Consider the following 72,089-nt stretch of genomic DNA (forward strand, 5'->3'; position numbering starts at 1 on the left):
ATGCTTTGTGCGGTTTTCATCAGATAGGGACTTTAGGCTCCGTTTTGACGAACTTTTTCATGGTCTAACCCTTCAGTCAGTTTGTCGAGGTTATTGGCTTGCTGTCTATGAGTTTTGGCTCATTTCCGATCACCTTGGTTCATTTGCCCTTTTGCAGGTCCTGTGAAATTAGGGTTTTGTGAGCGGCTTCATTCACGCTTTTCGAGGTCATAGGCTCGATCCTAAGCTATAGGCATTGTGCCTTTCAATTTTGGTTCCATTTGGTGGCCTCTAGGTCTCCCTAACAACCGGTCTTGTGTATGTGTGCACAGGTTGTGATTGTGATGCCGGCGAGGTTTTGCGACTAACTGAAGTAAACAACACTTAGAGTCAGTGTTGATGAGCGTACCTCTCATATCTGATGTCGATCTGGTGACTGTGCGCGATGGATGAGCTTCTGGAAGTCTCAACTGTTGTAGGGAGCTCTCTCTCTCTCACTATGGAAAATGACTCAAATGAGAGATTTCTAGCCTAGCCTCTCTATATGTAATCGAGACTCCGACACCAAATTTTCCCATCTTTTACCTATGGCCATAACTTTTTGCGAGATGCGGTTTAGGCTCGTAAATTTCCTGATTTGGACTTCGGTTGCTCCAGTTTTATCATTTTTGTAGATTTCTCCTGTTGGAGGTCCCTTCATGACGGTGGTCATTTTGCCCTGTCACCTTTGCAGTCCCTATTTTTTCTGTGTCTTCTTTACCTTGCTCCGATCAGGCGTCTCTTCTTTTGTGTTTCCATTTGGATTATGGATTTTTTTCTATAATTTTTGCTAGAAAATGGCTAAAATAAAGCAAATAAATCCCAAAATCACCCGAAAATAGCAATTCTAACCTATAAAAATACCAATGAAAAGCAAAACACTTTGTAGCTCACTTTTCTCTCGTCTATGTACATTCTCGCTCATTATCGTCAACCTTGGCCTATTTTTTGCTGTTTTTAGACATTTTTTGGCCAGATTTGACTCTCTTTATAGTCTATACACATCCCTAGGGGCTCATGAATGATGATTTGGTCCCCAATTCTGATTAATTACGAGGGCATATTCTTTTTTCCCAAAATCACACAATAAAACGCAAAAATGGTTGAAAAATTGCTCACAAACATTGCCCTCTAATATATGACATGAGTCTGACATGAGTCCGCATTTCGAATGCCTCCCCCCCTCCTAGTTGGAGTCCTCCCGGATGACAGGGTATCGTCAAGGGTATGTGCTGTGCATGGGTGTGAACTCGTGCTAATGCAGGCCTTGTAATATAGCCCTATATGCATGTGCAGTCAATGCATGTAGAAAGAATTTATGCAGTGTAAGAGGAAGGTATAAGCGATTCGCTTATTGGCATTTGTCGTTGAGGCTTTCTGTGGTAGCTTGAGTTGGCTAGCATATTTTCTTTGCAAGGAGTAGTTGTAAATCTGCCGCTCTTTGTTTGATTGTTTTCCACTGGTTTTGAATTGGCGTATGTGGTTCCTTTGAAGTCGATATTGTCGTATCTGGTGGAACATTCTTTCTTTCTGCTTTGATGACTTGGGTCTTATAGATCCTTGTACTTTTTGTTGTTGATTCTGTTTGTTTCCTCGTGCTGTTTGCATGATGTGGCTTGACCTTGACAGTTGTAGATAACTCCTCGATTGTCATCTTCCATCTTGTGTTGTTGGCCCGTTTTGAATTGGCAATTTTGGCCGCCATACCGATATAGTCCGTTGCGTATTCGACAGATTGACTATGGTTCTTTGAAGTTTTGCTGGATTTCGGTGTTTTGTCTGTTCTTTTGACCCCTTTTTTATAGGAATTAGGCTGTCGTGCCTTATCCAAACTTTGTATTTCCTCTTTTGATGTAATTGTGCCTCGGTTAGCTCTGTACGCCGTACCCAAACTTGCCTGGTTCCCTGCATGGTTTGTGATTTTTGATAAGACGTTGCTGGACTTGTAAACTCTATTTGTTGTTGGGAAGATCTTTGTGGTTGTATTGACTTTTGTTTCCTCCTCGACATGTATTGGTTATATGATAAGAAGGGTTCTGAAAAGTTTTCATTTCTGAACAGTGCTTCATTAGTATCCAAATCAATGAATACCCTGTTAGCTTTCATCCATGACACTGCTAAGATACACGGCATTGCTGATCTACTTGGTGGCAGTACATGGAATTTTGTAGTGTACGGATGTGCCTGCACTGTGATTGGTATTATAATAGACCACAACGTGGTCAACTCATCACCTGATGCTACTTTCAACCGGTGTGTCTTTGGTATTGTCCTCATTGGTCCAAGTTTCTGAAAGAGCTCAAAGCTGATGACACTCATTTTTGCTCCAGTGTCAAGCAATGCATAGATTTCAACTTGTTTTGTGCCTGCATAAGCTTTTATGTAAGGACTACACCACGTATCTTCCAAGTCGTCAATGATGCTATTGTCCTGAGCCCTAAGATCTGTCATGGTCTTTTCTAATTCGTCGCTTTGTATATCCGCTTCGATTGTTTGGGATGTTGAAAGAGGATATTCGTCAGTCATCATTGGTGTGACCATGTTTATTGTCCTGAGAAACTGCTTTCATTTAGCAATCCGTTCCTTTGCTTCTTGTTGTGCCTGGTCGTGAATTCTTTGTTGTTCCTGTCTATAGGTTTTTCCATAATGCAGTTGAAACAACATTTCCGGTGTTAAAGGTAGATGATACTTTTTTAAACGACACCCACTAATCCAGTTCGGCATTTCTTTTCCATCTAGTGTCGACAGTTTTACTGCTCCGCTGGACGATATTTCTTGGATTAAATAAGGCCCCATTCCCCTTTTCTTTAGCTTTTTGGTATGCTGTTTAAGGGTGTATACTAAGACATAGTCGCCCGTTTTAAAGTCCTTGTTCTTGACATGTTTGTCAAAAAACTCTTTCTGTTGTCTTTTTTTTGCATATATGGCCGCTACAGCATTGAGTCGTAACTCATCTAATTTTTCAAGGTCCTCTAACCGTTCTGAAAGTTCATGCCCCGTCCAGTCCAATTGTGTGGCTACCCTTAGTGTGGGGATCAGAAAGTCAATAGGCAATATTGCATTTAACCCATATACCATATTAAATGGTGTAGCATTGAGTGTTGTTTTATATGCAACTCGATAAGCCCACAATACTGAATAGAGCATCTGATCCCAATCTGTTCTTGTTTCACTAACCAGTTTCGTAAGAACTGTGCACAATATTTTGTTGGTCGCTTCCGCTTGGCCATTGGCTTGTGGATGATAGGGTGCAAATTTGCGATGAATTACCATAAACTCATTTAAGAGATGTTGGATAACTTCATCTACAAAGTGTGTCCCTCTATCACTCACTAGCTCGATTGGAAGGCCATAACGTGTAAACACATATTCATATAAGAATTGTGCCGTGGTTCTAGCGTCTGCTTTCATTGTGGCTTTTGCTTCCACCCATTTGGTCATGTAATCCGTGGCCACTATGATATATTGTGCTTGTGAACGATACACTGGTGGAGTGATAGGACCAACAAAGTCCAATCCCCATTTAGCGAATGCTCGAGCACTCATCATTGGTCTTAAAGGCATTTTGTCTCTTTTAACTGGTACCTTAGTGAGTTGACATTCATCACACCTTTTCACGAATTCTGCTGCATCTTGAATCATGGTTGGCCGCCATATACCTGCAACCATAATGATTTTTACGATTCTCTCTGCTGAAAAATGACCTCCTGCTATGCCTGCATGAGCTTGTTCCAATAATGGAAAGTAGTCATTTTCATGAGGAACTAACCTTAGCTGGTCATCAGTTCCTCTTTTATACAATTGGTCACTAATGAGGGTATACCTATTCGCTTCGATTTGTAAAGCCTTTTGTCTGGCTTCAGACCAATCTCCTGGCAGCTCCTTATTAGTCAAATATTCCACAATAGCATGACTCCATGCGGGTGCTACTGTCACTTGGTATAATGTGGCATAATCCACAGTGGTATTGGATGTGCAAGAGTCGCATTTTTTGATGAAATTAGCTACATCGCCTGCCATTCCTGGCCAATACACTCCAAGTCTTCTTAATTGTTCATACATCATTTGATTTCCTCTATGGAATCCCCCTGTTTGTGTATGGGCCTCCTTTAGATACACTTCGTACTCCACTGGGCCTATACACAACCTTAGAATCCCATCGTTTCCATGATGGTACATTCTTCCCGCAAGCATTGTGTAATTTCGTGCTTGTCTAACGTCTTCCACCGTGTGTTTGTCGTCAAGATTCATTCCATATGTCAGCAACGGAATAATTTGCTCTGACCATTTCGGTACCATCTCTATATTAAACAGGTATGCATCTGGGAGATCATCATCTACCCCGGTAGCTTTTTTGCCATGTAGTAATCGAGAAAGGTGGTCTACTCTTTGATGAGTTTTTCCTTTCTTAACTACTACCGTAAAATCAAACTCCAGCAACACAATGAACCATCTTACAATTCGTCCTGTGTTACAAGGTTTGTTTACTAAGTACAAGAGTGCCTGATGATCCACAAAGAATGTGAATTTGTTAGCGAGTAAGTAATGCCGAAATTTCTTTACCGCATATATCATACCCAATCCTTCTCTTTCAGTGGTAGTATAATTCTTTTCTTCACTGTTGAGTTGTCTACTAGCATAACTGATTGGAAAATCCGTCTTACCCTCATCTGGTTGTGCTAATATACAGCCTATTGCAAATGCCGAAGCATCTACATGTACATGGAAGATCTTTGACCAATTTGGTGCTTTTAGAATTGGTGCAGATACCAGTGCCTCTTTTAGTTTCTGGAATGACTCCTCACATTCATTGGTCCAAATGAAGAGCGTGATTAGACTATACAAGGGTTTTGCTATTACAACATACATGTAGATAAAACGTCGGTAGTATCCACAATGTCCCATAAATGATTGTACCTCTCGTACAGTGTTTGGTCTTGGCAATTCTATGATCACCTTTACCTTGTCTTCATCAGTGGTAATTCCATTAGCCGACACTATGTGGCCTAAGAGTTTACCTTGTCGTACCATGAATACACTTTTTTCTGGGTTGAGGCAAATCCTATACGTTCTGCATTTTTCGAATACCTTTCTAAGATGATCTATATAGTCTTCTCTCAATAGAGAATAGACACACAATTCATCCATGTAAATATCCAAGAATTTTCGCAAGTATTCTTTAAAAGCGTGTGTCATTAATCTCTGAAATGTGGCTGGAGCATTGGTCAAGCCAAATGGCATTACCCTAAACGCATATATGCCCCATTCTGTTGCAAACGATGTTTTGTATTGGTCTTCTAGTTTGACCCCCAATTGGTTATAACCAGAGAATCCGTCCATAAAGCTATAGGCTTGCTTGCCTGCTACTCGTTCCAGGACGTGTTCAGTGATAGGAAGAGGGTAGTTGTCCCTTATTGTTGTTGCGTTTACCTTCTTGAGATTCACACACACTCGTAATTTTCCGTTTTTCTTGGGTACCACCACTATCGGGGACACCCAGTCCGTGTGCTCTATCTCATAAATAAATTCAGCCTCCATAAGTTTGTCTATCTCCTCTTTTATCCTTTTGGCGAATGTCTCATTATACGTATGGACGTTGTTTGCTTGGCTTTGCATCAGAATTCAGAGGGATTGAATGTTCACAAATGTTAGGATCCACTCCCTTCAAATCTTTGTACGACCATGCAAACACATCTCGAAATTCCTTAAGTGTTTTGATCAATAAGTTCTCTTCTTCTCGACCTAGATCTGTGGCAATGTAAGCAGGTCGAGGATTTTCTCCTGGCTCTGCTAAGTCTATTTTCTTGGCGTTCTCTGGCCCATCGTAGGACTCATTTGATTTAGGCTCCCTCATTGGTTGCTGAACCACCAATCTTCTTTCATGAATGGTGTACTTACAATAGTGAGGAGGTACATCTATCTTTTTACTCCCATCAATAGCGTTCGTTCCATCGCTACTTTCCATTTCAGTTGTCCATACATTTTTAAATTTTTGTTTCAACTCATTGTATCTCGTTTTCCATTCAGTTTTCGTCATAATTGGACTACCACAGACATTCAGTTTTTCTATTGCAACTCTTTTTTTTGCTTTGCTGGTTTTCTTAGGTTTCAACAGTCTGGACTTAAATCCTGAGTCTTCAACAACCTTAAGAAATCTTCCTGACACTTTATCCTTCACACAATCAACAGCATGAATGTTCATAAGGAAATGTGTCTTACCCTTAAACTCCGGCATGGGTCTCAGCCTGGTTGGTGGACTGATATGGTGTCGTTTACTCTTGTATCTTTTTTGGCGTCTCTCACTTTGGTTTGGAAAATTGTAGAAGACGTCATTGTCTTGATCTTGATTGTCATCTCCCTCCGTATTTTCCGACTTCTCGTCATCCGCGTTATCCTTGTTTTCACTTTGATCAGAAGAATCATAAAATTCTTCTCCCTCCTGCTTGATTTCTTTAGTGGGGATTTCTACATAGCCTACTATCTTAAGCTCAAGTTTCGTTTCTGTTTGATTGATCCTCATATTCTCAGTATCTCCATCGTTCTCATCCTCCTCCACAATTTTGCTCAATATGTAGTATGGTATGATATCGTAGCCATTCTCATCACAAAATTTGGTGGGAGTGACTTCATTGACGCATACATCCAATGTAGCCAAAATTTGAGACCATTGTAGGGGTTCAAGATTCTCTTTAGGAAAAGGTTCTCGTATATATGCATCGTCTTCCAAGACCCTCTCTAGTGTCCTTTCATTGTGGTCAAATGCACTACATTTAGATGCCCCACACATCCATATCTCCTTTTTCTTACAAAGCCACGCTGGGACTTCTGATCCACTAATGGTGGTTGAGTCAAATTCTTCCACAGGGGTTCTCGTGACATCATGGTAGCTATGATTTTTCATGTTTACGCGTGTAGTAGTTTCAACATGTCTTAGATACAAATAATCATACCCCCAGTCCTGCACCATTTTGAGTTGCCTCATGAACGGCCTACCAAGGATAATTTCATAGTTGTTCTTCTTACCAAAATCTACTATGGAAAAGGTATGTTCGTACTCTATGCCACAAGAAGATACCAAAATTGCCTCAAGCAATCCTATAGGCCTTTCCATGTGCCCATCCGCCAGTTGCAATTTCATTCTAGTTGTTCGTATTGCTGGTTTTCTCCATTCTTCCCATAGCATTTTGGTCGCAATGGCAATGCCAGCTCCACTATCAAGTATTGCCTTAGTCTCTATGCCGTTATACTCAACTGGTAGGGTTGTGTTTCCGTCTTCACCTTCACAATACTCTCCTACCTTGTTGAGTGGCACTGGTATAGTGTTGACTTTCTTCGGGTCTGTGTCATTAAGCTCGGTTTCGAAGAACTTAAGAGGTCTCCTTATGCCAAATTTTTAAAGACATTTGCCCACTTCCGTCCACATGCTTGGCCTAATTTTTAACAATTCTGCCAATGTGATTGTACACTTGACCGGAGTGGTCAACAAGTCTGTTAGGATTTTAGTGTCCAATTGATTTGACCCGCCTATTCTTTGAGAAGGTACTCTTCGAATTTCTGACCTTGCCTCATAGTCCCCCATATATGATGGCAAATTTCTGAGTGATTCGGGTCTGCTATCTTTGGATGCAAATGAACCATTATTCCCTTGAAATGATTTAACGTCTAAATCCCATGGAGGCTTATTCAAGTTCAACTCCGAGAAAGGCGCCGACTTGACTGTTTTTGTCTCATATTTTTCTTGAGCTTTTCACACCGTTTCCCATAGCTCTTCGGGCCAATTTTCTTCCATAATAGGGGAATATGGTGGAAAATCTTTCAGTGATTCATCAGTGCTATTAGGCATGTCTCTTGCATCCTCTACATCCGGCAAGGATTTAACATTTTCTATCTTGTTGGGTATCCTTTGTTCGGTTTTGTGAGGTGTTTCATTGTTTGGTGGTTTGATTACTCTATCTCCCGCTTCCATAGGTGGAGGCTCCAGTAAAGCTTGTGCAGTTTCAATCAGCTGTTTGCACTTCTCTAGTCTCTGTTTTTCTATCTCTGGATATGGATATGTCATCCACCTTTGCTCTAGAGTCTGTCTGTTCTTCAATCTTGCTTCGTATGCTTGCAAGATTGCATCTAAGGGTTCATTGATTTTATCTACCAATACCGACCCTCCTGAGCTTGCACTTCTTGGTCCCTCCGTTGATTTTAGAGAGTCGGAATCTCTTTGCTGTTTAAGTTGCTCTCGAGCTATCGTTAGCTCAGCTTCTACATCTTTTTGTTTTCGCTCACGTCTAGCTTTAATTTTCACTCTTTTTTCTTTCCAAGGATTATCACGACTGATGCTAGACTTGTCAGTCTTGATTTATTCTTGATTTTCATCGTTACTCTTGGGTTGATTGTCATTTTTCCTTGCTTGGGCTCTCGTCAAGACCTTAACAGGAATCGGAGTTTTGTTTTCTGACCCTCCACTGGAAGGCAGCGCTCCCAGCATATTCAAGGTAGTTTTTGCTCCTTTGCTCAGGTTTTTAGGGCAATCAGGGATCAAGTGAGTAATTCCACACTCCGTGCAATATGCGTTGACCCTAATGATTTCGTCATGAGGGCAGTACCTCAGCCAATGGTCTCCACCACACTTGTAGCATGGTCCTGTAGGCTGTTGAGGTGCTCCTAGAGCTCCTCTTTGTTGGTGTGCAATTCTTTGCCCGCTCATGCCTCCGCTGGCTATGAACAACAGTGTTCTTTCATCCAGGCTATATCGTCCTTCTTCCGCTGCCTGTGCAGCAGTTGGTGGTCCTGTATTTCCTATCATGCTCCATGGTTCTGGTGTAGAGGGTTCTTCCGGTGGATAATAGATAGATCTCGCTGCATATCCATTGGGCTCGTCATAGTATGCATGCATAGGTACCAAAGCCTTCTCATCCGACTCAGTTAATGTGGGTGTGTATCTTATGCCGACCGGTCGTAATCCTGGTTGGGGTGGTTGTTGTCCCAACACTGGTTGTGGTCTTTCTACACCTACAGGTCCTGTTAGGTTGCCTGTCTGATATCTAGGCATCGGTGGGATTTGAGGGGATGTCGCCTGAGCTTTCGGAGCATATGGTCATTCTCTCACATATCCCTTGTTATAATAACACTCCTCCGTCCCATGGTTTGTCCATTTTTGTTCAATCGCACACCATTTTGGTTGTTTAGCTTGTGGTTTGGAATACAAGTTAATATTTTTAAGCACTTCCTCTACAAGCTGCTCTTGGCTTACCGCTACTTCTCCTTTCAGTGTTATCTTAGCAGACTTGCTTCCGCTTTGTTGCGAGGAAGAATCATCGTCAAGATCCTTGAACTCACCCTCTTTGTAGACCGCACAATTGTCCACAAGGTATAGAGCTTCCTTGGTTAAATCATTCAACGTCGTGCTCCTTTTCATATGTAAGTCCTTTTGAAGATCTGCATTCCTTAGTCCTTGAATAAATATAAGCATAAGTCTGGACTGAGTTGGCAGTTCCTCCACGGGGCAGAACTTAACATATCTTTTTAATCGGAGGGCTGCCTTTTGCACAGACTCTCCATCTTTGTGTTTGAATTTATGGATTTGTGAGACTGTACTATGAGCTATTCCCCTTTGTGAGAATTCCTCGATAAACTCGTCAAACACTTCCTCCATAGACTCAAAGTCTCTTCGCTCCACCGAGTCAAACCATGTAGCAGCATCATCCTCTAAGGTTAAACCGAATCCTGCAAATTGGGTAGGAAAGTCTAACACCTCTTCAGCTCTAATTACACGCACAAAGGCTACTACATGATCTCTCGGATCCGTGCTTCCCGTGTATTTCTTGTTTACCCATTTTTGCACTTGAGAAGGTCTAATTATACGATGGTCTACAAATCTCATCATGGGATCTCCCCGTCCTAGTCGATATACCTCCTCTGGTCTTCTGTAGTGGCCAGGTTCCTCTCCCAATGGTGCTCCTAATCCATAATTTCTAACAGCTCTCGCGAGAGATGGTTCATCTGTCCGAACTCATTCTCGGGGTGTTCTTCCAGGCTCAGTTGACCCCTGAGTCTTTGGCTTACTCTCTCCTTGATACTGTGCATAGAGTGGTGGTTCTTGTAAATCCCTTAACCCTCGTGCAGTTTGATAACCCTCTCGGGTTCTGTCTTGTTCTAATGTAGCACTTTGTCGAAGCCATGCCTGCAATGATGGCTAAGTAGCTGGTTGATCCTGGTAGTTGGACGTCGGTTGTCGGGTAGAATGTGAGGTAGCGTCATACTCTTCTGAAAAGGGATTTGTCGACTTGCTAGGGGTGTAGGTGGCTCTTGGTACTTCGTCGTGGCCATAGGTCGATGCTCTCGGAACTGTTGCCTTTTCAACCTCTTCTGGGGGAATACGTTTGTATTATCGCCCGAATCTATCAACAAAAATAATATCCTTCCCTATAGCACTTTCATAAGAAAATAAGTAAAGAACCTTGTCTTTGCTTAATTCGTTTGGGTAGGGTTCCTTGCATCGAAATTAAGAGACTATTCCCTCGCTTTCATGCTTGTAAATCCCTACATTCTCATTATAGGTTGGGACCCTGGTTGTTTTCTTATCATACATAAAAAGCGCTCCAGGTCGATCAATGTTAGGAGGCGGTTCTTGGGTTTCTGAAACCATTTTCCCTTTTGCCACGTTATCCCCATATCTGTTGTAATCCTCAGGGTTACTCACTATCAGATAGTGGTTCCCCTTTTCGTCTCGGAATCTGTCTTCGTCATCATAGACTCGAATTATCTCTAGTCTCTGAGCAGTCTCTGAGCAGTCTCTGAGCCGGTCTTTCTTCAATACAAATACACTTGCGTCCTCGATAGTCAGAATAAACTAAGGCTCCCCTCGAGTTAGTTCCTTCCAAGAAGATTATAGTGAACTTGGTTTCGTTTAAAGGATGTAGGGATGTGCTCCCCCCTGGCATTGGTCCTTCACCGTTGAAACCTCCTGGCTGTTGACTCCCCATCATGAAGGACTTTTCCGACGAAGTGTCAGTATCACTACCCTCTTCAATGATTGGCGCTAATGGGTCTAGTCTCGTATGAGTTACACTCTCTTCGGTGGACGTGGTGCTTACTTGACTTTTGACACTTTTAGCTCCCGACTTAACAAAGGCTCCTGACCTTAAATACATAAGAATGAAAGTTGGGTTGCAAACTTAAAGCTTACCTGGACTCCTTCTTCCTGTGTGGCTTTGTGATGATCTCCTTCTGGGATCTACACAAGGATGGTTAGTCTGTTCACAAGGGTTTTCCGTGAATTACCAAAAAATCTTTCCAGTATATACAACAACCACTTAGTCAGTCTTCTGGTGGTCCAATTTCAAATATGAAATGATGGCTGGGATCTATATAGAGAGTATGTCCTAGCAGTATAGTCACAAATTGCAAAATGTGTCTAAATCACTACTTTCTTAGTCTATCGCGATAGACTGACAATTTGCTCAGCACAAGTCAATTCAAAATTGTGACTTTACCCTTGAGTTCCAGTTACCCTCTATAGCATATCCCTCAAGTTTTATGAAGCTTGGACACTTGGGTAGGGTTTTGGTCCCATTTTAGTATTTCAGTCAGAGCTTGATTCTCTATTTGAACCTCAGATTGACCTTCAGTGATCTAAATGCCTTGAATTTTGGTGTGTCTGTTATATAGGCCCTGATAAAGCTCTCCCTAGGGGAAATTTTAGTATTTCAGTCAGAGCTTGATTCTCTATTTGAACCTCAGATTGACCTTCAGTGATCTAAATGCCTTGAATTTTGGTGTGTCTGTTATATAGGCCCTGATAAAGCTCTCCCTAGGGGAAATTTGAAAGAAAAGTTCCCCAGCAGCAGTTTCCTTGGTCTATCACGATAGACTTGGCATTTTCTCCCTTTTTATCATTTTTCTCAAGTTTTCTCCACAATTGGTTCAACCTCCCCTTGTGTAGTGCATTTACCAATTTTGGCACTGTTTGGACATTTGGTCAAAGACTTCTTGCCCTTGTCTCTGAATTCAGACTCTAAACACCAGTTTTGAAGTTGTGGTCAAGATGGTGTTCAATTTCACTCAATTTTTGTGAGTACCCTTGTATTGATGTGTTAAAACTGTGGTATAAAGGTTTTTTCCTAGTTGCTAGTCAAGCACCACCTTCATCAGTCTATCGCGATAGACTAGGCACAGGGCAATGGGGATTTAATTTCTTGTCTGTTTTTGCATAGTCTTGTTCCCTGTGCCCATACAAGTCTATCCCCCAAGTTTTATGCAGTTTGGACTTATTTTGACCTTAAACTCAAGCACTTCACAAATTTCACTTTTCTCTGACAACTCACAACTCCATTGCACTTGAAGTGATGCAAATTTGATGACACTTCATCTTAAACTTGTAAACATCAGTCGTACCTCATGACATAGTCAGTTTACCCTAGGCTAATGGTTATATCTCTTCTTGGACTCTTTAGGTTCACTTAGTGTTTCCTTATGACAATCACCTGTTTCTTTTTTGTTGGTTTTGGTCGCAATTTTTATGTTTTCTCGAGTGTTGGATCATAAATTTCAATGTTGACTCTTTTCACCCCGTTCAAGGGTATATGGGGTGGGTTTTGATTTCAAGGCAAGCAAACAGCCTTAGTGTTTCTTCTTTTTGTTTGTTTTTTGCGTTTTTACAACATTTTTCTACTCTATTTCTTCACAAGTATAACAAGCACTCAAAACCAAAAACCATAACTCCACATTATCCTACTTAACTAAATCTAACTAGTCATAGACCCTCGGCAAGACACCGGCTTCCTGGCTATCCACTAGACCTCAGGATACTCTATCCTGGATCTTATTCTAAAAGTTTAAGCTCTCTCTAGTCAAAACTAAAGTAAGCTAACCATCACACGAGTGACGTAGATCTCCCTACTTAAGGTCTTGTGTCCCCGGCAACGGCGCCAATGTTTTAGGGATTGACTACTCCCCTGTTCATACTCAAGAGTACGACACAGACAACATACTTATCATCCGATGACACGACTAACCCGTAGGTGCACGTAGGCAATCTTGTTAGCTTGTCAGGCTGAGACCCAGGCTGAGACCCAATCTACACATACACACTTTTATGATGCACCAATCATTAACTCTGGTAGAATGCAACTCACTCTATCCCTAAATAATCATAACACCATTTATACTTCCAATGAACTCAGAATCGCATCAAACTTACTAGGCACCATCCTCTCACTATGATATACTTACCTATAAGTCTAATCTCACCAGATTTGAACCCTAGTTATCTCGAATACAGTCGCGATAGACTAACAGGTCATAATCCAAAAGTGGGCGAAACTTAAGTTTATGAGTATCTATGTGTAGCTAATCTCTTTCTCATTCTATAAAGCACCTGATTGTTGAAAACAGACACTGTTTGTGCTACTTACAAGCAAAACAAGGACCCACCCACATCGGACGACGGGTGTGACCCCCCTCCCATAAATGCTTCCTGGCGCAATCGCTCTTCCGTCCTTCTCCCGCCTCCGCCCCCAATCACACTCCAATGGGGAGCGACATCAATGGATGATAAAACCCTCGGATCGCTAGTTTCCATTCGAGCGCGTTTTCTCGGATCGTCCCATAGCCCATAATCATCCACGTAAGCCAAGCATATATGCCAAAGACGTGCAATTGCACGCTTACATCGCGTACATGGACATGGTAATCGCTCGCTCAACCATCGAGTTCGTTCCACGCCAACCGGCGGACCCACGTCATCCCAATCATCCTGCACACACGACCACACACTAAATAAGAAAAAGAAAAATCAAGAATGTTGGTACTGACATGACAAGAGGTCATGCAGTCGGCGTAACCTTAATGTCTCATCAGAGATTTTCGCGGTAATACTGGCGGTAATATAAGTGGTAACAGGCGTGGTAATACTCGCGGTAAAATCCCAAGAAAATATTTTTATATAAAGGGGGCACCTGAGTGCCCCCGCGAAATTGAATGCCAAAACTTCAAAATCGACCTCCTCTTCTGTGCGGGCCTATTTCCCTCTCCACCTCCAAGCTCTCTCTCCTTCTCCCTTTCCATCTCCAACCTCTATTACTCTCTTCATCTCCATCCCCACCATATCCAAGCGATCGAGGTCACGAATGTAAGTGCTCAAACTCTCTCTCTTTCTTCTCGTTCTTCTATACACACACACAAACACATACACACACATACACATGCACACACACACAATGCATACACATTGCACACACACACACATGCACTAACATGCACACACATGCACACACACATTGTACACACACGCACACACACACACAATTTTGTGCACAATCACACACTAATGCTTGCATTAGTGTGTGAATGCATTATACACACACTAATGCTTGCATTAGTGTGTGATTGTGCACAAAATGCACAAATAGTGTGTGGAAACACACTATTTTGTGCACAATCATACACTAATGCCCGCATTAGTGCGTGCATGCGTTACAAGCACACGCTAATGCTTGCATTAGGGTGTGCTTGTGCATGAATTAGTGTGTAAACACACTAATGCATGCACAAGCACACACTAATGCAAGCATTAGTGTGTGCATGCATTAGTTAGTTTTTACACATTATTTTGTGCACAAATTACACACTAATGCCGCACTAGTTAGTTTTTACACATTATTTTGTGCACAAATTACACACTAATGCCCGTATTAGTGTGTGCATGCATTATACACACACGCATTAGTTAGTTTCTACACACTAATTTGTGTTCAAGCACACACTAATGCAAGCATTAGTGTGTGCATGCATTATACACACACTAATGCTTGCATTAATGTGTGATTGTGCACAAATTAGTGTGTTTAATTCACACACTATTTTGTGCACAATGCATGCATTATACACACACACACACACACACACACACTAATGCTTGCATTAGTGTGTGATTGTGCACAAATTAGTGTGTTTGTGCACAAAATAGTGTGTGAAAGCATTAGTGTGTTTTCACACACTAATTTGTGCCCAAGCACACACTAATGCAAGCGTTAGTGTGTGCATACCTCTCTAGCACACACTAATGCTTGCATTAGTGTGTGCTTGTGCACTAATTAGTGTGTTTTCACACACTATTTTAGGCACAATGCATGCATTATACACACACACACACACACACTAATGCAAGCATTAGTGTGTGCATGCATTAGTGTGTTTCCACACACTAATTTGTGCCCAAGCACACACTAATGCAAGCGTTAGTGTGTGCATACCTCTCTAGCACACACTAATGCTTGCATTAGTGTGTGCTTGTGCACTAATTAGTGTGTTTTCACACACTATTTTAGGCACAATGCATGCATTATACACACACACACTAACGTTTGCATTAGTGTGTGCATACCTATCTAGCACACACCAATGCTCACAATAGTGTGTGGTTGTGCACAAATTAGTGTGTCTACACACTAATGCATGCACAAGCACACACTATTGTGAGCATTGGTGTGTGAAAAAATTGCACACACTAATGCTTGCATTAGTGTGTGCTTGTGCACTAATTAGTGTGTGAAAACACACCCTAATGCAAGCATTAGTGTGTGTGTGTATAATGCATGCATTGTGCCTAAAATAGTGTGTGAAAACACACTAATTAGTGCACAAGCACACACTAATGCAAGCATTAGTGTATACTAGAGAGGTATGCACAAGCACACACTAACGCAAGCATTAGGGTGTGTGTGCATGCATTGGTGTGTTTTCACACACTAATTAGTGCACAAGCACACACTAATGCAAGCATTAGTGTGTGCATGCGTTGCAAGCACACACTAAAGCTTGCATTACTGTGTGCTTGGGCATGCATTAGTATACCAAAACATACCTCCATTAGCATTAACATACCAAAACATACCTCCATGTGGGTGTGCGATGAAGTTGATTGAGACCCCAATGGTCACCGAGAAGCCCAACGGTAGATTAAGGTCCAACACACACACACTAGATTAATTTATTTGCCACACACTAACGCACACACACAATAGATTAATTAGAAGCACACACACACACACACTCTAAATGGATGCAAAAAAAAAAGCACATAAACCATTTCTTAAATAGGAGATAAAAGGAATCCTATGCAGGGAAGAATCCTATGCAATAAAGAATCTCACTTTGACTAGAATCCAATGTTAATTAGGGTCCCTTTTTTTTGTGAAATTTTAGGATATGGCATCCTCTTTCACGCCCAGCTATCGATCCATAGCGGACTTTCTCGCCGAGGGCCTCTCTTATGAGGACACTTGTGATGCTTACTACTCGCAGTCTTCCTCCCACCAGTCACAATCCACCTTCAGCTTTCGATGGTTCCGAGATGCAGTACACGACCCCGACCTCGAGAGGACATACCGTGCCCAGGCAGAGTGGCTATCCTCGCAGCAGAGTCTTTGAGGGCGGTATACACCAGCACAGCTGACTGTCTATGGGCTCTCACCGCTTACGACACCGGGTGTCGGCACTCCGATCGTGCAGAGTGTGCCTCCCACCACCTTACCCTCAATTTTCCGTCACCCGTAGCTCCCTCCACCTTGCATTCGCAACAATCCACGCCCGCACCGTCGAGTTATCCGTCGCCTACACCACCCAACGGTTCGGGCTCGGGCCAGCGCTCTTCGGGTAGTGGTGGCTCACGCTCTCGTCGAGGTAGTGGCTCGTGCTGCTTTGGTGGTGGAGGGGGTAGTGCTACAGATTCACCTCCTCTTACACCCTGACCTCCTCGCTCACCCCTTGGAGCTCCACATGAGGATGAGGACCGCGATGCGCCCGCCCCGGACGCTCGTGGCTACTACTATTATATACATCGAAGGGGGGAGGTGGATCTAAGTTCCTCTTTGGGGAGGACATTTCGAGGGCACCTTAACTAGCTGATCCACTCAACACACCAAGATTGCTTTAAATCTTTCGAAGATCAGGACCCAACCGACTTGACGTACATTCACACGACATTGCTCACGCGGTTCCCTAATCCGCAAGTGGAAGAGTTCTCCAGGAAGTGCCTCGAGGAATACATCAAGAATTTCTTGAAAAATAAGAAGTCCAGTGTGCGGAGGGCGGCAAAGCGAACATTTGAATCTGAGGGTCACAACTATCGCCCTGGAAATGTTCACGACGAGGAGTGGGAGAAAGCCCGGGGCGAGCTGGAGGACGAGAGAGCGACAGGTGCTAGGGCTCACACTCGGCAGGTGGAGGCGAGGGCGTAGAAAACGCCCACGCATTAGGGCTCGGGCGGAAAAGCAGCATGGAAAGATAAATTTGTGAGTGTGCGTATTTTCATTTGAATTGATTTAATTTGTGGTAATAAGGTTATGTTTGTGATATTTTTTAATTGATATACAACAAAATATTACTATGACCCGTCCAAGCCGAGAGATCCAGAGATACAGAGAGAGACACTCCGAATATCAGACATGGTGCTGGCTGTATGAAAACAACAAATTCAATCGCGAAGAATTTGAAAATGCATGTCGTACACTACAGCCTGTAAGTGTGAACTTTTTTTTAAAATCATTGCATGCAGCTTTATGTATCCATTTGTATTAATTAAAGGTTTTGTTGTTTTTTTCTTTTCCAGAGTCAAGGAGTCCCTCGAGAGGTCCCAGGATCCGAGTAGCTCAATCCTCCAAGTGGTTTTGGGCCCGTGCGTCTTCTTTTCGCCACAGTTGTATAGCCCCCATGTATCGCCTATTTCGGCAATTTTGTAATATCCAATATAATTAAACACTTGATTTTGGCCCAAAGTCTTCTTTTGGCCACATTTGTATAGCCGCCATGCATCGCCTATTTGGGCAATTTTGTAATGAACAGTTTCTCCAGGATAATTAAACATTTGATTTTGGTCCAAAGTTTTGGTGCAATGAAATTGTTGTTTTTGAACAGTTTCTCCAATATAATTAAACATTTGATTTTGGTCCAAAGTTTTGGTGCAATGAAATTGTTGTTTTTATATTTATTAAATGTATAGGAAAAAAAAGGCAAATGACCATTTGGATGGGTCCTACCAAGGACCATCCAAATGGTCATCTGCTTTTTTTTAAAAAATACTCCCGTGTGCGGTAATGGTCACGGTAATACTAGCGGTAAATATGGCGGAAATAAACGTGGAAATGTAGCCGGGCCGATTACCACGTGCATTGCTGAAGGACCATTACCACGAGGATTGTCTCCAGCATTACCGCTCCCGAGATTTTTTGACTTGAACTTTTCCTTTGTTTTTGTGTGTCTATCTGAGAGGTAATGTGCTCCAAATGTCATAGTGGTATTGCATGAACTGCCTTAAAAGCGGTCAAAAATTCAAAAACATTGGTATGCTTCCATGGAATTTGAGCATCAAGGATAAAGTCTACAAAATTTGAAGAAAATTGGAGTCCATTTGGGGTTTGTACCACAAAAAATGGCCATAGGGGGTCAAAACAGGCCAAAAATGGCCATAAAAAAGTCAAAAAAGACCAAGAGCGTGTAAAGGGGCTTTTTTTGCCACATCAAAAATTGTGGCCATGGTGGCTCAAGCTGAGTGCTACTTTATTCATCAAAAACCTGCAATTCTCATTTGAAAAAGGACACAAGAGGGTTTCTATAGGGTCGTCTACTGTAGTCGCGACTAGTTTGCTTCTTGTTTTCGAGGGTGTAAGGGAGTAAATTAGGGTTCCTTGTCTTCAATTTTTCATCTTAAAGTGGACAGTGGAACTGCAACAGTATGAGTATGAGCTCAAAGTTGATTATTCTATTAAAGCTTACTTGGTGGACATAGTGGTACACAAAGGGAGGGGAGCTTCCATCTTACCCAAGAGTTGATAAGGACAATCACGAAGAGGAAGTGGACATTGAAAATGCATATATGACGATGTTTGATGGGGCATATAGAAAAGTTCTTCAAAAGGCAAGTGGTGGGGTGATCATTAAGAATCCAAAAGGCCATGTAATATTTTCTAGTTTGTATGATTTTGCTAAAGTTGAAAGCAACTTAGGCCAGTACCTAACTATTTTCCTTGGATTGAAGTAGTGTGCTAAGGTTGGATTAAGAAGAGTCATTGTGAAAGGGGATACAGTGCTAGTCATCAATCAGTTGCTTCGTTTGTGGAAATTTAAGAAAAAAAACTTAAAGAAATGGTTTTATGGCATCAATAAGTTTTTTCATGAGTTTGAGCAGATATAGTTTAAGCATATTCCTCGTGAGCAGAATAAAGGAGCCAACCAGTTTACTAGGAACAAGTTGGATCTTTTGGTAGCTCCTTCAAATGTCAAAGAAGCCTTATATGTAGGAAGGGAGTCACTACAAGATGTGGAAGTATTCCTTGGTAAGGGCCAATGTTGAAAGAGCATGAAAGAAATTCGGTGTAAGAGAATAGTTGCAAAGGCAAGAGACTACAAAATGGTAGGTGAGGATCTCATGTTTTATGGAAGAGATAGAATTCTAAGGAAAGTACCATGCAAAGAAGAAATAGGGTTGATTTTGCAGCATTTCCCTGAAGAAAGAAGTCATCAAGGCAAGGAACATGTTGTCTTTCGTATTCTAAGAGTGGGTTACCGTTGGCCCTCCATGATGAGAGATGTTTATTTTGGTGCAATTCATGCCATGAATGCCAAGTGTTTGCAAATGAATTTTTTTTGGTTGAGCCTCAATATGCAATCATGTCTTTTGATGTATTTGCAAAATGGGGAGTGGATTATGTAGGTTTGATTCCAAGGACCAATAATGGCAAAATATATATCCTTATTTTTATGGGCTGTTTGACAAAATGGGTGGAAGTGAGAGCTATGAAAGATTTAATAGTAGGAAGAGTAGCCTCTTTTTTGTATGAATAGGTGTGATGCAGGTTTTGAGCTCCTATGATTATCATTTTTTTAATCATGGAGGACCAAGATTTAGAGGAAAACTTGTTGGTGCTCTCATGGAGAAATAAAAAACTCAGCATACGCATTCCTCTCCTTGCTACCAACCATGCAACAGAATCGTTGAAAATTGCAATGGTCAAATTGTGAAGACGTTATCAAAGTATGCTAGAGAGAATCCCAAAGAGTGGGACTTGTACTTAGAAAAGTGTTTGTGGACTTACAGAACTGCATAAAGAATGTCTACACAACTTACACTACATGAGCTTGTTTATGGAAAGGAAGATATCATGCCCATACAAGTGTAGCTGGATGCATTGAAATTGTTGTATAGAATGCAAGGTGAGCATAAAGACAAGCTGAAAGAAATAATTCTTGCTCTAGAGTTGTTGCAAATGAACAGAGAGAAAGTTTGTGATTATTATCTTCAACAAGCAGAAACAAGGAGAGAGAAGATGAAAAAGAGGATGCAAGAGAAATATATTAAAGAGGAATATCTTGTAATGAAATATGATTCTCGCTTGGATTTCAGTTTTCAAGAGAAGTTGAGGAACAAATGGCTTGGGCCATACAGAGTGAAACATGTTTTTCCAAATGGCACATATGGGTTGGAAAAACTATTTGGTGAACATTTGAATTAAAGAATAAATGGTTATAGATTGAAGAATTTTTTTGCAAGGGATGTGTTCCAAATGCAAAGAGTCTCTTGGTCAAGCATAAATGTTGAACTTAGAGGGTGGACAATGATGATAAGCTACTTTTGGCATGTACATAGTGGTGGATATTTGCATATATATATATATATATATATATATATATATATATATATATATATATATATATATATATATATATATATATATATATATATATATGTACAAATAAGAGTAAATAAATGCATTTGGAAGCTTTGCTAATGTGATTTTCGGTTTTCAAATATGATGGACCATGTACACATTGTACATAGTTAGGTTTGTGTGTTGGAAGCATAGTCATGCACATGTGCATACTTTGATAGGGTGTCGGAGCCTTGGATGCAGTTCCAAGTGGCTTCTTTATCCCTAGGGTATTTTTTCTGAGATTTCTAGAACTCAAATAATGTAAGTGGAAGTTTGGATATTCTCATCTCGCCTCGAAAGTTGGACACGTGCGGTGACTATCTATCTCTCTCGGTATGCGGTGATATGTGAACCGTCTTAAAGTCAACAATGAGTTTTTGGTATGTGGATATGCAATTTGAGAATCAAGGATCAAGACTAGAAAATTTGGAGAAAAGCGGAGTCCGTTTGGGGTTTGCCCCACAAAAGATACCATTGGGGGTCAAAACTGGCCAAAAATGGCCATAAAAGGTCAAAAACTGGGTCAGAAGGGTGTGAAAGGACTCTTTTTCACATCAACAATGGTGGATGTGGTGGCTCAAGCTGGGGGCTCCTTGCTTCATAAAAAATTTGCAAATTTTCTCATTTGAAGAAGGACACAAGAGGGTTTCTGTATGGTGGTCTAGTGCAGTCCCGACTAGTTTGCTTCTTGTTTTTGAGGGTGTGAGGTAGTGAATTAGGGAGAGTCTATGGAATTTCTAACGTTTCCATGGATGTATGTGCACAAGGAACTGAGGGAAGAAGGTGTTGCTTTTTGCAAGACAATCTAAACCTGCATTAGTGCCATTAGGTTTGAGGCTACACCAAACAGTCCAATAGAGTGGAGTTTGGTGAAGCTCTTGCAATGGTTTGAGAGAGGTCTTTTCTGTATGGAATTTTTTTGTTTTTTATACTACTTCATGTGTCTTTTGGGGGGCCATTGAGAGTTTTGGTGATTCCGAACCTTGATCAACTTGACTCACTACGTAGTGTCTTCTCGTAGCTCGTAGCTAGACATGGCTGAAATATCCCGACATGAGAAAATAACCTCAAACTCGTTGGGCATATCCACAAAACAACCCTCGCTCCCTGACACCTATCCCTAGGAGAAACTAAGACCGACTAGACGAATCTAGAGAGATGCCATAACTCTAACAGCAGGATGCATAAAGAAATAGAAAGTATACATTTGAGTTCCTCTTTTGAAAGTTACATCTAAAGGACTGACCATCCCTGCTTTTGTGTGATACTTGAGTAGTACCTCTGTAAGTGGCGAGCCCCACTGAAGTTCACTTGCTCGACTCACAATATTGCAAAGACTTAGGATGTGGTCGCACATGCGTCAATTATCAGTAACATGTTACACAACTATGTCAAATTGGCACAATTACGAAAAAGATTTACATAGTTGCATATAAGACAAATAATAGGTGCAAGCATGACCATGCACGAGGAACAATTATTTCAAAAGGTAACTGATAACTATGCATCACCTGACGACTACCTAATAGCTTGCTTTATGACTCAAGCACGTTTCTAGTGTCGCTTTGCTCAAAGCACTTTATGGATCAAGCACGTTTCTAGTGTCCCAATACTCGAAATAAACCACGTATAATCTCACCTACAAATTTGGAGATTTGCTTCTAAATTTTAAATTTGAAGGTAAGAAAATCTACAAAAGTTTTAGGGCTACAATGCTTGAAATTTTCAAAGTGTGATGTCATTGTGACATCGTTATCTTTAAACTTTCAATGACGACATTTGTCTTATAGATTCCTTTAATATCAAATAAGCTATATATTTAGCTCATCTAATGTTGCTTTGGCATTCATAATGCTTAGTATGTGTGGCTAGGGGGAATCTACGAAGATGTCCCCTTGGGGATTAAAGAGGAAAAGGGAAGGGTTGGCTGGTGGCAGGTCAAGAAAACGGACGAGTTTCAAGGTGGCAGAAGGCGTGCAGATAGCTCTTTTTTTAAACAACAGGGCCTTGTGTATCCTCGCAAAATGGTTTTTGTGCAGATACTTGAAAACAGAATCCATGAAGATTAAAAAATGTTGGTTGAGATCAACAATATTCTCCAAATTAAGGTTGTCCTTAAGAAAACCATATGATCATTCAGGATGGCCTATCGATATTACCAATCATCAAGTAACAAGGAGAAGAAATGGCTTTCCTTTGTTTAAGCCATACGTACCTAGATAAAGAGCCCAAATTCACCTATGAAGGAAAATGTAGTTATAGTCTCATGGTAGTCATCCACTACTACAGCATCTCCACTAGCAACATCAGTGTCCAATAGTGGGTGTAGAACTAGGTACTACCATACACTCCCAACACAACACACACGACACCCATGCACACACATGAGCATACATCAACAAAAAGTTCAACTTACTAAGTTTCTCTCACGACTCCGGAGATCAAGGCCAAGATGAAGCCTAGCACTAGAAAAAAGCAATAGATAGAAAGAGCTATTGCAACAAAAAGGGTAGTTGATAGGGCATACAAGCCACTTAGAATAAGAATTTCCACAATATCAACTGGTCGCAACTCGATCGAAAACTTTACAACGTGAAATCTGCATCTCCTCCAATACAACAAACAAATCCAGAAAGAGCCCAAATTCACCTATGCAGGAAAGTGCACCTACAGACTCACAGCAGTCATCCATAAGAAAATATAACCATCAACCTCATCATACATAGTATTGACTAAATACTACAAATCCACACCATTGATAGGATCATTTGGCAGAACCTACAGCAGCACGAGGGTGGTGGAAAAGGAGACCACCCAAATGTAGTAAGACTTGGCACAATACAAATACAAATACAAATACAAACACAAATGCAAATGCAGACGGAAGAATGTATTCAACTATTATTTCTTGTAGGTTTCTCATTACACTAATACCTAAGTTGTGTCATGTACACTCTTCTGGAAAGCTACTTTGCATGCCTTTTCTTTACGTTCTCTCTGCAGGTGCCATGGTATCAACAGACTATCGTGGTAAGGTAGGAATGTTGAGGTTGCCAATTGACATGGTGCTGGAAACAGATTGCTGTAAGACCTCATTGGCATTGTAAGCGACGACAGCACCAGCTTCCACCTGCTCAGAAAGGTTTTCTTTGGAAGACACCCTGGGGGAGTCCTTATTCGCATCATTACCATAATTAGCCTCCTCCAGGGCACGTGCTATATGGCGGAGCTCATCAGCAATGGTGCTCATAGATGGGCGGTCAGCACCCTGGATAGAGAGGCATTGAAAAGCAATAGTAGCAACTGCCATTATAGATGAGCGCACCTGCACCTGAGCGAAAAACTCGTGTCACCTGGATGTGTGTGTGTGTGTGTGCGCACGCGCACACGCACGCGTGCGCACGTGTGCGTGTGTCTGCTATACATAAATTTACACATATACATTGCACACTATAAAGTGGCATTACATTACCAACACTATCAAAAATAAAAGACATGGATATTTACCATCATCGCATCCAACGCCTTGTGACTTGATACACTTGAGGGCTCTATAAGGAAAGGGCATAGAAACCACTTAGAATAAGAATAATTTCCACATTATCAACTGGTCGCAACTCGATCGAAAACTTCACGACGTGAAATCTGCATCTCCTCCAATATAACTAACAAATCCAAAAAGAGCCCAAATTCACCTATGAAAGAAAGTGAACCTACAGACTCATGGCAGTCATCCATAAGAAAACATAACCATCAACCTTATCATACATAGTATTGACTAAATACTGCAAATCCTCATTAATTGGCAGAACCCTAGGTGCTACACGAGGGTGGTGGAAAAGGAGACGACCCAAATCTAGTAAGACTTGACACAATACAAATACAAATGCAGATGGAAGAATGTATTCAACTATTATTTCTTATAGCTTTCTCAACACACTAATACCTAAGTTGTATCATGTACACTCTTCTGGAAAGCTACTTTGCATGCCTTTTCTATACGTTCTCTCTGCAGGTGCCATGGTATCAATAGACTATCATGGTAAGGTAGGAATGTTGAGGTTGCCAATTGACGTGGTGGTTGAAGCAGATTGCTGTAAGACCTCATTGGCATTGTAAACGACAACAGCACCAGCTTCCACCTGCTCAGAAAAGTTTTCTTTATAAGACACGCTGGGAGGGTTCTTATTCGCATCAATACCATAATTAGCCTCCTTCAGGGACGTGCTATATGCGGAGCTCATCAGCAATGGTGCTCATAGATGGGCGGTCAACACCCTGGATAGAGAGGCATTGAAAAGCAATAGTAGCAACTGCCATTATAGATGAGCGCACCTGCACCTAAGCGAAAAACTCATGCCAACTGGAGGTGTGTGTGTGCACGTGTGCACGGACGTGCAAGCGTGCACACATACAAACATATCCATATCCATATACATATATTTACACACACACACACACACACACACACACACACACACACACACACACACACACACACACACATATACATTGCACACTACAAAGTGGCATTAGGTCTCCCCAATCTCAGAAAAATAAAAATTCTCTCAAAATGCATGAGTGAAGAGTGAGTTTAGGAAATGAAAAGACAGATGAAAATGGAAAGTCAACAACATATGAAAGTGGAAAGTCAAAAGACACATGAAGATGGAAAGTCAAAAGACGCATGAAGACAGAAAGTCAAAAGACCTTTTGTGTTTATATAAATAGGTGTGTCTCTTCTCCTTAATTCTCCCTTCTCTCTCTCTCTCTCTCTCTCTCTCTAAATGTTGCATCTGTCTTTTATAGTTAATAACATTGTTGCAGATCTACGTGCTTCGGCATTGCCCGTGGCTACAGACTATAGACTAGTGCATCACTCTTGTTGTTGTTGAGGCCGAAATCTTTGAATTATACCTTTTAATTTTTTTGAAGCCATCAGTGATATCAACACTATCAAAATAAAAGACATGGATATTTACCATCATCGCATCCAATGCCTTGTGACTTGATACACTTGAGGGCTCTATAAGGAAAGGGTCAATGAGCTCTTCCCCTCTCCCGTCTTGCATACACTGCATGAAGAGAACGGATAGAATTATAAATTGGGGCTCCCAACTCCTATCAATAGGCTTCTGGCCACTGATAAGCTCCACAAGCATGACTCCCAAGCTGTATACATCACTCTTATCTGTTAGTTGTAAAGTCTGAAAATACTCCGGATCCAGATAGCCAACAGTGCCTTGCACGGATGTTGACACGTGCTGCCTTCCTTTGGGGACGAGTCGAGACGCGCCAAAGTCTACCACCTTCACCCAACAACAGACTCTCTCTCTCTCTCTCTCTCTCTCTCTCTCTCTCTCTCTCTCTCTCTCTCTCTCTCTCTCTCTCTCTCTCTCTCTCTCTTTGTGGAAAAACATAGCTAACATTCATTACATGGACCCCTTGGAGCATCCAAAGTGGTGCCGACATGAACGCCGTAGACAATTATTAAGGCTAGAGGCCAAATTTGAAAAAGTGACAATTCTATAAACACGCCAGGGGACAAAAACCCTCCTGAGGGTAAAAAGTGCCTTGGCAACTTTTGGATAGGGGGATAGGAGAGGATATCCACTAGAACCTCTAAAAAGAGAGGCACCTCCAAACCGCTATGAAGAGGAAAACCACCCGAGGAAAGCATGGGGCGTCTCTGAAAAGGCCCAAGGCAACATCAAGGATGCACTAAGAAGCAACCACTGTAGATGAGGGTGAAGCATAGGTGAGGTTGAGACAACAACCACTGACGAGGACGAAGAAAACACCACCAATGAATGCCCTGGAAGAAACAAGTAACCCTCACGTCAACCAATAGGTAGCCGCTAAGAAGCACCACCGAAAGATGGTCCAACAAGGTCATGTCAATGCGAGCAAGGCCACCAGGTGGTAGAGGATGACTTAAACATATAAATATGTCACAAATTACTGACATGCCCGCATAGGCGGAAAAAAACAACCTTGGTGTGAGTGCATGGCCAACAAGGGGTGCACCCGCAGGAAGGAGTTGAGCTTGGGTAAGAGAAAAGCCTTCGTAAACGCACATTTCAAGCTAAGAACCTTGAGTACCCAAGTACTCAAGAACCCAAGAACTCCAAGTACCCAAGAACTCAGTGCATGGTCATCACCCAAAGTGGAATGAACACTTTGCGTGAAGGTGACAGGAGTGGAGTTGGAGAAGACAATGTTTCTACACTAGGAGAATTGTTCCCCGATCCTCCCCCATCCCCATCTACGCCACAGATTGCACTAAACTCTATGGAGGCTTTGGTCAAGTTGATGATGGAGATGATGCTACAACAAGAGGTGAAACATGCCACCATGGATCGCGATCTAGAAGAAAGAAGGGCAGCTATGGAGCTTGAGCGTGAGCAAGCACGTGAAGCTCAACGGTTAGATACCAAAAAAAGAAGAAATAAGGGAAGCTATGGAGCTTGAGCGTGAGCAAGCATGAGAAGCTTAATGCTTAGCTGCCAAAGAAAGAAGGGCAGCTATGGAGCTTGAGCGTGAGCAAGCATGCGAGGCTCAATGCATAAGGGCCAAAGAAAAGCGACTGGCTATGGAGTTAGAGCGAGAGGCACTATGGAGTTAGAGGGAGAGGTGCAAAGAGACCAACGCATGCAGGAGTTGGTCCTACAAGTACTCTCCTTGAATATCGATCCACTCAAGGAGGTCGGCGAGTCATCACGTAGCACTTGTAGAGACGAAGATTCCAGCAATCCAGTCATTGAGAAGTTGACGTTTAGTAAGTATGATGGTAAGATGGATGCATCTATGATTTATTCTTGGTTGCATCAATTTAATGCTTGCTTTGAGCAACTAACACGAAAACAAGCAATAGTAAAGTTTTGAGTGTGGCCATGTATCTAGCAGGTGATGCCATTAATTGGTATCAAGCTTGGCAGGAGTCATAGTTGATTGAGCATCTTGAGTGTGCCGAAGAAGGCATATCCCTCTCTTTTAGTTGGGTTGACTTCCAAAACAAGATCAAGGCTCGCTTCATGCCACCACAGTACCTTGATCTGTTAAAAGAAGATTGTCATGGTCTTAGGTAAAATGGACCCCCTGTTATGTCTTTCTAACCATATTTTGAAGATTGGTGTTCAATTGCATAAGTCCGATGAGGATCGCAAGGAGGATTTCCTCTTTGGGTTAGTTGAGTACTTCAAGTTCAATGTACAAGTTTTCAGCCCTAAGGACTATAATGAGGCCGTCATAATCGCCCTAGCGCGAGAAATGAAGCACAACAAAGGCAAGACGAAGGAGAACAATTCGAGTACTTCTCAAGACCAACCGAATGGTAAGAGTGGTAAGACCATCGGTAGGCATGATGGTAATTCTTCTTCTCAATCTTCTTTTGTATCTAGAGCACATAACTCTCACAATAAACCTAAAGAAAAGGCTAAAACTCAGGAAACCCCTAAGTTGACACCTGATGAAAAATCTGCTCAAGGAATCATAGGAGGTAGGCTAAGTTTTGAAGAATGCACTGAATACCAAAAGGACATAAGATGTTTTGAGTGTCACACTAGAGGTCACATTAAACGAGATTGTCCTAAGAAAGCACCTAAAGAACCCACAAATCCACATCATGTGTGAATGCACTCAATGAGAACACTAATGTGTCCGAAGTTTCTCATGATCATGTGGATGAGTCTCTCATGCAGTGTTATGGTCATGTGAATAGTACACGCATTGTGATCTTGTTTGATTGAGATAGTATGCATGATGTATTTAATGTCTCTCTCGTGAAGAGCGCACGTTTAGAATCTCTTCACATAGATTCCATTGTGATCTCTCGATTTTCTCCTGACATGCACTCGTCTTTCACGCATGAACGTCCTTATGTGACAGTGTTAGTTCAAAATATCGGTTTTTGTCGTAGATTTGTGGTTTCTCCTCTCAAAGGATGTGATTTGATTTTTGACATCAAGTGGTTTAAAGGTTATAATCCACACATTGATTGGAAAGAAAACCCTCTCTCTCACAGTTGAAGGAGCACCTCCCATGGTCCTTTGCTATGACAAGAACATTCCATCTTTTCCATTAGTCTCTCCCTCTCATGTTTTAAAAGGATAAAACACGTAGTATGGTTGTTTCTCTTAGTACAAAGTCCCACAGTCTAGACAAGCATGAGTAATTGCATGAAAAGAACTCTTTTGCTATCATCTCTTCTCCGAAGCACGACACACATTTTTTGCATGATAGAACTGTGATTGTTCGTAAGGATCATCAAACCTTCACATTGCTCCAATTCGAGTACACCTTGGGGTGATTGTCTAGCTAGGTAATTCCAGTCTTGTGAGCGATTTGGTGGTTTGGATGATGATGTTTCTAGTGAAGCTAACCTCATTGCAGATACGATCAATCACGCAGGACCGATCTTGGCTCTCGAGTTGAGGTCCAAAGAACCCATTCATGAAGTATTTTGTCTTTGTGTAATAAGTCTATACGCATTGTTTGAGTTTTTCATTCATGACGGTCTCTTGTATTTGTAAAGTGTGAGCTTTGTCCTAAAGTGTGAGTCAAGGAGAGAAGAGTGGAATTATCCCACATGCTGTGGAGCAAGGCTTTAGAGCTACTTAAAGCCCATTTCATGAATGAATAAACACAACTCTATTTTGCACTACATGCTTGTCTATGGTGAGCTTGTGCTAAGCTAAGTCAATACTCAAGATTGTGTTTATGAGTCCAAGCTAATTCTATCTTGGAACCTAATTCACTTGAGTGATAACCTTGCTTACACACACACTCACACATTGACGCTATGTTTCTCTTTCATCCACCATAGCTAGCACGATCCCATTCCCAACAACTGGTATCAGAGCATTAGGTTATGCTAGCTAGATATATCATTATGCATTAGTGTATTAAGTATTAGCATCTCCATTATATTGATTAGCATTTCGTAATTATTGTTATGATCCATTGACATTTTCATAACTAGTTGCATCTTTCACTAATTAAGCACTAATCTAGCTATGTGTGGGCATGTCCTTGACACACCCAAGAGACTACTACCCTCCATGGCTAGGTAGACTTGATTAGGGAGAGGATTAGCATTAGAATGCATTAATTTTCATCAAGAACTTGCATCTTGCATTCAATAGCTGCTCATTATTTAGCAAATTGGCATTTGCAATTTGGTGTGTGTGCGTAGCCCCATTCAAGTGCTTTCCCTCAATCCGGTCCATGCTCAAATCTCCCTTCATTTGCACATTCTAGAGCTTGATTGTTTTTTCTCTTGCACACTCCCACTCTCTGGATTTTCTGCAGAATAATTTTCAGAAGCTTTAGTGTGTGTGGTGCATTTAATGCCAAAGAGGAAATTCTTCTCCCTTTTTTTGTCTTGAGAAAGAAAATCTGCCAACAAACCGTATGAACCTCCTATTTTTAGGAGTTGACCATTAGGGTCATACCACAAAAGGCTTGGGAGCCCACGGCGGATCTGAGGCCAGGCGGTCAACTGCATTTTACAGTTATTCGGGTCCGCCACCAACGGGCTGCAAATCGAAATCACCGTCCGGCGGCCCTTGTTGGCACACCCATTGGAAAACAGCCGCGCGTGCATGAATGCTCCGATCGGCGACCTGCCCATGCCTGCCCGACTGGCCGCGCTTGCCTCACTTACTTGGACTGGCCTCTGGCTTGACCCCGCCTTCCCGATTTTGCCCCACTTGCCCGGGATAATTTTGCCTATTAGCCTCGCCTCCCACGAGCCTCAAGAATTCCAACTGAAGTTGAAAAGGGCCTATATTCAGGAGTTGTTCCTACCTGCAGTGAAACCAAGGTGATCAAAGCATTCTTACAAAAGGACTTTTGGAAGCATTCAAAGGTGGTTTTTTCATTGACCTTCGAGTCGGGACTTCCAAGAAGTCAAAGAACAATTTTTTTTAAATATTTTGTGAAGAGTGACTTCACTCTGTGAAGAGGAGCTTCACAAAAATTAAAGAAAAATATCTCTCTCTCTCTCTCCCTCTCATGCAATAAATCTTAAAATTTGCAACCAAGCACAAAATTTTGCAAATAAATTTTCTATCATCAATTGTGCTCGTGTAAAGAGGTAGACACTGGCTTGGAGAGTCTCCTAAGCTAAGATCCCTCTATTACCACAAACGGGGGACAAGGGAATAGAAAAATTCAATGGGGAAGGGTTTCACACCTGACAAACGAAGTTAAGAGGTTACCTTATGAAAAAATGTTTGTGGTCTGTCATCAGCACTGCCTTAGAGCAACAAGCCAAACCCAATGGACTGCACACTAGGCATCTACACTCATAGCAAGTGTACAGAATTTGGCCAAAGACAAACAAGCGTTTGGAATCATCATCGCCTCCTTGCATGACAATTATGTGCATTTCATAGACGAATGTACGCATGCACATGATGCCTGGCATGTTTTAGAAAGCAATTTTGGAGCCTGGCCCAAAAGAAGTAATGTTAGTCTCAAAAGGCAACTTTACAAGATCACCATGATTGAAGGGGAGGACATTGCTAGCCTAGTAAATAGGCTTAACAACATTGTCACGCAGCTCACTTACATCCAGGTTGAAGTACCAGAAGACGACAAAGTGGCCAATTATTGAGTGCACTTCCACCTTCTTAAGACCAATTAGTCACAATTCTTGAAGAAAAAGAACCGGCTCCACCTTTTCAAGATGTCATCAACTCAGTCCAAGAAGAAGAGAGAAAGTAAAGAGGTTCATTAACTCCATCAGGAGGGGCCTTTGTCACAACATCCTCAAGGGGAAGGCATACACCATTGATATCATCAACCGGAAGAAAGTGTTTTGAATGTGGAAGAATGGGACACGTAGCAAAGACAACTACACAAAAAATCCTTGCAAAAAATGTGGTAAGAAGGGACATCCACCTTCTTGATGCTACTCAAATGGAGGTAGTAGCATAGCAAAAGAAACAACAGAAGCTACGAAGGAAAGAGACCTAACAAAGGATTAGCTCACACAGTAGAAGACGAAGAAGACAAAGGAGAGACCAACCTTGTCTTTTATGAAGACGTACTTTGAAGATGTAGCCTCTTTGCTGGTAGGGGAGGACTTTTATTTTCCTGTGTGGATATTATCATCCTGTGTGGATTTTGTCAGGTTGTGTGGATTTTACCATCTTGTGTGGATACCAGCTTATCATCCTGTGTGGATTATGCATCTTCATTATTTTATCATAGTCCAAACCTCAAGGGGAGGATTTTAAAGTGTGAGCTTTGTCCTAAAGTGTGAGTGAAGGAGAGAAGAGTGGAATTATCCCACATGCTGTGGAGCAAAGCTGTAGAGCTACTTAAAGCTCATTTCATGAATGAATAAAAACAACTCTATTTTGCACTACATGCTTGTCTATGGTGAACTTGTGCTAAGCTAAGTCAATACTCAAGATTGTGTTTATGAGTCCAAACTAATTCTATCTTGGAACCTAATTCACTTGAGTGATAACCTTGCTTACACAAAACTCACACATTGACTCTATGTTTCTCTTTCATCCACTATAGCTAGCACGATCCCATTCCCAACAATATTTTCATCACCATCTTTATGTGTTACCTTCTCATAGGCATGCCGTATTGTACGATGCACATGACTGACTTATGGATCAAATGGATGTATGCAGATCATTCTAGGAAAGATAAAGAGTTTTCACTCAAGGAGTTCACAATGTCTTACAATTGTCCATTTTGTCAGTTGCTTTTGCACCTACATTCCTTGGCATGACACAGTCCCAAAAAAGCACGAGCACGATTGTCCGTCAAGCATTGGCATTTCCATTGTGATTTGCCATAGTTGATAGCTTTAGGACAAAAGTCAAGATTAGATCACACTTTTGGCATGTGTTTTCGGTTTGTGATTCTGTCACTTTGTTCATCTGCATGCCCAATAATTTAGGAAGAACACTCTTTTTCCAGTCAGTCTACATGGAACAAATGTGTTTATGGTTTTGTGTTTCAAGCGGTTTCAAGGATATTCCTCATCAATGTAGATTCTTGAAGAAGGTGGACCTGAGATCATAGACAAAGTTAGAGCATTGGAGCCGCAACAAATCATTTTTTCACTTTCAGTGCAGCCCAAAGAAGCAAGCAGTGCAGATCTTCATGAAGTTCAAGTATCGCACCACCCATGTAGCAGAGTGGGCTGGTGAAGAGTACTTTGCAGGATCCCAGGAGTTGTTGGTGGACTCTATGAACGCCATACAGTTCGCTACCAGTACCTCACCTTGAAAAGGGGGGGATGTCACGTGAACATCTACCCTATGTGCATGTGGACCTCGGGGGGTTCACTATCTGTAAAATACCATATCACGTGCATTCAAGACATGTTTGTAAAACGCCTTATCTATGAATTTTGTTAAGAATATAATGTACCCTTTTCTTTTAAAGTCTGTAGGTTTTTTTCAAATTTGAAAAAATAATGCCCTTCTGTATATATATTTCTGTAAGTTTCAAGAACTTTAAATACCCTTCTGTTGAACTCACGTGATAGGTTACATTTTTATTAGGTGACCTCCCCGGGATGTGGACAAGCTGTTCCTACTTCTAAGGTTTAGGTAGCCTAGGAAGTGTTATGGAACCCTTGTGAGCCTGTACGCAGGTCGTGCATGTCCAACACTTAGAGTAGCTGCATACCCTCTTATTGCACAACCCAAGATGAGTAGCATCATGGCCAATACCCAACATGAGCATTTTCACCGCAATGACCCATTCTTGTAGTTTTAGTTTTATGTGAACCACCTCTTATAAGGTCATTGATTTAATGAACGACTTCAATATTTTTGTAGAATCATGGGGGCTGAATGGATCCTACTCGACCCAGTTCCAGGCACCTATAGAAGCAGCCCCAGGGCTACCAAAAGAGGTAGAAGAGGCAGGGACACAAGGAGGTACAACCATCCACACATTTTTCTCAAGAGAAATATTTTTGCATCTATCTGCATGAGCATTTGCATATGAAGGACCAACCTTTTCAGCCCATAAGAACATTTTTTTTAGATCAGCCCTTAGCCTCACTGTACCACACCTACCCCCGGTAGCAAAACCTTGCCGTCACGACCCAACACCTGAATCAGCCTAGCGCTTTCAATTTTCAGCACAAAACAACCACGAAACCATTTGTTTGTGGGTATTAGGGTGTGCTATGATGATGGAGACTGTGAAGCTCTTCACAAACTTCCATGAGGAAACCCTTCCTGAACCCTGGACCATTATCAGAAACAATCTCCAAAGGTGTGTCAAATCTATAACAAATATTAGTGTAGACAAACCTGCTCACTGGTTTTCCATTTACCCTTGCCACACTTTGAACCTCTGCCCACCTAGTCATGTAGTCTACAGCCACTGTAATGTAGAGTTTTCCATTTTTTGCTCTAGGTAGAGGACCCATAACATCAATGCCCCACTTTTCAAAGGGTCCGTTTGCAAGCACTATTTGCCTTGGACCATGCACCAACCTTCTATTTCCATTTACCTGACAGTTGTGACAACTCCTACACCAATGTTGGACATCCACGTGCAGGCTTGGCCAAACATACCCCGCAAGAAAAATATTCTTCACAGGTAACTCGTGGGCAAAATGACCACCACAAGCCTCTTCATGCAAACTTTTAAAATGGCTAGATGTCATGCCAAGGGTAGGACTAGACGGGCATGGCCCGGGCAATGTGCCAGACACACATGCAGTAAAGGGGTCTATATATGGAAGAGGGCCAGGGGCCTATATATAGGATGGTTGGGAGGTTATTCGCAGAATTAGGCGGACCCCATACAAGTGCTTGCATTGGGATGAATAATTTGGAAAATCACAGTAAGAGAACTACATGATCACATGATACAAAGAGTCTATTGTCATGCTCTAAATCTTGTATAGCAATGTAGATTCATTCACCACCTAAAGAGTAGAGGAATTGGCTGCGTTTCACCAAAGTAGCTTCTCCCCACCATCAGGTGCTCTAGTTGCACTCTTTCTCAAGCCATAGGAAGCAAAACGTCCAGATTCCAATGCAAAGATACACATAATTAGTTGAATTTAGTAATACTAGATGATTGTGATGCCATGAAAATCACTTGATCATTGCTCACCTAGCTCTTGATTTTGCTTGAAGAACTCCAAAAGAGTTCCCTCCATCTAGCTTCCACTTGTTGCATCAACGACAAGTGGGCGCAACAGGTCAATCACTAACTATTTATCTTGGCATCCAACATAGTATGATTCACATATTGCCACAATATCTCCACCAAATTTGTAGTGTTGACATTGCCATGGGGGAATAAGCTCTAACTTTGAGTCATAAGATTTCACATTGGAGAATACACATGGTCTTGTAGCTATTTTGTCACTTGTGGCAACAGGTTGGCAATTGATGCTACAAGTACTACAACACCAAAAACCAGTCCTCTCTGATAAAAAGGAAGAGTGCAAAAGAAACCACACTCCGCCTAAATTTTGGCTGAAAATTGGGTAGTACTGTGAATACATATTGACAATGTAACCATTTCCATAACAAGATATAAGAGCCATAACCATGACAAGATTCACAAACCATAACCAAAACAAGATTTGAAAACCATAACCATCACAAGATCCGCAAACCATAACCATATCAAGATTTCAAAATCATAACCATAACAAGATTCATAAACCATAACCATAAGAAGATTCCCAAACCATAACATGATTCCAAATCATAACTATAACCATCACAAGTTTCCGAAATCATAACCATAACCACAACATGATTCCAAGACCATAACTAAAGAGAAACTCTGTATCCATGACCATAACATGATTCCAAAACCATAATCATAACCATAACACAATTCCAAAACCATAATCAAAGAGCAATTCCATAACCTTAGCCATAACACGATTCCAAAACCATAACCATAACCTTAAGTAGATCCCAAAACCATAGCCATAACCATAACACGACTCCATGACCATAACACGATTCCATAACCATAACCGAAGAGCAATGCCATAAGTATGTCCATACCATGACTCCAAAACCATAGCCATAACCTTAAGCAGATTACAAAACCATAACCATATAACCACAAGATGATTCTAAAACCATAACCATAACCATAATTATAACATGATTTCAAAACCATAAGCACAACCATCACAAGATTTTGAAACCATAACCATAATCATAACAAATTTCCAAAGCCATAACCAAACAACTATTCCATAGCCATGGCCATTATCAAAATCATAACCATAACAATGTTCACAATCATAAACAAAAACAAAGCTGAGTATATATGAATGTAACCAGAACCATAACCAATGTCTAAGTATACATGAACCAAAAGCATAACCATAGCTAACAAGACATGAATTATACTCAATGAAAACATATACATAAACCATATTTGTCAAGGTAACATCTCCTAGTTGACGACCTCTCTTTCATCCTGAAGATGACACATAAGACCTGTCAATCCATGCTTGAATCTATATATTTTTTCTTGACCTACTAAAAGAATAAACACTTAACCATAAGATAAATATTAGAAAAACATACACACATATGCTATTGAGATAGTGTATGAAACTTAAAACTCATGTCAAAGAGTCTTGTAGCTCCACTCCCAATATGAGATGATCCTACAAACTCCAGGCTACTCTAGTTGCATCTCTCTACGCCTAAATCTTGTCAGGATTCTCTTACATATGCCTCTTGTGCAATCCCCACCCACACCTTTGCATCCAACTATTTCGGCTTTGGCTCATTGTTCTTGTACCCGTCTCTTCTCTTTGATAGATGATGTAACATAATTGCAATAGCTACACTCAAGATTTAGTCATTGAAGACTAGATCATACCCATATGCTGGCACGTACTCTCTGTGAACTCATGGGGGTGCACTATGTAACCATGTTAATGTACTACGGGAGTTCAAAAAGAGGGTTTTTAAAATGCAAAAATTCTAGGCAATTTAACAAATATACATTAAAATAAGGGGTTTTATATTCAATTTTGGACAAAATTTCTAAAATAAAGGGTTGGTTTATTCATTCAAACGTGCTAAAAAAGGGATTTTTTAATTACCCCACGTACGCATGTAATATAGGGGGTACTCAATAGTGCAACCCCCAAGTCTATGAATGACATCAATGATGTAATTATTCCTCTGTTGATCCTAAGCATCCCAATTCTCCATCATAGAGTGTCCAACCTACACTGTATAGAGCTATCAAACCCTCTATCACATGGCCTTGTTGGCCCTATCCATAATTGATGCCCCGTCCCTACTCTTATATGGATAGGGCCTTTTTGGCCCTATCCATAATTGATGCCCCATCCCTACTCTTATATGCCTTGTTAGGATCAAACTCATGTAATCCCCAAGGTGTACATGGTGTGCTAAGTGGTGTACTCTCTGCGAAAGAGAGAGATGGACAATCTCTCGGTGGTGTGGATGCATCGATAGCACCACTATCACAAAACAACCACCACCAAAAGAACGACAAGATCTGCAGAGCAAAATAGCATAATCTCTAGTGTAGCTCGATTGTAATGTACCCAAAATTTTTCAATAAAAGTATTTTATTCACTTTGCAAATATTTAAGGTTTTTTTTTTTTAAAGTCATAATACGTTCAAACGGAACGATCGGATTGAAAATCGGACGCTAGAAATACTTATTATGATCCTTATTCATTTCAAAACTATAGGTTGATGGGAAACTTAAGCCTCAATACCCTATCTAAAGATAAGAGTTGACCTTTTCGGAAAGAGAGAGCAATTTTAGGAAAGGAAGAGTATTTTTAGGAAAGAAAGAGGAGGGAGTTAAGTTTAGAGTTCTTGGCTTGGAAGCCAAGCTTCTTTTAAAATTGGAGAACCGAAATCGCGCATCAAAATCCGTGTCCCAAAAAAAAATAAAAAATAATAATAAATAAATAAATATATTTTTAGAGCCGCAAACGTACGCGAACTTAGCTCTCTTTGCTTCCTTTCTATTCTTAGCTAGCTTTGAGAGCCTATATAAAGACCCCTATTTTCTCACTTTTAAGGCACAAACACACATTCTCAGAAGAGAAATCTCTATTGCCTTGACGTCGGAGTTACCTTCTGTCCCTCAACCTCTGTCCCTCAAGCTCTTACCTTCAAGCCATCTCCATCTCCAAGTCTTTCTCTACCATTGTCGTGTTGCCTTTGGAATTGTTGAGTTCTCTTTCTCTCTTTCTCTCTTCTCTACATCGATACGCTGGCCCCAAAGCGAGTGACTCATAGTTCGAAGGATGCTCATGCCGTTCCACCTCCAAGGAAGGTGCAAAAGAAGGTATCGTCTACTCCAATCATAAGTCAAGCGGAGGTATCAACTCCGAAAGAAGGTGAAATCATCCAACCTCAAACACGGGAGTAGTCGAACATGTCGCTAATCCGGTAAGACAAATTTATAATTTTGCATTGCTATTCATGTTGATATGGGAGGCTAAGCATAGGGATATCCTTAAACTGTCCAAGAAATGTGATTCTATAACAAGAAACAAGCATATGTTTTTATAGATTAGTGAAAGAATTGTTTGATAAATTACCATTGTTTGTTGAATTGTTATTGCTTAATAAATTATTATTGTTTGATAAATGGATATTGGTTGATATAAAGAGTTGGTTGATCATGTTGAAGAATCATTCAAAGAGAAGAATTATTGAAAGAATATATTTCGTTCTCGCGGTTAGCGAGATGATTCAGCGGTTAGTGGAGATTACGTTGAGGTTATCGGTTCTCTTTTATTCCTCGTAGTTAGCGGGATGCCTCACGGGTAGCGGGATACCTGGTGGTTAGTAAGATGCCTCGCAGTTAGCGGGATACCTCACGGGTAGCCAGATGCTTGGCAGCTAGCCAGATGCCTCACGGGTAGCGGGATGCCTCGCAATAGCAAGATGGAAAGGTTGCGCAATTCACAGTTAGCGAATAAATCCTTTGCAAAGGCTCTGTTGGTTAGACAGAGAAAGTCCACGGGTACCGGAAACTCATGAGAATTTGAAAAAGTTATCTTTGTTGAATTATAGAGCTGTCTTCATTAGGCCTTTTTTGAACTGTTTTGGTATTGTTTGAAGAGCTATATAAAAGAACTTGCGTTTGGAATTAATTAAGGAACACTGTTTGTATATGTAAAATAGTGTGGTAGTAATTAGAAAACAAGTTAAAAAGTGTGAGTGTGAGGTGGAAAGTGGGGACTGGCTCAGGTTTCCAGTCAAGGAAGGGTGGTCTCGATTAGTCAAGAAACTCTTCACTCCCTCTTATTAAGAGAACTGAAATTAGAGACTCATCGTGCCAAGAGTCGAGATGTCTCAAGTCTACGTGCTCCTGAAAGCTATGGACCCAATTAGTCGGGTACTTTTCACAAGACTGCTTAGTTTAGACTAAGTCTCATATCATATTTTTGGTTTGCGGATGGCGGCCGTGCCTCTTAAACGTGGAGAAAAAGGAGTTGTTTATGGATTATAAATATTTCAATGGGATCTCATTTTTATGTTAGGAAATAACTTTCATTAGAATCCTAGATTTATCGACCTGGCTTGTGGCGTATGACCCTTATAACCACGTTAATGATGGATAGATGACTTTATCTCTTATGTTGCTTGTATCTCTACTTTGTGGAAACGAAGTAGGGTGTCATCAATGGAAAAGGAGAATAAAGGAAGGCCATCTATCAAGTCGCCCCAATCTTCTCGGGGTTGGGGACCTCACAATGACATATTTAGAATCCATAAACAACGCCTTTTCCCCCATGTTTAAGAGGCACAACCGCCATCCATAAACCATCAAAATGATATGAGACTTAGTTTAAACTAAATAGTAATCTTGCGTCACGTAGATTTGGGCCATCTCGACTCTTTGTACAATGAGTTTCTAATTTCACATCTCTTAATAAGAGGGAGTGGAGAATTTCTCAACTAATCAAGACCACCCATCCTTGACTGGCAACCTGAGCCAGCCTCCACTTTCCACCCCACACTCACACTTTTTAACTTGTTTTCTAATTACTACCACACTATTTCATATACACAAACAATATTCTTTTCTTAATTCCAAGGACGTGTTCTTTCATCCAGCCCTTCAAAAAATACCAAAACAATTCAAACAAGGCCTAATGAAGACAACCCTATATTTCAACAAAAACAACTTTTCTATTTTCTTATGAGTTTGCCGCTAGCCACGGACTTCCTCTGTCTAACCAACAGAGCCTTTGCAAAGGATTTACTCGCTAACCGCAAATTGTGCAACCTTCCCATCTCTCTACCCACGAGGCATCCCGCTACCAGCAAGGGATCTTGCTAGCCGCCAGGCATCTTGCTACCCGCGAGGAATCCCACTAACTGCGAAAAACAAAAGAGAGTCGATAACCTCTGTGTAATTTTTTCTAACCTCGTAATCATCTCGCTAGCCACAAGAACATAATATATTCTTTCAACAATTCTTCTCTTAAAATGATTCTTCAACATGATCAACCAACTCTTTATATCAATCAATATCCACTTATCAAACAATAACAATTTAACAAACAGTGGTAATTTATCAAACAGTTCTTTCACTAATCTATGAAAATATATGCTTGTTTCTTGTGATAGAATCACGTATCTAGCACAGTTTAAGGGATTCCCAATGCTTGACTTTCCAAGTCGTCATGAGTAGCAATGTAAAATTATAAATTTGTCTTATCGGATTAGCAATATGTTCGATTACCTCCCATGTTTGAGGCTGGAAGACTTCAACTTCTTCTGCAACCAATACCTTTGCTTGAGCAACGTTTGGAGTAGTTGATGCCTTCCTCTGCACCTTCCTTGGAGGTGGAGCGCCATGAGCATCTTTTGAGATTTGAGTCACTTGCTTCAGGGCCATTGTATCAATGTAGAGAAGAGGAAAAGAGAGAAAGAGAACTCAAGAATTCCAAAGGCAACACGACGATGGTAGAGAAAGACTTGGAGATGGAGATGGTTTGAAGGTAAGAGCTCGAGGGAAAGAGGTTGAGGGAGAGAAGGTAACTCCGATGTCAAGGCAAGAGAGCTTCCGCTTCTTAGAGTGTGTGTCTGTGTCTTTCATAGTGAGGGGAGAGGGGTCTTTATATAAGCTCTCAAGGCCAGCTAAGAATAGAGCAAAGCAAAGAGAGCTAAGTTCGCGTACGTTTGCGGCTCTATTTTTTTTTGGGACACGGATTTTGATGCGTGATTTCGGTTCTTCAATTTCAAGAGAATCTTGGCTTCCAAGCCAAGAACTCTAAACTTAACTCCCTCCTATTTCTTTCCTAAAAATACTCCTCCTTTCCTAACATTGCTCTTTCTTTTCTAAAAGGTCAACTCTTATCTTTAGATACAGTCTTGAGGCTTAAGTTTCTCATCAACTAATAGTTTTGAAGTGAATAAGGGTCATAATGAGTAGTTCTAGCATCCAATTTTCAATCCGATTGTTCTGTTGGAGAGCTTCAAGACTTAACAAAATACGAACCTTTAATATTTGCAAAGTAAATGAAATAATTTTATTGAAAAATGTTGGGTACATTCCAATCTCCCCAACTTAGGGATTCGAGATGTCCTCATCTCAAGAAAAAGTGAGAATACTCCTACTCTAATTACTAGGGATCATCATTATGTCTAAAAGAGTGATGTCCTTAGTCTGCGGCACTTGCTACTACTATTGATCTACTAACCAATCGTGGACAAGAGTTTTGATAATGTTCCAACTCTCCACATTTAAAGCATCGAACATTCAAGCGTCAATAATCTTGCACATTAGCGTCATAAACCCTTTGTGGTTGGCTCTGGTTGAAGCTCTGATTCCGTTCAATTCTTCTTGTAATCCCTTGTTCCTTCATCAAATAAAGCATCTTGTATAGTGGTAGGCTTCAGGGCTTCCAATCGCGAGCTAATTGGTTCTCTTAAACCTTGACAAAAGCGAGCTATCTGCTGATCTATGGTCATTGATGGTGCATAATTTCTAAGCCTTACAAAATTTGAGTAGTAATCTTCCAAGGATAAACTATATTGTTTAAATCTAAAGAACTCATTCATCTTTATCGCTTCATGGGCAGGAGGTAAGTATCTTTCCTTCACCGCTTGTTTGATTTCCCACCAACTCTGAGATTTCTCTAATACTCCCATATCACGACAATGTTGTTTCCACCATAATTTTGCTTCCCTTGATAGGCGAAACATCCCTAACATCACTTGATTTGCAGGTGTGGTCCTTGCAGGAGAGAAGTAATCATCCACATCTTCAATCCATACTTCTACATCTTCCTCAATATCATCACCCTCTCCTTTAAAAGAAGGTGGTTGCCTTTGTTTGAGCAACAACGTCTTCTCCTGAATCTCCAAATAGATAGCATCGTTCTGAGGGTTTTTCATTATAGGAGTGGTTTGAGGATTCTCCTGAGTGTACATCAATGTTTATAATAACTCAAATCAATAGGGTATTTTTTTTCAAACTTGGACTTATCCAGTCCACTAAAAGCTCAATCATATGACTTAAACCAATCATTATTTATCCGATTCATTAAAACTCAGTCACATGACTTAACCAGTCCATCAAAGCTCAGTCATATGAATTAACCAGTGATGGCTCATTTAATCCACCAAAAAACTCACTTTCATTACTTAACCGGTCAAACAATTTTCTTGTAGAAAAACAATTCAATCTTCTATTCATAAAGCCATCAAAATGTCATATAGGGGGCTACAAAAGATCTCTCCATAAGAAAACATAATAGAGGTTTCATTCATAACTATGGTACATGTCAATCGGCATAACATAATATCTCTATGAGTCGGATAATGGGTATAGAATCCATACGCATTAGGGAGCTTGAAGTAGCCAATTAAATCTTTCTAATCTAGGCTCTAGTACCATTTTTTTATTTTTTTATTTAAAACAGCCGTGAACGTGCACGAGCTTATCTCTCCTTGCTTCCCTCTATTCTTAGCTAGCCTTGAGAGCCTATATAAGGACCCCTCTCCCTTCACATTGAGGACACACACTCTCAAAAGCGGACGCTCTCTTGCCTTGACGTCAAAGTTACCTTCTCTCCCTCAACCTCTCTCCCTCAAGCTCTTACCCTCAAGCCATCTCTATCTCCAACTTCTTTCTCTACCATCATTGTGTTGCTTCTCACATTCTTGAGTTATCTTTCTCAACTTTCTCCTTTCTCTTTTGCGATACGATGGCCCCGAAGCGAGTGACTCAAAGCTCAAAGGACGCTCATGTCACTCCACCTCCAAGCAAGGGGCGAAGGAAGGCATCAAATACTCCAAACGTTGCTTAAGTGGAGGTATTGGTTGCGAAAGAAGTCGAAGCCATCCAATCTCAACCACAAGAGGTAGTCGAACGTGTTGCTAATCCGATAAGATGAATGTATAATTTTGCATCGTTATACATGATGACCGGTAAGTCAAGCCTAAGAATTCTCCTAAACTGTTCAAAAAACATGATTATATCACAAGAACAAGCATATTATTTCATAGAGTAGAGAAAGAATTGTTTGATTTATGATTACTGTTTGATAATCTGTCTTTGTTTGATATTAGAAGCTAGTTAATCTTGTTTGAGAAATCACATAGATAAAACAATTGCTGAAAGAATATCTTGTTTCCAGATGGAACTCACGGTTAGCGAGATGACTCCACGGTTAGCGGAGATTAAGCTGTGGTTATTAGCTCCCTTTTTGTCTCTTGCGGTTAGCGAGATGTTTCCTTGCGGTTAGCGACTGGGAAAGTATACACATTTTGCAGTTAGCGAATAAGTAAACCCTTTGCAAAGGCTCTGTTGGTTAGACAGAGAAAGTACGTGGGTAGCAACAAACTCTTAAGAATAATTGAAAGATTCATTTTTTGTTGAGCTATAGGACTGTCTTCATTAGACCATGTTTGAGAAAGAAATGTTTTGGTGATGTTTGAAGGGTTGGATGAAAGAACTTGTGCTTGGAATTAAGAAAAGAACTTTGTTTGTATATGTAAAACAGTGTGGTAGTAATTAGAAAACAAGCTAAAAAGTATGAGTGTAGGGTGGAAAGTGGGGGCTGGCTAAGGTTGCCAGTCAAGGATGGGTGGTCTCGATTAGTCGAGAAACGCTCCACTCCCTCTTATTAAGAGAAGTGAAATTAGAGACTCATCGTGCCAAGAGTCGAGATGTCCCAAATCTACATGTCCACAAGATTACTAGTTAGTTTAGACTAAGTCTCATATCATATTTATGGTTTATGGATGGCGGTCGTGCCTCTTAAACGTGGGAAAAAAGGCGTTGTTTATGGATTGTAAGAATGTCAATGGGATTTCATCTTTATGTTAGGAGACAACTTTCTTTGGAATCTTAGATTTATTGACCTAGCTTGTGGCGTATGACCCTTATAACCACGTTAATGATGGATAGAGGACTTCCTCTCTTCTTTTGCTGATATCTCTACTTTGTGGAAACGGAGTAGGGTGTCGTCAACAGAAAAGGAGAACAAAGGAAAGCTATCTATCAAGTCGCCCCAATCTTCTCAGGGTTGGGGACCTTTTCCCTCTACTCTTAGCTGACTTTGAGAGCCTATATAAGGACCCTCTCCCTTCACTTTGAGGACACAAACTCTCAGAAGTGGAAGCTCTCTTGCCTTGAAGTCGGAGTTACCTTCTCTCCCTCAACCTCTCTCCCTTAAGCTCTTACCTTCAAGCTCAAGGCCAACTAAGAATAGAGGAAAGCAAAGAGATGGCGGCTGTACCTCTTAAACATGGGGAAAAAGGCGTCAATCCATTGGTGCAACTGAGACACTCGTCATAGGTGTGGCACCACCAATCAATGTTTATCTGATTGTTCATTTGAAAAAGAAATGGTGAGCTTGAATTTTGTAACTAACAATACTTTACAAAGAACCATCAACATTGATCCTTAAGTCACTATGGCCCACAAAATGAAATCAAAACAAGGGGAAATAAGGAGTGCAAATGGGCATTCTAGATATTTTTTAGATATGAAGTTTCACATAAAAAACGTCAAATTTGGTAGCTAGAATATATTAAATACAATTGTCCCTTCAAGCACGGATGCAAGAAAGTTTATGTGGTTTTTAATGCTTTTCCACCAAACAATATCGTCGTAAGAGTTCGTTAAATTCAAAAACCGTTCAAAAGGCTAGTAGCCATTTATACACAAGGAGCTTTAGACAATTTCCACCTAGTAAATATCATTTGATTTCATTGATTTGCTAGATTGAGCTAGAAAACCTATAGCAAATATAGCATATGCAAGTAGCTAAAGTGAGGCCTTGCTATGTAGTTGCTAGATGGAACTAGTAAAATCATGCCTTCTACAAGATTGCTATATAGTAATCTAATGTTCTTGCTAGATGGATCTAGCAAAATGGAGCTGCTTTGTGGTTACTATATAGTAAGGCATGGGCTGTAACATTTCCTACATAGTAATAGCTGCTACACATTTTCTCTCTAGTAATTTAGCATGAGTGATTACTATATACTAAGTCATAGGTTGTAACATATCCTACATAGTAATAGTTGCTACAAATTTTCTATCTAGTAATTAAGTGCAAGTAGATGGGTATTAAAAATTGCACTTTTTATATAGTAGAATGTGTGTTCTCATGAAATTACTACGAGTAAAATGTCCCGTCATTGCTCTCTGTGTGTGTGTGTGTGTGTGTGTCTCGCTACAAACTCCCAAAGGGAGTAGTGAAGGCATGGCTTCTCAATGACACCTCAAAAATACCATCTACGACTTCTTGAGAAAAGAAACCTTCAAGCACTAAACTGGTGTGCATGTCTATACGTAAATTAAATACAAAGTTTAAGGGATACTGAGAACTCATATAGATTCTTTGATTTCAAATGCATGTAGCGTACATCCACTTGGACCAGCATTCCATGCATTTTGTCAAAAAAGAGATCTTTAAAACAATACTTCATGGTAAAGCCTTAAAAAGCATAATCACATCTCTCTCTCTCTCTCTCTCTCTCTCTCTCTCTCTCTCTATCTATCTCTCCCCTCGCACAAGTAAAGTCTTATGTTATGTGGCACATATTTCTTGCTCTCCCAAAATTTACCAATCAAGTATAGTGCCTGAATTGTATTCAAAACACACAAATCATAGTGAGGAACATATCTTGGACTCATAGTTGTGATGTAGCTCTTGTATTTGGTTGCATCCCTTGCTTATACAAAACATGTATTATGTTTTTCTAGAGTTGTTTGTGTTTAGATATGCACTTACATGTATATTCTTGGTATTGAAAGTTTTTCCATAGTTGAATAATGTCTCCTTGTCCTAAGTAAAATTAGTCTAAAGAATTGTGTGTTTAGAACTACACTTATGTGTATGTTCTTGGTTTTGAAAGGTTGACATTTGAATGCTGCCTCCTTGTCCTAAGCAGCACTAGTGCTCGAATTCCGCTTATCAATAGTGTTGTCAAGTTGGCACTCCTTTGTCCACCCTCACTCCGTTGTCCACCCTCACTCGGATTGTTTCTAGCATTCCTTCCACTCACATCCACAATTTGATAAGTCTTTCTCTTGCCCCACCTTCCTTCTATAAAGGCATGATTACTACATTTTCTCATTCGTCATAAAGCTTTCCCCTTTCCTCTTTCCCCACCTTCCTTCCTCATGTAGTTGGTCGAGCTTCCCCTTCCATATCTAACTTGCTAGCCCTAGTTGCTCCTACTTGGACTTGTAGTTCCTTTTTTATCTTCTCATCTCTTTATTTAGTAGGTATTCTTATTCAGACTCCTTTGCTTAAAGGCCTTTAGTCCTTCATTCCTGCTATGTGTAAAGAAGAGAGGAAGAGAGGAAGAGAGAGAGAGAGAGAGAGAGAGAGAGAGAGAGAGAGAGAGAGAGAGAGAGAGAGAGAGAGAGAGAGAGAGAGAGAGAGCGCGCTTCACGTCTTCCCCTGCTTCCTTAGTTCTCTACCTCTTTTAATTGTAGTGTCCAAATGTCTAACCATCTTGCAAAGTCACCATCTACAAAAATGCCAAGGACACCATGTGATTACAAGGGTGATCTATTTACCTACATATGTGTTTGTATGCTTTCATCCACCTTTTCTTTCAATAGACTCAACAATCCAGTTTCTTGATATTTCCCTTTGTCTATCAATCTATCTAGTATTAGTCCTATCTCTTATCTACCTAGCTTTGATTTTGCCTATTGGCTATAAACCCATCTATCAGTTCATTTTCCCATATCTTTCATGTATATGCATGTATATGTATATTGTGTTCATGCTTGTATTTCATATATATATAGCATTCACATAATTTTCAATGTCATGCATTACTATGTGTGTTTGCTCACAAATCCTCTTTTAGAAACATCCCTTTTCTACATCGTAGTTTATGTACATAGAAATCTTGATATCTCTAGCTTTAACTCTATATTGTTGAGAAATATCATGTGCATTGCAAAATAACTATCAATTACTCGAGTATAAACTAAGAAAATTGTGATTGCATTATTTATGAGATAGTTAATGCTTTCCATGTTCAATCTTTTTGTGCATGTCTTTGATGCATACACAAATGCATGTCCCTATAGTTAATATCTAGCATAGGATTGGTGAAATAATTTAAGCACTTTCAAAGTGGGATGCATCTTTTCAGCATCATGTATACTCACATAGGAGTTATTGCTATTAATTTTTGAGCTCTCTCTCTCTCTCTCTCTCTCTCTCTCTCTCTAATTGTAAGTTCTAAACATGATATACCAACTTGATATTTTTAGATTTATTGCTAGATTGTACATTTTTACCTTTTGCCTTGTAGCAAATAAGACGCCCAATTAGCCAGATTTTTTGGTGTATAGCAAATAAGACGTCCAATTAGCTAGATTATTGCTAGATCAAACTAGGAGTGCAAACTAGCAATTGGGAGAATTTTCTAGTTGGGATCTAACTAGCAATTTCTCAATATGTGGTCATTGACTTATTACCATACACTTTCCATGTGGGAAATGTGCACTTGGTATATGGTAAGTCACTTATACTTGCTATTTTTATATCTAGCAAATTTTCACATTTGCTAGTTTGCACTCTTGCTAGTTTAAGCTAGCAAACATCTAGCTATATTATATTTTTGGGCAAAGCCTATATAACCATCTCAAATTCTAGTTTTACCATCTTGTATGCATAGACAATAGACAATCAGTCTTCTTATGAAAAGCTATAATTTTTTTAAATCTTTTTTTAAATTTTTAATCTGATAGATGCATCTTTGTGTTTGCTTCCATCACTTAGGTGCTTGGAAGTTGGAAGACAGAGATCCATTCTCTACGTTTATCATACATGCCAAGACACGCGAAAACGGCACATGGAGGGGGGAGAGAGAAAGAGACATGCTTTGCATTGATGATCGTAGAGAGATGGAGATAGATTTTTGTGAATCGGACAAAGAGAGAGATTTCACTTTGCACGTGTGTGTCCTGCATAAAAAGGAAAGCATCAAAGCTGTGTGAGGCAAAGATAGCGGGAGAGAGAGAGAGAGTCAAACCTTCTGAGGTTCTTGGTCAAGGAGCAAGATGTGGTGAAGGTAGAGGGAGAGCGCTTTGCAGAGGCAATCAAAGAGAGGAAGGTGGACGGTTTGAGCTTCTTCCTGAAGAAGAGGACACTCCTCTCTCTCTCTCTCTCTCTCTCTCTCTCTCTCTCTCTCTCTCTCTCTCTCTCTCTCTCTCTCTCTCTCTCTCTCTCTCCTTCCCTCTCCCTTCTTGTGCAATCGGCATGCTGTGTAGATGACGATGATGGTGATTAGCCAATCTGACAGATGTAGAGGGTGTAGAGCATGACTGAGGGGAGGGGGTGGATGTCATTGGGGAAGGCACAAACCTGTCGAGCCTATTAAGAGAGAAAGGGAGATTGAGGTAGTGTTGCAGACATGGAAGGAGAGGGAAATGATGCCTGCCTTGTAGGGCATTTTGATACTTCTCTCCCATAAGCTATGAAGCTGCCATCACTACAATGTCTTGTTGGAGCTTGGCCATTGGGACAGTCCCCCCCCTCTTTTCCTTCCCTTGTTCTGCAAGCATATGATACCCCCTTCCTTAAGCCTTGCAACTCTTGCATGGAGGTCCTTGGAGACTTCTCTTGTACGATGCCATTCATGCCATCTCCATCTCTCTCTACCTTCCTTACACCCTGCTCCAAGGATGGTGATGTGCATCCTCTGTGTTTTCTCTGCCAACATGCTCAATACATCAAGAGATACGAGGAAGGTAGGATTGGTATATATTGCACCTCTCGCCAGTGAGCACACATGGTGATGCGCAATTGTGGCTGCTCTCCAACCGCCACTGAGCCATCACAATCTAGAAAAAACCCCCCCCCCCCCCCCCCCCCCCCCCCCCCCCCCCCCCCCCCCCCCCTTCTCTCTCTCTCTCTCTTCTCTCTCTCTCTCTCTCTCTCTCTCTCTCTCTCTCTCTCTCTCTCTCTCTCTCTCTTCACCACGTGCCCAAAATGCCCTTCCAATTTTCCAAAATTCTTAAAACACTCCAAAAATTTTGTAGTTTTTCATAAGAAGACTTACACTACAACAAAAAAAGCTGTCATCAACGCATATCTCGACGCACTGCGTTGATATCTACGTCCTTGTGAATCTGTCGCTATTTGCGTCGATATCCGCGTGGAAAGCCTTTATTTGCGATGCAAATATGGACGCATATAGCAACGCAGGTATCGACGAATATATAGACACGTATATCGACGACCATAACATAAAATTTTTGCCTTGGGTAGAGGGTAGGTAGCCTGGCCTGTGCCCAGTGAAAAGATGGACACAGCCACCATGCATAGCCAGACTTCCTGCCCTCTGCCCAAGAAAGCGAGCAGCACCAAAATCAATCGTGCTCCCGCAGAAATTTTGACAGAGTTCCCTTCGTTTTTACATAAATTTTTCAAAAAAAATATATCATGTATAGGCCTCCTACATGCTATCCATGTAGGATCTCACATGAGATTTAAGGACAATGACCATAACGAACCATAACCATAACCATAACTTAAAAGCATAACCATAACTTAAAAACATAACCATAACTTAAAACCATAACCGACCAATATGACCACTTTGATCATAACCAAAAACAAAATTAACAATAACCATAAGCATAACCAGAAAGTTAAACATAACCATAAACAAAACCTGAACCATAACTATATATGTATATATAAGAATAGGAGAAATAACCATGTCTATACCATGACAATGACAATAACCATGAGGGTCAAGAAAATAATAACTATCTGAACAATAATCATAACCATATATATATGTCTATACAAAAGGAGACATAGAAGCGTGTCTGTGTCTCACAAAGCATATATATGAAATCCGGTCCACTGATGACTAGGCGTCATAACCTGCACATAGGACAACTCACAAAATTAGTATTCATATTACTTCACATATACTTACTTAATTAAATCAACTCACATATTAACGTCTCACCTCAAGCGATCAGCGAGATTGTAAGGCCGCCCAGTCTACGGGCTCTCCTGAAGCATCAAGATCATTCAATACTTCATAGATACCTCTGCGATATCCATCTGACTCCTCCTAACGTGTCAAGGCTCGATGCATCGCAAGATTCTGCGTTTATACAAAAATCAGAGTAATAAGAATACATGATTCATCGCGTTTTAAAAAACGCCATAGTTAAGATTGGATTAGAAACTCACAAACTCATAGCGAAAGGTGTCGAAGCCTCCGCTGCCAAGATGAGATTTTCCCCTGGTCATCTGTCATATCTGTGCGGCCTCACACTGCTGTCTCAATCGCGTGGCCGCTGTCCGCTCACCCTCCCTGATCTACAGCCACGTCTCGTGTGGGATGCCCGAAGGCTTCGGCAAGCCGGTCCTGAAAGGCTTCCGAGCTGCATCTCGTCGATGTTTCACAGTGTCCTGTGCAACACCCATGATCCACCTCCTCAGAACAACGTCAGAACCCGGAGCAGGCTGGTACTCTCTCTGGATGGTCTCCACTATGTAAGTGACTTTGTCCTTTTCCTGCTGATCCCAAGACGTCAGAATGTTGGTCGAAAACTGTAGCTCCGTGAGCTGGCGAATCCGCTGTCTCATCTCAGTCCCGACTCTATCCATGTCAAGAGAACCATATAGCTGTACAGTATAGAGCTTGGAGGCACTAGGATCGTGTGCCCCCCAAGGTGTCCGAGGTGTGCCAAGAGGTGTGTCGAGAGGTGTGCCTGGGTAGGACGGGGGTCCTCAACGAGGAGGGGTCGAAGCATCTGTGGACCCTTCTCCACAGCAACCACCACCTCCACCTGACGATCGCCGAGATTGGCGAGTGCGCCTGTGCTGCAGAGATGAGGACGTACCCGCCTCTGCCCCACCTTTAGGTGTCGAAGCGGTCGTGATGGGAGAAGCAGGCGTCGTACCCATAGGCGTCTCCCCCCCCAATAGGTGTCCCCCCCCTAGGCATCGGACCCACAGGTGTGAAGCCCAGAGGCATAGTACCCGTGCCTCTGGCTATCCAGTATTGAGAAGCCTCTTCCATCTGAGCAGGCGTCATCCGTGTAACGAAGCCTATGAATGCATCTGCACTCATAGAAGCGGGATCTGAAAACTGGTATGCCATACTAAAGTCCTGCACAAAGAAAGTAAAATAAAGCGTTAGAACACAGTTGTTTAAATTAACTTTAAGCTTAATTTTAAATCAACGTCTTCACACAAACACTTATAGGCCTAGGCCTCGACGAGTGAGGCATCATCGATAAGATCTTGCACCGTTTCATCGTATCTCTAATTGCAAACATAACTCTGCCCCAACTTGTTCTGACAGATTGTCTTCATCCATTGCATCTTCATCTACAAGTATCAATTCTGGCTCGTCTGCATCATCCCTCGTATATCTGTCAGCTTCCTCTGCCATACCTTCGTCCATCTCATCTAATGTCAGAGTAGTATGGACGTCGTCTGACTGACTTTCCTCCAGGAGATCTTTCCCTTCAAATACTTGTTTATTTCTTGGAGCAAACCACAAACCACCACTGTCTCTCTCGAGGGTTCGGTACAAAGACCACTTGCTTGCAATGTTCGGGGAGAGCAAATATGTCGCTCACATCTGTCCAAACCTTTGTAGAATCTATTTGCACAAGTTTGTTTCTATCTCTCCGTATCGTTGCATTGCGACCAGAAGTAATCACCTTGAACCACTTCACATCCAACAAAAACATCGCAAACCGCCTGAAGCTTACTTTCAGGATATCTGACACCAGACCACAGTAATCTAGGTTGCTAGTGCTCTCATTCGTGTCTCTGGCACTAGCCCTGCTCTTTTGCATGAAACTAACCATTACCCCACTATCAAACGTGTTTCTTCTGCTGTCAATTTGTTGTGTTCTGAAATGCTTTCCATGCGACCATAGTGCCATGTATGTATGATACTTCCAGTCACATCCAATAGCCAGCTCTTCCTCTTCTAGAGATATGGGTTCTCCGATCTGTCGAGCTGCTCTCACTGTCTTGTCCAACCATGCCATTGTAGGGAATTCAGGTAGAGGAGCGAGATAGTCTGGCAAGGGTAAACCTCTAGTCGTTCGGCTTCACCTGAAATCTTGTCGCTCCCTATTGCGTCTCTCTTTCTGTTCTTTGTACCTTTCAAGCCATTTTTGCATCGGCGTTGAATTTAGTATACAAAACTTCATGATCTTTTCTCGCATGGCATCGTTCATTTTCTTCGGCACCCCTTGCCCTTGCGGATCCTCTCCCACCAGTCTTGCATCCTCCTCATCGCTCCACAGTCGAGGCATAGAAGCCATTTCCGAAGTCCGTTTGCGTTTTTCCATAGAAAAACGCAATTGGATTTGACCTACAGCTTGTGTATTTGGCGTTTCTTCTATCCGTTTGACCTACGGCTTGCCATACGTGCTCTTGAAATTCCTTTAAGACTACCTAAGCGTCTACGGATGGTTTCAGTAGGCATAGAAGCCATTTCCAAAGTCCGTTGTGTTTTTTCATAGAAAAACACAACCGGATTTGACCTACGGCTTGTGTATTTGGCGTTTCTTCTATCCGTTTGACCTACGGCTTGCCATACGCACTCTTGAAATTGCCTAAAGACTACCTAATCGTCAACGGATGGTTTCAGTAGGCATAGAAGCCATTTCCGAAGTCCATTTGCGTTTTTCCATAGAAAAACGCAACCGGATTTGACCTACGGCTTGTGTATTTGGCGTTTCTTCTATCCGTTTGACCTACGGCTTGCCATACGCGCTCTTGACATTGATTTAAGACTACCTAATGGACTACGGATGGTTTCGGTACCCATAGAAGCCATTTCCGAAGTCCGTTTGTATTTTTTCGTAGAAAAACGCAACCGGATTTGACCTACGGCTTGTGTATTTGGCGTTTCTTCTATCCGTTTGACCTACGGCTTGCCATACGCGCTCTTGACATTGCCTAAAGACTACCTAATAGTCTACGGATGGTTTCAGTAGGCATAGAAGCCATTTCCGAAGTTCGTTTGCGTTTTTGCGTAAAAAAACGCAACCGGATTTGACCTACGGCTTGTGTATTTGGCGTTTCTTCCATCCGTTTGACCTACGGCTTGCCATACGCGCTCTTGACATTGATTTAAGACTACTAATGGACTACGGATGGTTTCAGTAGGCTTAGAAGTCATTTCCGATAGCCATTTACGTTTTTCCGTAGAAAAACGCAACCGGATTTGACCTACGACTGGTGTATTTGGCGTTTCTTCTATCCGTTTGACCTACGGCTTTCCATACGCGCTCTTGAAATTGCCTAAAGACTACCTAATGATCTACGGATGGTTTCAGTAGGCATAGAAGCCATTTTCGAAGTGCGTTTTTGTTTTTTCGTAGAAAAACACAACCGGATTTGACCTACGGCTTGTGTATTTGGCGTTTTCTTCTATCCGTTTGACCTACGGCTTGCGATACGTGCTCTTGACATGGCCTAAAAACTACCTAATCATCTACGGATGGTTTCAGTAGGCATAAAAGCCATTTCCGATGTTCGTTTACGTTTTTTCATAGAAAAATGCAATCGAATTTGACCTATGTCTTGTGTATTTGGCGTTTCTTCTATCCGTTTGACCTACGGCTTGCCATACGCGCTCTTTACATTGTTTTAAGACTACCTAATGGACTACGGATGGTTTCGAAAGCCATAGAAGCCATTTCCGAAGTCCGTTTGCGTTCTTCCGTAGAAAAACACAACTGGATTTGACCTACAGCTTGTGTATTTGGCGTTTCTTCTATCCGTTTGACCTACGGCTTGCCATACGCGCTCTTGACATTGCCTAAAGACTACCTAATCGTCTACAGATGGTTTCAGTAGGCATAAAAGCCATTTCCGAAGTCCGTTTGCGTTTTTTCGTAGGAAAACGCAACCAGATTTGACCTATTCAGTAGACATAGAAGCCATTTCCGAAGTCCGTTTGCGTTTTTTCATAGAAAAACGCAACCGGATTTGACCTACGGCTTGTGTATTTGGCGTTTCTTCTATCCGTTTGACCTACGGCTTGCCATACGCTCTCTTGACATTTCTTAAAGACTATCTAATCGTCTATGGATGGTTTCAGTAGGCATAGAAGGCATTTTCGAAGTTCGTTTGCGTTTTTCCATAGAAAAACGCAACCGGATTTGACCTACGGCTTGTGTATTTGGCGTTTCTTCTATCCGTTTGACCTACGGCTTGCCATACGCGCTCTTGAAATTTCTTTAAAACTACTTAATGGACTACGGATGGTTTCGGTAGTCATAGAAGCTTTTTCCGAAGTCCGTTTGCGTTTTTTCGTAGAAAAACGCAACCGGATTTGACCTACGGCTTGTGTATTTGGCGTTTCTTCTATCTGTTTGACCTACGGCTTGCCATACGTGCTCTTGACATTGCCTAAAGACTACCTAATCGTCAACGAATGGTTTCAGTAGGCATAGAAGCCATTTCCGAAGTCCATTTGCGTTTTTCCATAGAAAAACGCAACCGGATTTGACCTACGGCTTGTGTATTTGGCGTTTCTTCTATCCGTTTGACCTACGGCTTGCCATACGCGCTCTTGATATTTCTTTAAGACTACTTGATGGACTAAGGATGGTTTCGGTAGCCATAGAAGCCATTTCCGAAGTCCGTTTGCATTTTTCCGTAGAAAAACGCAACCGGATTTGACCTACAGCTTGTGTATTTGGCGTTTCTTCTATCCGTTTGACCTACGGCTTGTCATACATGCTCTTGAAATTGCCTAAAGACTACCTAATCGTCTACGGATAGTTTCAGTAGGCATAAAAGCCATTTTCGAAGTCCGTTTGCGTTTTTTCGTAGAAAAACGCAACCGGATTTGACCTACGGCTTGTGTATTTGTTGTTTCTTATATCCGTTTGATCTACGGCTTGCCATATGCGCTCTTGACATTGCCTAAAGACTACCTAATCATCTACGGATGGTTTCAGTAGGCATAGAAGGTATTTCCGAAGTCCGTTTACGTTTTTCCATAGAGAAACGCAACCGGATTTGACCTACGGCTTGTCTATTTGGCGTTTCTTCCATCCGTTTGACCTACGGCTTGCCATACTCGCTCTTGACATTGCTTTAAGACTACTAATGGACTACGGATGGTTTCAGTAGGCTTAGAAGTCATTTCCGATAGCCATTTGCGTTTTTTCATAGAAAAACGCAACCGGATTTGACCTACGGCTTGTGTATTTGGCGTTAATTCAAACCCACTGACCTACGACTTGCCATACACGCTCTTGAAATTGATTTAGGACTACTTAATGAACTACGGATGGTTTCGATAGGCATAGAAGCCATTTCCGAAGTCCGTTTGCGTTTTTCCATAGAAAAACGCAACCGGATTTGACCTCTGGCTTGTGTATTTGGCGTTAATTCAAACCCATTGACCTACGGCTTGCCATACATGCTCTTGATATTGCTTTAAGATTACTTAATGAACTACGGATGGTTTCGGTAGGCATAGAAGCTATTTCCGAAGTCCGTTTGCGTTTTTCCGTAGAAAAACGCAACCGGATTTGACCTACGGCTTGTGTATTTGGCGTTTCTTCTATCTGTTTGACCTACGGCTTGCCATACGCGCTCTTGACATTGCCTAAAGACTACCTAATCGTCTATGGATGGTTTCAGTAGGCATGGAAGCCATTTCCGAAGTCCGTTTGCGTTTTTTCGTAGAAAAACGCAACCAGATTTGACCTACGGCTTGTGTATTTGACGTTTCTTCTGTCCGTTTAATCTACGGCTTGCCATACATGGTCTTGACATTGCCTTAAGACTACTTAATGGACTATGGATGGTTTCGTTAGGCGTAGAATCAGTTTCCGAAGTCTGTCTGCGTTTTTCTGTAGAAAAACGCCATCGGATTTGACTTACGGCTTGTGTATTTGGCGTTTCTTCTATCCGTTTGACCTACGGCTTGCCATACATGCTCTTGACATTGCCTAAAGACTACCTAATGGACTACGGATGGTTTCGATAGGCATAGAATCAGTTTCCGAAGACCGTCTGCGTTTTGCCGTAAAAAAACGCAACCTGATTTAACCTACGGCTTGTGTATTTGACGTTTCTTCTGTCCGTTTGACTTACGGCTTGCCATACATGCTCTTGACATTGCCTTAAGACTATCTAATGGACTACGGATGGTTGCGGTAGGCATAGAAGCCATTTCCGAAGTCCGTTTGCGTTTTTCCATAGAAAAACACAACCGGATTTGACCTATGACGTAGAAGCCGTTTATGAAGTCCGTTTGCGTTTTTCCGTAGACAAACCCAACCGGACTTAAAAAACGGCTTGTATTTTGGGCGTTTCTTCTATGCGTTTGACCTACGGCTTGTTATATGCCCCCGCCCAACCTTTTTTGAGGAGGAAGCTTGTCTCTAAGAGCAACGACGGTGCTGTTGTTGCTCCCTAGAGGACTTTCATGTGTAAAGGTGAGAGTTGAGCTTCAAATGTATTTTGAGCTGGTCAAATGAAGTCATAGGCTGCATCAGATGATCTAGGTCACTTTGGCTCGACATGCACAACGCCCGGTCAGACTACTGACCATGGAGGAGATTGATGAGATCCGCCAACGACAGATGCTAGATCTCCTATGATCTACCTATTCTAGCTAGCTGGTTTAGCCATTTAGTCCACACCCAGCAGTTTAAGATTCCATAATATTTTATTTTGTCATTTTGTCATCTTTTTACTCTGACTTTGTATCAGATCCACCACATTGTAACTTTCTTGTCTCATAGGTCACTTTGGCCTTTCGAAGACGTTAATATAACATTTCATTTCATTTCTCTCTTTAATTTTTCTTTCTTTAATTTTAATTTCCTACGCATACATTAATTCTTTCTCTCTCTCTCTCTCTCTCTCTCTCTCTCTCTCTCTCTCTCCTACACACACACACACACACTCTTTCCTACACACACACACACACACACACCGCTCTCTCTCTTTCCTACACACACACACACGATGTAGAGAGAGAGAGAGAGAGAGAGGGGGGGGGGGGCGGGGGGGTTGGGGGGGGGGGGGAGAGTGACATACTACCTACGCAGCAGGTTTCAGCCACGATTTGAGCAGGCGAAAATGGCCCCTGTGCGCGCGGGTTTCCCTTTTTTCCCCAAATTTTTTGGCATCGATATAGGCGTCGATATACCCATGGGTATGTGCATCGATATAAGCGTGGCAAATAAAGCCTTTCCATGCGCATTACGACACGTATTTCGATGCGTATATCGACATGCTCTAATTCCATCGATATATGCATGGAAAGGCATGGCTGTCGATATCTTCATGTTTTGTTGTAGTGTTACTTTATATCATACAAGATGCTAAAACTAGAATTTGAGTTGGATGATGTGGATATGAATTGCTTCAATATTTTTAGGCATAATTGCCTTCTTTTGTGAGGTAATCTTTGACAAATTACATGCTAAGCACTCAATAACAAATCTCAATTGTTAGAAAGGAATAAATATTACTATGTTGGTACGAGCGGCTAATTAAGGGGTATCTTTGCCTTTGGGAATCAAACTAAAAAGGGAACCCTAAGAGAAATGGCGTGAGGTATTCACAGTGATCTCTTCATCGCCTCTTCTGCCCCCTCTGGGAGATGACCTCCCATGTCATCTCATCTGCGTTAGGCGCCGACTCAAGACCCCCTCACATATGGGACTCTAGTGGGCTACCGCACCACTCCCTTGTGCTTAATAACTCCCAGGTCATCTCACCCGCGTTAGGCGCCGACTCAAGACCCCCTCACATATGGGCCTCTAGTGGGCTACTGCACCATTCCCTTGTGCTTAATAACTCCCCAATTTCCCACGCTGGGGGAGTCATTAGGAAGAGGATGGGGTGTAGGAGGGCCTCTTTATTTGCCATGAGCTTGTGGAGGTGATTAACAATTTGACGAATAGGTGCACACCATGTGTGCAAGACTGGTGGGTGTGTAAGAGATGTGTAATAGTGGCCAAAGGATGCACTTTTTGCCCTAGAAAGGGAGTGGGTATTTTTATGATTTTTGGCCTTTCATATGAGCGGAGATCATAGATGTTCAACGCGCGCATTGAGCTCTTTTCATAGATATGCTACATGATATGGTTTTACCCTCTAGGTTTTAAATTCCATTTTGGGGGGAGACGTTGAATTCAAATAAACTAGCTGTTTTTCTTGTTTGAATTCAAAAGCTATCCTTTGATTACTTAATTAATACTAAAGGTTTGAATTCCTTAAACTGCCAAATAAAGAGGCCCGGCTCGACCCCATTCTCTTCCTAATGTAATGGCCTCAATCATGAAGTGCTAACCCACCACAACCAAGTAACTGCGTTGCTAAACGGAGGAAATTTTCTTCTTCCACCTGACAGCATGAGTAGGCTCAAAGAAGCTTAAGTGGTTTGCCATGGCGCATGATTCTTCACTCAGACACCTGCTCCAAACCCAACAACACGGTTTCCTACTCCGACTGTTGAGGGCCACCCTCACCAAGGAGGAAGCAAAAGTGCTCCTCCAGGAGGATTTGGACAAACTACAGACGATAAGCCTCTTATTATCCTTCCTGCTACCCAAGTTCGTAAAACTCAAGCAAACCTAGAGAACAGAGCTCTAATAGGTCTACCAGCCGATCCCTACCACCCCAATGACGTTTTGAGAGGATGGATCAGGAACCACTGGGACCCCATAGGGGTAGAGGCCGAGACCATTCAAGCCCTACCAAACAATCAGTATGTATTTGTCTTCAAAAATTCCGATATGGATTTCTGTTTCCTTAGCTCTAGCCAATGGATTCTCAAACCTCTCCTCTTTGCCTCTTCAAGTGGCACAAGGATTACAACGCAGAGCATGATGCTCTATCAAACTTTCCTATCTGGGTAGAATTCCCTAACCTTCCTCTACACTTCCATAGTCACCTATGGGTGATAGGGTCTCAACTCAAAAAGGTGCTATGGGGATGACCTAGAGGTGACTACGTCCCTCCTTGGCATCCGCATGCACTCATAGAGATGGACACATCAGCGGACCTGCCCCAAGAGATGGTGATAGCGTTGGACAATGGATAATACTTTGTTCAACCACTTTCTTACAAATATTTTCCCAATGCCTTCTTCCACTGTGGCATTAAGGGGCACTTCATCCGAGACTGTCTCATCAAGGACCCCAAACCAGCTTAGAAACTGACCACCCCTGTAGAAACAGATAACAAGCAGTGGTCTATAGCCCCCCCCCTCCCAAGGGCTAAGGCAGACAGTCCTTCGATTGAGAAACAATCCAATGAGAAAAATAAGTTTAGAGCCCCTAATAGATTTGTAATTCTAGCCTCTCTACCGGAGTGGGAAGACTCTGAGGTTGCTGATTCATTCAGTCAAGACTCGAGTGAGGATGAGTACTCAGAGTCTTAATTAGAGACGCAGGTAAATATGGTAGAGGAGAAACAATTATTGACCTTAAAAGAGCCTCTCCCATGCCTCACAACAAAGAAAACGTTGTCCCCAAACAAAAGGAGAACTCGGAGTCAGACCGCTCCCCCATGGAGGTGCACAAGGACAATAAGAGAATGCACAACTCGGTGATGCAAGCTTCACCGCAGACCCAAAGAAAGAATCATAAATATCATCATAATAATGTCTATCATAGAACATAAAAGGTCTATTTGACCCTGACAAAACCAAGAAAATCAAGACATGGCTAGGCAACTACCTGATAGATGCCATAGGCCTCCAAGAGATCAAGACCACGGAGGTAGAGCTCAACCAGAGGCTCCTAACTATTTCTAAAGAGCACCTTTGGCACTATTCAACCCACACTAGAGGATGTGGTGGCACTACCCTAGAGATCCATCAAGATTGGAAGGTTAATCTTTCAACTCTCCTCAGTAGGAGATTACTGCGTGGTCGTGGCTGTCGAGGCCCCTCACCACTACCTTCTGGTCTCAATGTATGCAGGTGGATCCGTTAAAGAAAAAACCCCACTATGGAGCCAGCTCAATCGCCTACGTGGGCAGGCCATCCTTTTTGGGGACTTCAACATGGTAGAAGCCATGTAAGATAGATATCCGTAGAAGGGGCAACCGATAGCAGCCACAAAACGCAAAGAATGGGAGCTCCTCAAATCCAATCCAGAATTGTGGGATGCAAGCACACCTGGAGATTTCACATGGCAGAATTATTCAAAAGGGGAAAATGCTAAGAAACCAAGGCTAGACAGATGCTACATTAGTGTTCCTCTGGCTAGGAACTTTAACCGAACCAAAGCCAAAACCCAGGTTAACCTTGTGTTCTTCTGACCATTATCTGTTAGTCATCACCTTGGATGATAAGTGTAACAAAATCACAAACCACTCGTTCCACAGAGACACCTCCCTCTTTCAACTGGGGGGGAAGTAAAAGATTGCGTCAAAGCATCTGGGTTCAAGATTTGTCTAAAGGCTTCACCCAGCCAAAGCCTGGGTGGCGGCTATCTCTAAAACCCAAATGACCTGAGTAAGATAAAGGAAAAATTTCACTTAGATTAGAAGGAGAAGGAAAGAAAACATCTAGAATGAACTCATTGAGCTAGAATCCTCCAATAGAGAGGACACTGACACCCAAAATAAGATCTCCACACTATGCCATCAGATTCGAGTGGAGAAAGACCTTACCATGCATCACACTGTATAATTCTTTAGGGAGTGGTAGGCCGGGAGTGTGGACAAATCCACCAAGCAGATGTTCAAACACCTCAAAAGAAAGCACCAGAGGGAAGACATTCCTCTCCTGGTATGCCCCAAAGGTAAAGTAATCTAGAAGAAGAAAAACTTAGAAACTGTCAAGAACCAGTTCTTTGACTTGTTCAGCCCCCCCTGAAAACCCAAAGTGGATGTCTCCTCTTCCAGGGAGATCATCAAGAACTGTAAGAACAAGATTATCCCACCTGTAAGGACATGGGTCCTACGGGCAAGGCCATCGGCACGACGAGGCATTGTGTATGCTAGGGGGAGGCTATAAGATAGCTCGGTTGGGTGGAGACTAGCACACACATTACCTCTACCCTTTCACTGGTATGCCCCAAGGGTAAAGCCACCTCAAAAAAGGAAAACTTGGAAATCCTCAGGAGCCACTTCTCTGACCTGTTCAGCCTCCTTGAAAAACCCAAAGTGGTTGTCTCCTTTGCCAGGGAGACCATCAAAAACTGCAAGAACAAGATTATCCCACCTGTAAGGACATGGGTCCTACACAGGTAAGGCCACCGACACGGTCGGATAGTGTGTACACTAGGGGGAGGCTATAAGATAGCACGGTTGGGTGGAGACTAGCACACGCATTACCACCACCCTTTTGGTGGTATCCAAGATACTTTTGGGAAAGGAAAAGAGCGGGTTGCATCTGCGTGCAATGTGATATTTCTCTCCTATGATCTGGACAAAAACGTTTTCGTTGTGCGGAAAAAATAAGACAGGCAAGCGAAGGCATACAAAGACAATCGACTAGAACCGCCCCACATAGCGCACGACTAAGACGTGAAACCAAGGCAAACTCGACTAAAAACTCTACGGCTATCAAGGCTCCGTTGGTTGCGTACGTAGGAGGGCCTCTTAACCCTTGCATGAAGGAGGGTTAAACCCACCCCATGAGGGTAAGAGGGCAACTCTTTACCATAAATCTATTGAGCTTTGTTGTGTATAACAAGGAAAGATAGCATACTTGTGTTGACAAGAAAGCTAGAAGGAACGGGAAAGCTTCAAACTTTAAGGAAGTAGTTTCACCCTTCCTTTTCACTTCCGGGAGGAAGGCAAGTTTTCCTCCAAAAATTCTTTTTTCCTCAAAGAGGTAGCTTCAAAGAGAAAAAAAGCCTTCACAAAAATAACGAGTTTTTGTGAAGAATCCACGAAGGTGTTCTTACAAACAAACGACGCGTTGTCGTGCCGTGGCACGTGCATAGTGGGAACGCAAGCTAAGCCCTACAATATTATGGATTTTATGTGTATACCTTAAGTGTGCATAAGTATATGCATTTTCTATTTAGCATACAAAAAACTAGTCGAAGTCTGATGAGTCACTCTTGTTGGGAATGGGCTTCGATCCCGGGCTTCTTTATGAACGTCCTCTTGGAGCCATGATAAAATGAGCCTATAAAACTTAGCTCCTATCTACTAGGCATCCTAGGTGGCATATGACATGTATAGCATGGCCAAAAGTGGCCTTAGTCATAGTATACCCCATGAGGTGTCATTCTACACATAGTAGGTGCACTTTGGAGTGATTATGGACCTAGAAAAATCCCTTAGAAAAGTGGTTACGAGTTTGTTTGATGTCATCCATGATGTATGCCAAGATCTCTCTCAATTTTTTATAAAGCTACTCTTGGAGGCTTATGGCCGCAAGAAGAAGATATTTGGAGAAAAATCTAGAAGAACCTCTAGATAATTCTTAAAGAGAAAGATCTAGAAGAACCTCTAGATATTTCTTGAAGAGAAAGATCTAGAAGAACCTCTAGATATTTCTTGATGAGAAAGATCTAGAAACTTTGAAGATATTTTTGAAAAGGGAGACACTTGTCACAAAAATTCCTCGGATATTTCTAAGAAAATATCTTCTTCAAGAGGCAACCTCACCTATAAAAAAAGCCACTTGCTCCTCACTCGAGCATCAAGCAAACCATCAAGCAACCAAGCGCTCAAGCAATCCCCATAGTCGAGCCACTCTATCAAGCAATCACCCAACCTCCTAGCCATCTCCGTGAGGAAAACTCTCTCTCAATCTCAGCCCAACACATCTTGAGCTTGCTACTTCATGCCGCAAGCCTTCTATCTCCTCACTTGTAAAACTCATACACTCTATGTAACCTTCTTTCTTCAATAAAGACGCATTTGTTGATGGCTTGCAAACAGTGTTGGGGACTACTACGCATCATCTACTTCATCAAGTTGTCTACAATATCACAAGTCTTAAGGTGTGCTTCACTTCTTTGGATTAAGCTTGTGTGGTTCTTTGTGTGTTGGTTGTCTCTCTCATCTCTTTCCTCCATTGTTTGGACTGCTTTCTGAGCTTTCTTAGATGAATAACCCCGATGGTGTAACTTTTCAACCCTTTCATTTTGTGCAACATATTAGAATTAACGTTTGTATTAGCCGTAAAATCCACTTCCAACAGAGAATTGTGTTTTTCTTTGGGCCGGAAAGACTGCAAGAGATTCTTCTTTCTCCACATCCTCTTATTTTGCCACTGTTAGACTACTCTAATTCTTTCGATATGCACATATTTATTCTCCTCTAGGGGTTGAGTCGTGCTTTCTTAATATTACTATGAACCAAGAAGACTTGTATACACGGCTCATTCCTATCGCTAGGCAAAATATCTACATCTTTGTAAGCACTAAGTTACAGTTTCAAAGAACCATTCGCAGTCTATTTGGAGCACAATGACTTGCTATTATAAATGCATCAGTGAACCCTTTCATCCTACCTTTGATTAGATACGATCAAAGCCTTGATGTTTTTATCTTTGTTTTATTTTGAGGGTTTCACGTGTGCGTATGTGTGTGTGTCTGCGTGTGAGATTCCAATGGCTACACACAATGTATTTGCTACAAACATTAAGCTTGCTTAAGTGAAAAGCTACACAGTCTCCTCACAAACCCTCACAGCTAGAGGCCCGGTGCCTTCCTAGCAAGACCGCCAACTCTTTGAGACACTTTTTGGTGAAACTGACGCGAAGTTTGTCAGGGTTAGTTAGTGGGGATCTGTAAGCTACTTCAACCATGGGTGATCATCATCCGCAACAGCAAGGTATGCCTTTTGATCCCGCTACAATGCAAATGTTTCAATAATTTGCCTCGTTTATGCAACACCATCATGCTACAAAAAGAAGAGAAGTGTCAGCAACCAAATCTATTCAAGCAGTGGTGCACAAAATGGATCAGTTTAATGGGAAAGATGTGACAAAGTATCTTCGTGGCTATGTAAAGGAGATGGAGTTGCATCGTGTGCCAGAAGATGAGATGCTCCAAAACTTTGATCTTGTTGTGACTCCTGAGATTAGAGAGCATGTGAGAGGAATCAGGAATGCGCATGGAAGAAATTGGGAGGAGTTCAAGCTAGCGATGAAGGAGAAGTATTTCATGGAGGACTCTGAGAGAGTAACAAAGAGAACTTTCCTGGAGTGGGTAGGCAAGCTGAAGGAGGGGCTCTCTCCAACAGAGCTACTCAGGGAGTTTATGTGACGATATGCTCAACTCACAAGGATAGAGAAGGCCACACTTGACTCAGAAAAGACAGAGCTCTTCCTACAAGAAACAGGAAAGGAGCTCCAGGAGCAATTGGAGCTACTTCTTGAGGACAAAGATGCTGAGCAGGGACTGAAGACAGATTGGAACGAAGTTGAAGCTGTTGTTTTATTACTTGCCAAGCGTCAAAGGAGACACGATAAGATGGTTGTTGGTAGTGCACCATCTACCTCCACAGCTTCTGAAAAGATGATAAAGCCTTCTTCCTTTATACTTCCAAAAGTTGATGACGCCGTAATAGATGAGCTTATGAAAGGTATGAGGGATTTAAAAGTAAAACTCACAAATCTTGAAGAGAAGGGGCAACCATTGGCACCATCCTCAAGGCAAAAACAACAACCTAAAGAAGGTTTTGTTCATAGATGCATATGGTGTGACAACACAGAGCATGCTAGGAGAGAATGTGAAAGCTTCAGTGAAGCTTTGAGAAAAGATCTTGTCTTCTTCAATGATGGGAAGATTCACGTAAGGGAGACAGGTTTACCCTTAAGGACTAACTTTGGGAAAGGAGGAATGCAGAGTCTGGTAGAGGATATGGCCACTACCCATGCCATCTCTGCATCTGAGGCATCTACTTATACAGTCAATATTGAACCATTGAGGAGTTTTGAAGAAAATGGTAAGCTGTGGCCAAGTGCTATGGAGCTAGCAAGGAAAGGAAATCTTACAAGAGAAGTCCTACATGAAGCAGGTGACTGTATTCGTCTAGAAACAGGATGGAATGACCCTGTGGACTCCTTGTCAGTGCATGCCTATATTGCAAAATGTCAAAACAGCGAATTTTTTGTGGAAGAAAAGCGCAGGCAAGAGAGTGGTGATGAAGGACCATAAAAAAGAATCACTAGAAGAAGCGATACAATACCTCCTCGAGCGCCTACAACACAGGAAGCACCCTCACCTCAAGTGACTATGGAAGAAAGTACAATTGGGAGGAAAAAGGAGTCATCAAAAGGTAAGCCTAAAACTCCAACTTATAAGTTACAGTCTGATATTGAGGCTGCTACAGACTTAAAGAAAGTTCTAGAAGAAAGAATTTTGAATAGCAAAATAGAGTTTACCTTGGGGGAGGTCCTTGGCATAGCCAAGCGCGAGTTTCACGAGGAGATCATTGATATCATCAAAAGGAAGAGGCAAACTCTTGTTGACACCATTCGCCCACAATCTGAAGGAGAAAGCTTAAAGACACAGGTAATACAGGTAGAAGACAGAGAGCATGATGAGGATGTTGTAGGGTGCTACCATTCTTCTGGAAAAGCAAAGAAAGTACAATTTCAAATGGAGATGAGGAGTACGAAGCCATTCCAAGAAGTCACTTTTCCAGGAAACATTGGGCAAGAGCTACGACAGAGACAATGGTCAAGGTGGGTGATCTTGAAGAGCCATTTGTTGCCTTAATTGATCATGGTTTAGAAATAAACATAATGTCAAAGAGCTTATTCAACAAGTGAAAATTACCAATGGACACAGATCATGGATGGATGGTTAAGGTAGCAAATAATTCATCAGGTGAGTTATATGCAGCTTGTCCTAGTGTGAAAGTGACTATTGGAGATGTAAAGGAAGAGCAGAATTTCTTTGTACAGGACACATCTTCTTATGATCTCATCCTTGGACAACCCTACATTGTAGGGGTTAGAATGGAAACAAAGGTAATGGATGATGGTTCTTCTTATGCTAGGATAAGAAGTAAACATGGAAAACGTGCTGTTCAATTTCTCACTATCTGTGTGAACCATGAAAGAAATTGTGACAGTCTTCGAGAGCGCCCATTACCCACATTGAGTAAAAAGTTTTATGATCATCGAGAGAGAATGGGGTTTGGCCAGGTACCATTGTAGAGCGGGATTACGATGGTACAAAAAGGGAAATGTTCTCATATAAGGAGGATTTCTGTACAGGTTTTACAGGTCTAACAGAATATGGATATGTCTCTTTTCTAAAATGTGAGAACTTGAGTCGAGGTTCCCGCAAACATATACATAGTCTACAAAAGGAGTGGAAAGAGCATGGTCTACTAGGTAACAATGAAAACATAACAGGTATGTTTGAGGAGTTTTCTTTCGTGGACACATTACAGGATCTGCAGTCTATAGTAGATTTTCCTTCACATGACCAAAATGAGATAGTAAAAGTGTGCTCACTTGAAATGTACAATGTGATTGAGGCATTTCAAAAGGAACAGGAGGATAGAAAGCAAAAACATGAAGTAAAGGTGGACACCAAGTACAAGACTGTGGAAAAGAAGGTAAAACCAGTGGCACTTCCTTTGCCAAAGGACTGCAAGGAAAAGCTAGAACAGGCTTCTTTGCAACCTAGTCTCAGAAATCCAAAAGGGATTGGACACAGGTTTACAAAGGAGTCTCTAAAGCAATTGAAGATTGGGAATGAGGATTCCTTGACACAAGTTGAAAGGGAATGTTTTGAAGAGATGCTCTCTAAACATGGAAAAGAATTTGCATTTGAGCCACATGAGATAGGATGTGTAGATCCTACCATTGTTTCTCGTATGGTGATCTTTACCATCCCTCATGTACCTTGGAACTTACGGCCAATACCAGTTCCAAAGGCTCACTTACCAAAGTTTATTGAGTTGCTAAATGAGAAGATCAAGATGGGTATTTTGGAGCCTTCATGTGCTCCATACTCAAACAGGTGGTTCACAATACCAAAGAAGAATGGAGCTTTGCGCTTCATCCAAGATATGCAGCCGGTCAACAAAGTCACAATCAGGAATATGGGTATAGGGCCAATTGTGGATGAGTTTGCAAAATCATTTGCAGGAAGGGCAATATATTCTATGGGAGATTTGTACTCAGGGTATGATCAATTCCAACTAGCAATGGAAATCAAGGATTTGACTACCATGAGAACACCTTTGGGTTTGGTGAGGATGTGTACCTTACCACAGGGAGAAACCAATTCGGTTGCACATATGATGAATGGTATGAATAAGGTCTTACGTGACTTTATTCCCCAAGTAACTATGCCTTTTCTTGATGATGTTCCTATCAAAAGATGTGAAGAAAGTAATAAAGATGAAGCTTTGGATTCTAAGGGGTGCCGCAACTTTGTGGCACAACACATAAATGATTGTGACAAGATCCTATCCAGACTAGAAGAGGTGAACCTTACCCTCTCAGGACAGAAGTCTGTGTTTGGAGTGAAAGAGGTGTTGATTGTTGGGCACATGTGTGGCCCCAATGGGATACGACCTTGTCTAGCAAAAATTGATGCAATTCAAAAGATGAAAGAGGTATGCATATCTGTGAGTGAAGTTCGCAGATTTCTTGGTGCATGTGTGTTTTTTGTTATATGGATTGCACATTATGCACATATAGCAGATCCTTTGTATCAGTTGTTAAGGAAAAACCAAAAGTTTCATTGGGGAGATGCACAAGCAAGGGCTATGAGAAAGCTAAAGGATTTTCTACAACAAGCACCAACTTTAAGAAAGGTAAACTATGAGTGTGGAAAGCCAGTAATATTGACAATGGATACGAGTCCGACAGGAATTGGATGGGCAATAGGGCAGGATGATGAAGAGGGACATAGGTATATGGTAAGGTTTGGAGCCAAGGTTCTAAGTACTCGACAAAGGAACTACCCGCAAGTAAAACGGGAGTTGTGGGGCATGGTTACAAAACTAAAGTGTGAAAAGGAGTACTTGATTGGAGCATATGTAGTTGTGGAAACAGATTGTCTGCCACTCCTTGGAATGGTTACAATCTGCTCAACACCCGACATTGCCATGCTAAGATGGATTGCCTACATTAAGTCCTTGAATCGTCAGTTCAAGCATATTGCAAGAAAAGACAACCTGGTAGCGGATATGCTGTCAAGGGCAAGGTATGAGGATGTGAAAGACATGGTAGATGATAGTGAAAATGTAGGCACAAAGTTCTACTCCATTAATCATGTTGAGCATAATGATGTTGGCACACCTAGTGCACTTGAGTTGTTTTTGGAAGATGGGTATGAAGGAGATTGGTTGCTTATTGGTCGTTATTTGAGTACTTTAACAAAATAGGGTGATTGGTCTAAGCATGAGTTTAAGAGGATATGCAGAAAAGCATATGGGTACTTTCTGCAGGATGGTTACTTATGGAAACATCCAAAACAGAAGGGTGCTAGACTACAAAGGGTAGTATGTAACAAACAGAGTCAAGTAAAGCTCATGCAAGAGTTTCATGAGAACCTATGGGCTGGACACCGTGGTGTGTGGGCAACCTTTTCAAAGCTAAAGGAAAGGTATTGGTGGAAAGGTATGTACAAGAATGTATCCCACTTTGTGGAATCACGTGTAACTTGTCAAATGTATTCAAATGTCTGACATCATGATGGATTACATCCTACTTATCCACTAGCCATGCATTACAAATGGGTTGTGGATCTAGTCACCATGCCTTTAGGACTCTGGCAGATGAGGTATTTGGTTCTTGCAAGAGAAGACTTGACTAATCAGGTTGAAGGGCGAGCTTTAAGGACAAAGACTACAGAGACAGTATGTAAATTTCTCCTTGAGGATCTAATCTGCCGCTATGGTTGTGTGGGAAAGATAACTGCAGACAGAGGAGAGATGGATGCCGAGGAAGCAAGGGAATTCTTTTCCAGGATAGGAATCAAGCTTTCCCTTACCACCGCTTACAATCCGGAAGGAAACGGACAAAGTGAAAGAGGGCATCCACCAATCATCAAAGCCTTGGCTAAAGATTGTGAAGGGAGAATTACTGAGTGGCCAAAACTATTGCCATATGCTCTGTGGGCTGATCGCACGACACACAGCTCAGTAACTGGCTACATGCTTGCAGAATTGATGTATGGTCAAAAGCCTGTAATGCCCATTGAAGAGACCATTCCCACATGGAATGTGCTACCTTGGCAAGATGGGCTTAGCAGAGAAGATCTCCTTGCCTTGCGTATAAGACAGCTAGAAAGAAGGCCTGAAGACATTGAGGTTGCAAAAGAAAGATTGAAGAATTCCAGGTTGAAAAGCAAGGACTACTTTGATAGACGACACAGGCTAAGAAGGAAGGTAATTAAGCAAGAAGATTGGGTTTTAGTGTATGACAATAGTCTTGATAACCAGCATATTGTCATGCGAAAGGTTTCAAAAAGATGGTTTGGACCGTATATAGTCAAGTACGTACATGACAATTCCACTTACACCCTGGCTGAATTGGATGGAACAAAGATAAAGATACCCATTGTAGAAAAGAGAATCAAGGTATTCAAAAGAAGAGAAGATAGTCATCCAGCTGATCAAGTAAGCAAGAATGAAGGTTTGGAATCACCCAGTCAAGATAAAGAAGAAAAAACTTCAAGAGAGTCGAACCTGTAAACATTGGCTGTGGCACATACCGGAGGATGTGCAGGTTTAGAGGGGGTGGATGTCATGCCGTGGCACGTGCATAGTGGGAACGCAAGCTAAGCCCTACAATATTATGGATTTTATGTGTATACCTTAAGTGTGCATAAGTATATGCATTTTCTATTTAGCATACAAAAAGCTAGTCGAAGTCTGATGAGTCACTCTTGTTGGGAATGGGCTTCGATCCCGGGCTTCTTTATGAACGTCCTCTTGGAGCCATGATAAAATGAGCCTATAAAACTTAGCTCCTATCTACTAGGCATCCTAAGTGGCATATGACATGTATAGCATGGCCAAAAGTGGCCTTAGTCATAGTATACCCCATGAGGTGTCATTCTACACATAGTAGGTGAACTTTGGAGTGATTATGGACCTAGAAAAATCCCTTAGAAAAGTGGTAACGAGTTTGTTTGATGTCATCCATGATGTATGCCAAGCTCTCTCTCAATTTTTTATAAAGCTACTCTTGGAGGCTTATGGCGGCAAGAAGAAGATATTTGGAGAAAAATCTAGAAGAACCTCTAATAATTCTTAAAGAGAAAGATCTAGAAGAACCTCTAGATATTTCTTGAAGAGAAAGATCTAGAAGAACCTCTAGATATTTCTTGAAGAGAAAGATCTAGAAAAACCTCTAGATATTTCTTGATGAGAAAGATCTAGAAACTTTGAAGATAATTTCAAGATATTTTTGAAAAGGGAGACACTTGTCACAAAAATTCCTGGGATATTTCTAAGCAAATATCTTCTTCAAGAGGCAACCTCACGTATACAAAGAGCCTCTTGCTCCTCACTCGGGCATCAAGCAAACCATCAAGCAACCAAGCGCTCAAGCAATCCCCATAGTCAAGCCACTCTATCAAGCAATCACCCAACCTCCTAGCCATCTCCGTGAGGAAAACTCTCTCTCAATCTCAGCCCAACACATCTTGAGCTTGCTACTTCATGCCGCAAGCCTTCTATCTCCTCACTTGTAAAACTCATACACTCTATGTAACCTTCTTTCTTCAATAAAGACGCATTTGTTGATGGCTTGCAAACGGTGTTGGGGACTACTACGCATCATCTACTTCATCAAGTTGGCTACAATATCACAAGTCTTAAGGTGTGCTTCACTTCTTTGGATTAAGCTTGTGTGGGTCTTTGTGTGTTGATTGTCTCTCTTATCTCTTTCCTCCATTGTTTGGACTGCTTTCTGAGCTTTCTTAGATGAATAACCCCGATGGTGTAAATTTTTAACCCTTTCATTTTGTGCAACATATTAGAATTAACGTTTGTATTAGCCATAAAATCCACTTCCAACAGAGAATTGTGTTTCTCTTTGGGCCGGAAAGACTGCAAGAGATTCTTCTTTCTCCACATCCTCTTATTTTGCCACTACTAGACTACTCTAATTCTTTCGATGTGCACATATTTATTCTCCTCTAGGGGTTGAGTCGTGCTTTCTTAATATTAATATGAACCAAGAAGACTTGTATACACGGCTCATTCCTATCGCTAGGCAAAATATCTACATCTTTGTAAGCACTAAGTTACAGTTTCAAAGAACCATTCGCAGTCTATTTGGAGCACAACGACTTGCTATTGTAAATGCATCAGTGAACCCTTTCATCCTACCTTTGATTAGATACGATCAAAGCCTTGATGTTTTTATCTTTGTTTTGTTTTGAGGGTTTCAGATGTGCGTATGTGTGTGTCTGCGTGTGAGATTCCAATGGCTACACACAATGTATTTGCTACAAACACTAAGCTTGCTTAAGTGAAAAGCTACACAGTCTCCCCACAAACCCTCACAGCTAGAGGCCCAGTGCCTTCCTAGCAAGACCGCCAACTCTTTGACAGCGTGAAGCGCTACAATTTTTGCAAGGCGATGCTCATATGCGACGTCAATCTCCGAGCATTAAAAACACAAAGACTTCAAGATTTACAAGGTACAAGTTGACGTTTTTTCTCTCTTTACATTACTGTGTGTTTACCATGGCCAGTGAGGATATCCCACGTACATACACTTTTGATTTTGAGCACGTAGATCAAAAGCAAGGCACCACGGGTGCTATGGACACTAATATGCATGACAATGATGATCTAGGAAATCATGGCCTTGTAGATATGGCTGCTTTCAATACTTTGAAAATTTGCCAAAGCGTACTTGAACACAACCTTTTTGCACTCAATGAAAATGCTACAAATCTTACTGAGCTACTTGTGAAATTTATGAATTCACAAACGGCTCAAGGAGCCACAAGTGGCACGG

General features: G+C 41.6%; 1 protein-coding gene and 1 pseudogene across 1 annotated transcript; both read right to left on the minus strand.

Annotated features, from left to right (window-relative positions):
• Positions 1-23,596: 23,596 nt before the first annotated feature.
• LOC147422257 (uncharacterized) lies at positions 23,597-24,276 on the minus strand. The gene is made up of 2 exons (XM_086503383.1): positions 24,225-24,276; positions 23,597-24,048 (listed from the first exon to the last, which is right to left on the minus strand). The coding sequence occupies exons 1-2, from the start codon at positions 24,228-24,230 to the stop codon at positions 23,740-23,742; spliced, it is 315 nt and encodes a 104-aa protein (XP_086359509.1). The 5' UTR covers positions 24,231-24,276; the 3' UTR covers positions 23,597-23,739.
• Positions 24,277-24,754: 478 nt separating this feature from the next.
• LOC147422258 (LEAF RUST 10 DISEASE-RESISTANCE LOCUS RECEPTOR-LIKE PROTEIN KINASE-like 1.5) lies at positions 24,755-25,879 on the minus strand (annotated as a pseudogene).
• Between the last annotated feature and the right edge of the window lie 46,210 nt (positions 25,880-72,089).

The sequence above is a fragment of the Adiantum capillus-veneris genome, chromosome 27, assembly GCF_014529385.1.
Source record: "Adiantum capillus-veneris isolate H3 chromosome 27, ASM1452938v2, whole genome shotgun sequence".
Taxonomy (NCBI): Eukaryota; Viridiplantae; Streptophyta; class Polypodiopsida; order Polypodiales; family Pteridaceae; genus Adiantum; species Adiantum capillus-veneris.